Genomic DNA, 72,089 nt, shown 5'->3' on the forward strand with positions numbered 1-72,089 from the left:
CCCCCTCTTAAAGCCCTGTGAAATTTTGAATTCCCATTTCCTGTTTGATCAGCATGGAGAGCTGAGCAACCCAGCTGATCATAATGATTCAATGCCCCAAACACGCTCTAGCCTGGAATACACAGGAGGTGGTGGTTCTTACTGGCTGTGAGGAGAAGAGTGTGTGCAAGCACAGCTCTGATCCAGCCGAAGAAACATAGACATCTACGAAAAGATCGAACGGAGCATGGGGGAAAAGGGCTACACCAGGGACACGCAGCAGTGCTGCTTGAAAATCAAAGAACTGCAGCAGGCGTACCAGAAGACAAGGGAGGCGAACAGTCATTCTGGTTCTGCACCACAGACGTGCCACTTCTACAATGAGCTGCATGTGATTCTCGGTGGAAACTCCATTACTACCCCCAAACGCAGCATGGATACCTCGCAGGAGTCTGACTCCCGGGCCACCTCAAGTAACAATGAGGAGGACATTGTGGACAAGAAAGAGGAGGAGAGCAGGAGATCCAACCGGTTGCAGGACGGCTGACGGTGATGCTGGGGAAGGCACCCTTGGTGAGTGTGAATTCCAATCAAACTGTAGGGGTTACATGCTTTTATATCCTATGTTTAATATAAAGAAAAAGTGAGGTGCTTCCCAGCGTGCACTCCAGCTACACAGAGGGTTCCCCCTGGAAAAGACTGTTTATGTGCACAGGGATGGCCCAAGAATCCTCCATGGAGATCTCCAGGAAATTTTCATGGAGGTACTCTGCAATCCTTTGCAAAAGGTTTCTAGGGAGGGCTGCCTTATTTCTTCCACCACGGTAGGACTTTTTCCCATGCCACTCCAGTATAAACTCTACTGGCATCATTGTGGTACACAGCACAGCAGCATAAGGACCAGGTCTGTACCCAGATGCTTGCGGCATCTGCTGCCTTGCTCTCTCTGTTACCCTCCGGAGTCTGATACCACATAGGGACACTGAAGTAGGATGGTGGAAGTTTTCATTACAAGTGTTCATACTGCAAACAATAGAGCATGTGATCCCCAACGCATGGTGATTTCTGGGTCCCTCAACCATAGTTTCCCTAACATGCCGGTGGTGTGGGTGGCAGGGATTGGCATTGACCTCTGAATCTACAAGCCAAGGGTGACTGCTACCAGCAGTGTTTGGGGGCGTGGGGGATTGGGTTTCCTGTGTTCTCTCATGCCCCTCCTGCCCCCTCCCCCCCCAGCCCCAGAGCCGCTGCTGACAAAGACTGCAGTTTGGGAAATTTAACGCTGGTCCCCGGTCTCCAAGCACCATCCATGTTGCTAAAGGAAGAGGGCACTGTTCACCTGCCCACCTGTGATCCCAATACGGGTTGCCCACAAGTTGCAGCACAAGGCCTGTTGCCTGTGCTGCTGGGTCATACTCACCATGGCTGGTAAAGCAAACCAATTCATTGACTAGCTAGGGATTCTGATTATGTTCTGTCTTGCACTTCAGTGGAATAAGGAGAAGGATTTTTAAATAGAAAACACGTACTAGATCCAGGGTATGCACTGATAATGAATGCCTTTGCTTTGCATGCCTTACAGTGGAAAGCTTGGCCTTCAGCACAACCTCCACACCGGTGGAAAGGCTTTTGCAGATTAGAAGATGGAAAAAGAGAATACATGATGACACGTTCAACGAGATAATGAACACCTCTGGAACAGTCGATATGCTAAGAGCCTGGAGGATTTCATGTCTGAAAAAATGGACCTGGACATGGAGAGCATCCCAGGAGCATGAGTGGGCCATGCTAGATGAGATGCTACGGATTAGAAAGGACCAGTCAGACATGTCAAGGCATCTGGTTGAGCTTCAAGAAAAACAGTTTGAGGCTAGACTCCCTCTGCAGCCCTTGAAGAATGACCGGGAAACATTGCCATATTCCCATTCCCCCTCCCCGAAATGTTCCAGGAAGGGGGGCAGGAGGGAGAGAGGAGGGGATGTGCAGTATCCTGTCCACTCAACACTGCAGGAGGGTACTAAAAACAAAAGGTGGCCATTTGAAGACCTTTGATGGGAAAGACTTCTGTGCTTTCACAGACAAGCTGACTTGGTTTCTCCCCTCCCAATTTTATCCCACTGTTTGCCCAAGGTTAAATTACAGGCTACAGACTGGGGACCGACTGGCTAAGTAACAGTTCTTCAGAAAAGGACCTGGGGATTGCAGTGGATGAGAAGCTGGATATGAGTCAGTAGTGTGCCCTTGTTGCCAAGAAGGCTAATGGCATATTGGGATGCATAAATAGGAGCATTGCCAGCAGATCGAGGGAAGTGATTATTCCCCTCTGTTTGGCATTCGTGAGGCCACCCCTGGAGTATTGCATCCAGTTTTGGGCCCCCCACTACAGAAAGGATGTGGACAAATTGGAGAGAGTCCAGCGGAGGGCAACAAAAATGATGAGGGGGCTGGGGCACATGACTTACGAGGAGAGGCTGAAAGAACTGGGCTTGTTCAGTCTGCGAAGAGAGGAGTGAGGGGGGATTTGATAGCAGCCTTCAACTACCTGAAGGGGGGTTCCAAAGAGGATGGAGCTCAGCTGTTCTCAGTGGTGGCAGATGACAGAACAAGGAGCAATGGTCTCAAGTTGCAGTGGGGGAGGTCTAGGTTGGATATTGGAAAACACTATTTCACTAGGAGGGTGGTGAAGCACTGGAATGGGTTACCTAGGGAGGTGGTGGAATCTCCATCATTAGAGGCTTGACATGCCCTTGCTGGGATGATTTAGTTCAGGGGTGGGTAAACTTTTTGGCCCAAGTGCCACATCTGGGTGGGGAAATTGCATGCAGAGCCATGAATGTAGGGATGGGGCAGGGGGTTGGGTTGCGGCAGGATGTGGGAGGCGGTGCAGTGTGCAGGAAGGGGCTCAGGGCAAGGGGTTGGGGCAGAAGGGGGGTGCTGAGTGCGGGAGGGGGCTCGGCAGGGGTGCAGGATGGGGCACAGGGCAGGGGGTTGGGGTGTGGCAGGATGTGGGAGGGGGTGCAGAGTGCAGGATGGGGCACAGGGCAGGGGGTTGGGGGCTCAGCAGGGGGTTGAGGTGCAGGAGGGGTGCGGCAGGTGGCTCAGGGCAGGGGGTGCAGAGTGCAGGATGGGGCTCAGGGCAGGGGGTTGAGGTGCAAGAGGGGTGCGGCAGGTGGCTCAGGGCAGGGGGTTGGGATGCAGGGGGCTCAGGGCAGGGGCTCGGAGTGCGGGCTCTGGCCTGGCACCGCTTACCTGGAGCAGTGCCAGGATGGCAGCGGGGCCAGGGCAGGCTCCCTGCCTACCCTGGCTCCATGCTATTCCAGGAAGTGGCTGGCACCACGTCCCTGTGGCCCCTGGGGCGGGCAGAGGGCTTCACACACTGTACTCGCCTGCAGGTACCTCCCTTGAAGCTCCCATTGGCCACGGTTCCCCATTCCTGGCCAATGGGAGCTGCAGGGGGCGGTGCCTGCAGGTGAGGGCAGTGCATGGAGCCCTCTCCCTCCCTCCCCCAGGGGCCACAGGGACGCGGTGTTGGCCACTTCCCAGAGCGTTGTGGGGCCTGTGGCGCCACAAGGGTGGCAATCCCGCAGGCCAGAACCAAAGCCCTGATGGGCTAGATCCATCCCATGGGCCGTAGTTTGCCCACCCCTGATTTAGTTGGTGTTGGTCTAGATGACCTCCTGAGGTCTCTTCTAACCCTAATCTTCTGTGATTCTATGGACAATAAAGTCAGTATTTTGAGACTAATTACTCTTTATTTATTCCAGGCATTGGGATTTGGGGGAGGGGAAGGGGAGGTACAGGGAAACTGATGCAATGGAAGGAATGGTATGGGAAGGCACAATGTAGATAAATGGCGCACATTACTGTGGCTCATTACTGAAACAGGTTTTCAAAGCATCCCAGAGTTGCAGAGCTCTTGCTGAGCTCTTCTTATTGCCCTGATATCTGGCTGCTCAAAATTAGCTGCCAGCCTATCCACTTCCACGTCCCACCCCTGCAGAAACTTCTCTTCCTTTGCCTCACGTATTATGGAGCACACAGCAGGCAGCACTAACAATAGGGATATTGCTTTCACTGAGGTCTAATATAGTAAGCAAATTGCGCCAGCGACCCTTTAAATGTCCAAAGGCACATTCCACCACCATTCTGCACTTGCTTAGCCGATTGTTGAACCGTTCCTTACTGCTGTCCAGGTGGTCTGTGTGTGGCTTCATGAGCCATGGGAGCAAGGAGTAGGCTGGGTCTCCCAGGATCACGATTGGCATTTGTACGTCATCAATGGTTATTTTGCGATCCAGAAATAAAGTCCTGGATTGCAGTTTTCTGAACAGACCCATGTTCCTAAAGATGCATGTATCATGCACCTTTCCTGACTATCCCACACTGATGTTGGTGAAACACCCCCTGTGATCCATCAGCACTTGCAACACCATTGAAAAGTATCCCTTTTGGTTTATGTACTCTTGGGCAAAGTGGTCTGGTGCCAAAATAGGGATATGTTTGTCATCTAGCATCCCACCACAGTTAGGGAACCCCATCACGGCAAAACCATCCACTCTGTCCTGCATATTTCCCAGAGTCACCATCCTTCTTAGCAGAAGTCGATTAATAGCCCTGCAAACTTGGATCACAACAGCTCCCACGGTGGATTTACCCACTCCAAGTTGATTCCCCACTGACCAGTAACAGTTTGGCGTTGCAAGCTTCTACAGAGCTATCACCACTCGCTTCTCCGCTGTCAAGGTAAATCTCATTATAGTGTTGTTGTGCTTCAGCGCTGGGGAAAGCTCTGCACAAATTTCCTGGAAAGTGGCCATTCGAAAGTTCTGCAACTACTGCTAATCATCCCATAACTGCATAACAATGCAATCCCACCAGTCGGTGCTCGTTTCCTGGGATCAGAAATATGTTCAGCTGCTGCATGACTGCCAGCAACAGCCAGGAATTGTTTCATTCTCTGGCTTGCAGCAGGGCTGCTCGAAGGACATGGCAATGTTCTGCATTGTGACTCCTGTCTCAGCTCTGGAAATACTGCAGGTTAAGGTGTGAGGTGTTTGCAATGCTCACAACAAGAGTGCACAGCTGAGTGAGGTTCATGCCTCTTGGGCTATGGTGTACACACAGCTAATCCAGGCTTTTGAAAAAAGTATGGGTTGTTTGACATTGTTATCAGGGAAGGGAGAGAGGAAACTGCATGAAAGGCTGATGCATTTAGGCAGGTTTGTCCTTATCTAATTTATGCTTGCCTTCCCCCATCACTGCTTTGGCTTTACTTGTTTGGATCTTTTAAGTCATTTTCTTCCATATTCTTTGTGTTGGGAATTATCATTTACATTACTTGTTATATGCACCATAAATGTCCATGGTCTTTCAAAGCCATTGCCCAAGAAGCTTTGTTTGGTACAGTGGTTTTCCTGAGGGCTATTTGGTTGCCCTGATGCCAGATTCTTTGGTTGAGATTGGTGGCCTGTTATTGTAGGAAGTGGGGATGCTGCCTGTTATGTGCCTTATACAATGGCGTCCTACCATGATGTATTGGCTTGTGTACCACCTCCCTCTCCTTTCAGGAGAAAATCAGACCTGTTCAGTACTTATTAGCGTGTTATGCTTACATTCTAGTAACTGCCCTGAAAAAAGGATAGCGAGTCTGATTGTTAATGAGTTATTAATAATTACTGTAATAGAGTGTAGGGGCACCATGAACAAGAGGCTAACTATAACTCAGTTTCCCCTCTCTTTGCATATGTACTCAGGGAAAGGCTGCTTCTTGGGAGCCACAAGGAAGAGCACCTAAAATGAGGTTGGCATGGAAGTGCCTTCTCAGCCTCAGCGCTAACCTTTTCTGTTGAGAACATAATACACAACTGAATGTTGACAAACTTTGCAGGCAGCTAGTCAGAGGGTCAGATCCTGCAGCCCTTCCTTGAACAAGTACGGTTTCCCATTCACTATAATGGGGCAGGAAGAGACTCCTTCGGACAAATGAAAACCCTCCTCCACAACCACAGAAGGCTGCTTAGCAGCAGAATTGATGTGGTTCTGCCATGCAAGGGGGCCTGGATGATGGGGACTGATTCACAGCTCCATACCCTGCCGCAGCAAAGAGAGAACAGCTTGTGGCAGAGGCAGGTCAGGAGGATATGTTGGTATATGGGTTCTTCCTTCCCTGGGGGTCTGCAAAAGGGCTTGGGGAAACTACTCTGGTTTGTGAGGGGAAGATTCCTCTCCCCAGCACAGCTATTTGTGCTAGGCACTGGGCACAGGATTTGCTCCTTAATTAGTAAAGCCTAGTGTGCAGTTTAGCGTACTGTGCTGAACACCTACCCAGATACAGAAGGAGCATAGATGTGTTATGTATTGATTGTCTATGCATGATACCTTTATCTTTCATTAGAAATTATATGTGGGTGACTTCCTCATGTTCAGCCTTGTCTTGAAAGCTGTTATTCCATCTGTTCAGAGTTGAAAATAAGAAATGCCATACGTATAGGTGCACACAGACATTTCATTCTGGTTGATACAGAAGATTACCTGGTTGGAATAATTTAATATGTTTCCCTATAAAACACTCCTTGATCTTTTTAAGTCCTTTTTGTTTGTTTTCCTGTTAATTTTTCTAGTCTGGGAGTTTCCTAGCTAAAGGACAATTCAAAGAAATCAGCAGTTGGAGAAACCTAGTCTGACTCAATGTTTTAAACTAAGAGGCCCACTTTCATGATATTATTCATAATAGGATTTGATAGCACTTTCTCAGCCAGAGAAATTCTGGCAGTACATTTGCCAAATGAAAGCTCTTACAAAGAGAGGATTTGATAGTATGCCAGGTTAAACCATGCTTTTAATTCAAAGACAATGACTGCCAGTCCCACACAGATTGCAGCAAGGCCACCCAAATGTAGAATTTCCACTTAGAAAGGCCAAATTCCCCATACTCTTTTGATTTTTGCAACTGTGGCAGGGTTGTGTCCTTGATTTCTTTCCATGCCAAATAAAGTGTCTGCACATTTTGTCTAGTTCGTTCTTGTACTATTTGGGCAGTTATATCAGGAGCACCTGCAAAAATAAAGTGTTCTGGAGAAAGAGGCTCAGGTTTGATGGATTAATCATCACAAGGAACCATGAAATTATCATGCCAGAATAGTAAACAGGTTTCTAAATTGCATTGCAAAGGCAATTTATTAATATTAATTAATAGGCTGGGGCTATTCTGCACTCTAGGTATGTAAAGCTCTCTGGGGAACAGTTGATATAAAGTACTGGTACTTTATAAATGATGCTTTTGGCCAAGCTCTGCAGTTGTATCTGCATAAATCCTTGGTAACTAAATCTGGAATAATTCAAGCTACTTTTATTACGTTACTCCAGATTTACACCCATGAAAATAAGAGGAGAATATTGCTCTTAGTCTGTATTTGAAACTGGCATAGTTTCACACCAAGAAATATTAATCCTAAAAACTGAAAAATTAGCTGATCCCTCAGCATTGCTCTTAGATGTTTACAAACAGATGAACTACCCAGGATCAGAGAATAAAGGACATCAGCAGCAAATAAGGGGATTCTGAGCTTCCTGCCTATAACAACTATTCTTAAATTGAATGTGGATGCCCATGTGTCAGCTGAAAGAGCAGATTGGACATGTGGGATAGAAGGGCTCAGATTACAAGTCACTTTTGCAGACCGAAGTCTGTGCTTTATAACACAATGACATTGTTCTGACTGGATGTCTCATCTACATTTAGAGCTCTCCGAAGGCCCTCAGTATTATTGCTTCATAGTCGGTGCAATGAGTCATTACAGAGTGATACATCACACCAATTTTGTTTAGCATTCATACAATTGTTGTGACTGACAATAAGCTCCAAATATCTGAGCTCTTTTGACTAGAATCACCGTTACTTGTAATAACTTGCCGTAATGCATCAGACTATTGGCTCCTTTTCTGATCCTTCAGAAGAAAGTGACAGCTCCTACCCTGCAAACTCACCCAATTCAGCTGGCCAATTGTGCAATGCTATATGGAGAGGAAAATGTCAAATGAAGCATTGTAAGAAACACATATATGCCTGAAGCATGATGTGAAAGTTTCCCTTTGTTAACTTGCTCTTGGAAATCCCATCATTTTTTCATTACCTAACAGTCCAATGCAAGCCAACCCAAAACTAAGAGAGCAGGGTTTCTTAGCTGTGGCAGAAATCTGTATTGCTCTTGGATATCAATTAATGAACAGTTGTGGGCTCCTCCACTCTTAGCCTTGTGGAACTAAAAAGGGAGCTTTAATAGGAAAGGTTCTCTAGCTCACTGGAACAAATCACCACTTGCACATCCTGAAGATTGCAGAATGAAAATCCCCTTTAGGTTTGTCTTTCTGATTAAATGAAGAAAAAAGGAATATTGGGCTCTTACTGCATCTCTGTGGCTTGTCTTGGGCCTGGCCCTTTTGAACAGTTACCTAAATGCTGTTAACGTAGCTTACTAAAACAGTCTCTTAAAAATATTCCTTGTATTTTTTTTCCTAAGAATGAGTAGAAAGTCTATCTTCTCCTCTTTGTATTTATAGCAAAAACTTATCTTTTATGTAAACATCATGAGAGTACACATCAAAGACTGTGCAGAGAAATATTGCAGCTGTTTAGAAAGAGATTCAATTATTCAACCTTCAGGTTGTACTGTACACTACCCAGGTTCACACTAGAATAGAACAGAATATCAATGCTGACATCTCACATCTGTTCTGTATCATCAAAGTTCCTGATTACCTTTCTACATCATCCAGAAGCCTGGCACAATACAGCTTTCTGGTGACTAATATAAATTATAGATCACTTTTTAAAAACATTAGAGATTATGGTTTTTGAAAATGCATATTGTTATGACAGGTCACTAGATGGTGCTGTTACACATAATCTTACAAGTACTTTTTCTTAGTTTGTGAGGAAATTTTAAACTTGAAAGAAAATGCTGTGTTGGTTTTGGGCCCTGAGTTTCTTTTGGGGAGATGTGGTAAGCAGCAAGTGTGTTTTCTCTTGGCTTTAATCTCGAACTACAGTCCATTCTTGAGGCAGAGTTGCTTCCTGGAAATTGGGCATTGGTGTGTGGGCTGAGAACCCTGGAAGACGGTATTGCCTGCAGGCCATCTGTGAGAACCTCTGTTCCATGACTGGTGTATTTTTGTGTACTCATACACCACACCTCTGATTTCTCCTTCAAAGGCAAGCTGACCTGCAAGGCCTGACATCTACTGCTTGGCAGAGAGGTAACAATATTACATGCAAAAGCTGTATCCACTTACTCTATAATCGTAATGTTAGGAAATGTTTCTGCACTATTAAGTGTCCAAGATGTGTGGTCATTCAGCAAGGTAAAAGTCCCTGAGGTGACCTTTGGGGTGTTTCACAGGTTGTGCTCTCTAGAGGTTAGTTGCTGCAGTGCCGTCACAGACCTGGTCAAGCTTCCCTTTGCTGGATACACACCAGGCTGCTGTATTTGGATTCATACCCTGAATGTGTGCTTTTAAGTTCTTCTGCGTCTGGGTACGTTCCAGGCCTTTCTTTGGCCACTAGGCTCACTCCCGGGGCATAGACTCTGCCTGCTATCTCTTCTTGTACATGGGACCCAACAGTCCACCTGCCCTAGCCCCAAGACCAGTATTGAACCCATCCCAATACACTCTAGTAGCTTAAGCATACCCTCCCACAGAGCTCCACCTTCATGGGTACATTAGTTATAGTTTAACCCTTCAGGAACATGTAATATTTGAAGCAAACAGACACAATCTTTCCAGATGGATTTCTAAAACAAAGTACACTTTACTCATAGTACAAAAGATATACAGATGTAGGTAAAATAGTAAATCATCTGTAAACAAGTCTAGGACTTAGGTTTTTTTACCACTTTTGAATGTTCCTTGGGATCTGGTCAGTGTCTTTTCAAAATTCCAAGTCCCATCTCCTGGACTTCACTCCTCCAGCCCAGGCTTCTCCTCCAGATCATGGAGTCTCCTCACTGACTCCTGCATCAACTTTCTCCAATCAAAAGGTTCCCTGGTGCCCAGAAAGCCCCTTTTTCTCCACCCTTGACCTTCTCAGCCTCTGTGTTTTTGAAGGTGTGTACTAACACGCAGATTTCCTCGTTCCCTTTGGGGAATCTTCCATTTTCTTGTCCTCCATAGATAATCTGGAGAGGACTGATTTTACTTAGGTTGCTGCGACACCATTGCTCTGCTTGGGCAAGGTCTATTCGGTTGTTTGATGGTCATTAGTGACTATCACATTCAGAGGTAGTTGGCCAGGTCCCACTCCCTCTCTCATTAGCACAAAAAATGCGATGGAAGAATATGGTGAAGACTACCAAAAGGGCCTAATGCAGTATTGCCAACACTTGTGAGTTTTGTGCAAGTGACAGGATTTCAGAGGTGTCTGGAGCTCGTCTCACGATGATGCAAGAAGCTCCAGTTCCCTCACAAAACTCAGCCCCACTAGAAGCCAGCAAAGTCTCTCCTCTCCGCTTGCCATGCTCACAGGGAAAGGCGGGAGCAAAGAGCTTAACAGCTCAGTGCAACACTGCTCCCTCATCCCCCCTCTCCTACTGTGAGAAAAATGGACAGGGCAGCATTTCTGCGCCTCCTTCTCCCCTTGTAGCACCTGGCCCAGGAAGGGACGGGGGTGAAAAGTCCCTGGAGCTTACCCCTCATAGCATGGCAGGAGGAGTGGGGACCTGGCTGCAGTCCACCCAAACGTGGGAGAGAGTGAAGAACCCCAGGGGGAGTAGAGCACACTGGGGGAGGCTGAACAGGAGGGATGAGGCTGAATTGATGGGGGCTGGGACTGATGGGGGGACTGGGTGGAGACACAACTGATAAAGGGACTGGGGACAAGATTAACTGCTAGCCGGGGGTGGCCAGATGTGGCAGAGAGAGCTCCTGACCAGGAGATCCACATCACTTTACCTAATACATTTGGGATTGTGGGCAAGACTAATTGTCGCATACAGACTCAGAATGGGCCGGGGCAGTTCAATAGTCAAAAGGCATACTGAAAAAACACAACATAATCTTTTTTAAATATTTTATGATTTTTTGGGCCAATCTCAAGATTTTTTGGAGTCTGAATCATGATTTTGGAGTTTGAATCACTGAGGTCGGCAATGCTGATAACCATACACAGAGTTCATAATATCAAATAGCATTCATAAGCTGTACATAGATTGCCATATCGTCACAGGTGCCTACTCAGACAAAACTCCTATTGACTTCAATGGAAGTTATGTTGAAGGACTATAGGATTTGTTTCCAAGTTAAGGTGGCACCAAGGGATACAAATCTCCTATAGGTCTCTGAGGCTCCTAATCAATTGTGATGTGGACACCTTTCCATTAGGAACCTTCCATGGAACTACTTTCAGAATAATGTACTAGTCAACGTGAGTAAGGGTGACAGAATCTGACCCTAAATAATTAGATAAACCATGTAATAAATAACCCCTATGAACAAAAATGCAACATTTTAGTGTGCACTGATATATTTCATTCAGGGCAGAACCTGAGGGCTGCAGACTTTCCAGATTTAATTTAAGAACATGAGCCAGTAAATCACCATTGCAAAACACACTGTTTGTTCTACTTTCCCATGTGACAATCTTGAACACGTTTGTTATTTTAATCAAATTGGCAGAGATAAAATGGGGTATAAAGGACAGAGTGCAGAAACTAGTGCTGTGGCTCACACTACTTCATCCAGCTGTTATAAAATGCTGGCCAGTCCTATTCTCCTTTTGGTTGGCTTAGCCTATGTCTCCCCAGTCTTTGGTAACAGAGAAATCCGAGCTAATGGCACTTTCTCAGACAGAAAGTATTACAACTCAATAAACGTCACTAATGGAGGACCTTGGGGCACTTGGACATGGGTTGATATGTGCCCAGAACATTTCTATGCTATGGGATATAGTGTAAAGGTAACTGAACCTGATTACTTTATCCATACCCTCGTCAGAGCTATAGGTTCTTATCATGTTAATGATCTTACTGTATTTCTGTATATTTTAGGTGGAGGAGTATCGAGGAGCTAGTGATGACACTGCACTAAATGGGATCCGTTTATTTTGCATAAAAATCAACAGTACGCATAGTGCTGTCTATACCATCGAATCTGATTCTGGAAAGTAAGTTTAACGGTACTTCAACCTTTTATATTTTGTTTGATCTATAATAAACCAGAGGATGAGGAACCTGAGCACTTGTAGCACTGTCAACCAGAGTGCAGCCTGTTATTGCCTCCAGGTTGTTCTTTTTAATTTTTTATGCTGGGAATATAATTGTTTACGACTACTGAGGAAGGGACCAAGTTATGGTCTGTGTTGCACCAGTGTAGCCCAATGAATTTGGCTCAAGATATTAATTAAGCATGATTTGCAAAATTCAGAGAAAAAAGGCTACAATGTAAATAGCAGACATTGCCTGTATTGTGTCTGAATTTCCTACCATTTCCCCCAGGCACAGCTTTGATGGTCTTTTAAAGTTAAAACTGACACCTCATCCTCACTTGAATATTTGGCCTTTACAGTTTTCTTATAACAACTTGTGTTATAGGGACACAGTCAATCTGGAATCTAGTCACTTTAAAAATAACTTAAAAGTAATTCCAGGTACTTTACCTGCTCCTGAGGCCAAAATGTTGGCAATCACATTTCCCTGTTTTTATGTACTTTTTTCTTTCCCCACCTTGCTGTGTAAAAAGTTCTGCCCAAGCAGGGGAAACTAAGTAACTAAGCCCTGACACTGCAATCAGATCTAGGGGTCTAGCTAATAGATCTGATTGCAGGATCAGGACCTGGCTGACTACAGAGGGGAAACCGTGAAAGTGACTATACACCGAGTTCTATCAAATGCACAAAGAAAAGAAACAGGAAAAAAAAAAAGAGAAATATTTCCCCTTCATTTTTCAGTTATAATAGTCTTTGGCATTACTTGTAATGGTAATACGGAAATGTTCAGACAGAAATGTGATTATTTTAAAGTTGATGATGTCCCTTAAGGGCCAAGTTATCAGTTTCAACTTTGAATGCCTCACCCTCTATCAGTTGTATCAATGTCTTTATGTAATGTAAAGAGCGTTTTTTAAATGTAATTTGTGTATGAAAGGATCTGTGGGTCACTGATATATATGGCTCAGTCATTTAATTGAGTTTATATTATCTGATTATAGGAACTGCCATATTAGATCAGACTCAAGTCCATTTAGTGCAGTATCCTCTCCCCTATAGTGGCCAGCCCTAGATGCTTCAGAAGACATGCATTGATCTTCCAGTAGGCAGATGGAAGAATGCACCCTGCATAGGTCTAATCCTGGTTTCTAATAGTTAGAGATTGGCCTGAATCCTGAAGCACAAGGTTTAATACCCCTTCCAAAATGTTTGTTCACATTAATTATGAACACTCTGATATTTACATGAATATTTAGAATATCTAAAGTTTTAAAGAGTGGACATAACATAAATCCAGATTTTGAAGTATGGGTATAATTTTTTTCCAGGCAGACACTTACAATTATTGCAGGCAACAAAGAGTAAACTCCAAGCTATTTTTAATTGATATTAAGAAACATATTCTCCTCTTACTTCCACTGATGTGAATGGATTTACTTTAAGGCTTTTTCTGGTGTGCATGTATCTATAGTGAATCTTGTTTTCTCAGGTTTTGTTGAGTTTGACACATATACTGTGAACAGGACATTCACATTTCTTCAGTTTTGTTCCAACTTTTTCCTGCTCTCAGACAGGAAAAGCTCCTTGCTGCTTTGTGATGAGTTCAGCTTGTGATAATCTGCTGTCATTGTGCTGTCACTTTATTTTTGGAATGTAAGGAATGGTATCCGCTGTGTATTCTTCAGTGTCCAAACACAGCTAGTGTTCAACACTTAATAAATAATACATTCAAAATAATTCAGAAAATCTGGCATACTTCCCATTTTAAAAATTGATCAGACTTGATTAAAATAACATTTCACTGGCTTTTATGCAACAAGTAGAGAAAAATATATTGAAATTCTCTTTTCCCCCCTAGGTTTGGGCAATGGTCAGGAATCATTTGGTGTCCAACTGGGTTCCTAACATCCTTTCAGCTGAAAGTTGAAGTTCCACAAGGAATTTTAGACGATACAGCCGCTAACAATATCAAATTCCGCTGTAGCAGTGGTGCTATCATAGAAGGAACAGGCGGTAGCTTTGGTGATTATGGTGGATGGAGTAATTCATGCACAAGAGGTGGAATTTGTGGCATTGAAACCAAACAGGAACCATACCATAATATTTTTATCGATGACACAGCCCTCAATGATGTTCGCTTCTTCTGTTGTGACTGATTTCTACTGTTGAATGTTATTTTCTGGGGTTTCCCAAAGGCTGACACCTGGATTGTTCTGAACAGAACATTCCATTATTTTCAGCCTTGTGCCAAGCCCCACTACGAAGTCAATTTGCTCTAAATCTTAGAAATAGTTACATTCTCTGTCTCTTTAAAAAAAAGTCGCAATAAATTAGGTTTCAATAGTGATGTGCTGCCCCCTTAATGACTGTCTGAAGGCATCCGATGAAGTGAGCTGTAGCTCACGAAAGCTTATGCTCTAATAAATTTGTTAGTCTCTAAGGTGCCACAAGTACTCCTTTTCTTTTTGCGAATACAGACTAACACGGCTGCTACTCTGAAACCTGTCTGAAGGCTGTGATTGATTGATATGGAAATGAAGTGTGAGCTGATCTAAAGGAAAGACAGGTAATTAGGAAAAGGTTCCTGCAATCACCTGTCTGTCTTGCCAAACTTCTCCCCCTCCTATTTTGGAAGCACCTGAAGGTGTCAGCCCTATTTGATTTCATTCCTAATTTAAGGACTCCAGATAAAGTGTTCATGCAAGTTAGACTTTCTGACACTATGGTCCTCATATTATAATAATTGCTGTTAACTTCAGTGAGAGACTTGAGCTCAGAAGGGATGCACGATCATGCTCCCAGTAAAAGAACCTTGATAAGTTACTTTTGAGGACCATCTACGAGACTCATGGTGAGTTAGGGGCTATAGGAATCCTCTTTTCTAGAGTCAACAATGTCAACACTCTGCTTCCTTTTCCTGTATCTGCTGCTAGCCACTTTAAAGAATAAAACACCAATATGTTCTTTTTATGTAGCTATAAAGTCTTTTGCAGCTAAAGTTCTTCCATTTTCTGCTTTCAACTGGAAGTTTTTACAACTTTGCTTTAGTGCATTAGTGATATTTTACTTTAGTACATTAATTCTTCCCAACGTTTTATGAGCCAAAATGGAATGCCTTCAATAAATTCCATGTCAAAATACATGTTGTTTGGGAGGTTTTTTTTTTCCTATGTCTTTCACACTCTGCTCTTGTTGGGTGTCCTGAAGCCTACTAATGGAAAGTTTGCTGACAGGGAGTTACTAAACCCCAAAGGAAACTAAAGCATGAACATTGTATATCTATCCATTTTTTTGGAGTCATTGTCCCATCCAATTTAGATTGTGGATTAAGGCAGAAAGAGACAGTGGGCCAAAGACAGGGAGCCTGATTGTACTCCCATTGACATCCAATAAGAATTTTTAACAAGAACAAGATGTAGCCCAATTCTTTGCTAATTCACACACACTGTGCAATCTCACTGAGAGTAGGGTATTGGCTCAGTGTATTTGGAAAGGAATATATTAATTATTTCTTACAAAAGTAATTATATTCTACTTTGATACATACAAAACCTACTTTGTTTTATATGGGTCACAAGTGCACTGTACAGCTTGGCTAAACTCATCTCAACAAGGCAGACTTCTTTTGAGAGAGTTTCTAAAGTTTCACAAAGATTCATCTTCCTGTTTTCTTAGAAGTTTTAGAAGAGAGACCCTTTGGCAATTTGTCTTCCAAGTTTCCTTAAAAGGGCAAACTTCTTGTCTTCTGCAGGTGTAGAGCTGTAGAGGCATTACTGATACTCACAGTAGTTTTATTCTCTGGTTGAAGAGAACAAATAATAATTTTTCGCTTGAGTTGGTTAAACCAGGAGCCTAGTGCAATTACTTGAGCAAGACTTTCCAAGCAAGATCTTTCTATCTTCTCCTGAAGACCATGGCAGACACACACAACTTTCTTTTGCATGCAGGAATCTGTGTGTCTTGAATCCCAAATGAAAGTGACTGTGAGGTTTGGAGACAGTCTTCACATAAACCTGTCAGTCATCTCTCATCTAGCACATGTGAGTGATCAAATCGCCACAGCTGATTCTCATTGTTGTTACATAAATGTAAGGACAAGTCCTTCTCAGCTTCAGTCTTCACCGCCTCTAGGCATTTACCAGAAAAGATGTGGACAATCATTCCACTCTACAAAAAGACAAAAAAGGGACAGAAGGAATGGAGAAAAAGTAAAGGACTTTCAATAAAGATCAGAATGTGTATTTTAAACTTCTAACAAAGAAATGCAATCGGTAGGGATCGCTGATTATTTCTTTGTTTGGAGTAGTACTTTAAATTTAATGATTACTGTAAAAGCCTTAGGGTTGATCCTGAAAGGTGGTGAGTACCCATAATTCCTATTGAGCCAATGGGAGTTGTACATACTCAGCACATATTAAGATCAGCCCCCACCCAACTCCCAGTGCCTTCTGCTTTTTAGAGGGTAAATGTTGTCCCCAGCATAAGTTGCTGGACTGTGTCTTGCCAAGACTAACCTAGTCCAATGCTGGGGAAAATGAATCCTCATTGGGATTGGGCAGTAGAATGGTAGCAGAAGTGCCCCATAACTGCAACTATAATAGACTCAGAGCTGTAGTATGCATGTGATGGCCGTGCACCTGTTCTGTGTGTGGAAAAACTGGAAGTTCATCGAGTCAGAGTTTAAGTCCAGGAGGGACCTAGTCTGACTGTGTGTATATCCCAGGCCACCAACATCACCCAGCATCTGCACATAAACCCAACAACTGAAATTAGACCAAATTATTACAGTCCACAGAGGACTAGACAATGATGTGCCACTGGGAGAGAACACGTAGGAATGACAGGCACTAGTGCCCGAGACTCCTGTAATGGCAGGGAAATGATTAAATGAGATATACCCAGATAATCCTGGCAAGTGACTCTCACCCACATGATGCAGAAGAAGGTGAAAAAACCCCAAGGTCACCACCAATATGACCTGGGGGAAAATTCCTTTCCGACTCCACACATGGTGATCAGTTAGACCTTGAGCATATGAGCAAGAACCAGCCAGCCAAGCACCTGAGACAGAGAATGCTTCATGCCACCTCAGAGCCCTCGCCCACCCTGTCCAGTGTTCAGTGTTCATCCGTGGGCATCTCTGATGTTTCACAGGAGGGAGACAAAAAAAAAAACCAGAATACATTGGCAGAGATGGGGGAATCCCTTCCTGACCCCTGCAGGTAGCTGTCTGAAGCCTAGACGCATGAGCTTCTAGGAACATAAGACATAAACTGGTGAGTCCCAGGGCTGCTGAGCCCAGCCCCCTACCATGACAAGCAACCCATCATACAGTCCCACTCATAAATCTGTCTAGATCTCTTTTAACACTTTGTTCCATATATTGACCTAGACCCTTAAAATTTCCCATGCTGCAGATAATTTCCTACCTTGCTGGGTGAATTCCACTGAATAATACTGAATTCTTATAGAAGGAGATACTCCTATACTGCAGTAGAGGGGGAATTTTAAGGCCCCACCCTACTCCCAAAAGGGATCCAATTCAAGCCAAGCAAGGGGTTCTAGAGCATGCGGTTCTATAGAATGGTTGCTTTAACTCTTATTCTTAACTAAATTTGTATGAGGAAGTTGGTGTGAATAGGACAAATAGCTTCACAGTACCTTGGATGCAAACTGTGATGCAGTGAAACCATAATCTAAAACTTCTGGTAACCCCTTCCCTACAACTTTTGGACTGTTTTCAGTTAGCCTAGCTTCATGACAAAATCACTACACACCTCCTGGACATCCCATTGTTGCTGGTTATTTTCTGCCTCTTGCGTACAGTTTTGAAAGATAACCTTCTCATGTCTGACATCAAAGCAAAACTGCAGAGTGGAACCAAACCGGATTTCCTTCATACTATTATATTCAAAATGCTAGAAAAAGAAGGGTTTGTTTGCATTAATAAAGTTGAAGAACATTCCAATTCATTTTTAGTTGCTAGTTTAGTTGCAAAATCATTTCCTGTTAACATACAACACCAAGATGAATGAAGGAGACACAATAGGCCTGATCCTGCAAACCTATTTTCTTACAAGTAGTCCTAGCACGACTACTTTCCTGGGACTATTTCCATAAGTAAAGGTTTTTGGGATTCGATAACATGTACAAAGTAGATGCAGAATATAACATTTGTAGGCAATGTTTTTCTGTTTTTTTTAAAGGTCGGGGAATGTCCGGCTGGTGGGACATTCCCAGACATCACAATATGGGAAAAATCCATCTCTGTTATTTCTTGAGTTGTTATATTTGTTCCCTAAACTTCCTAGTCTTCCATTTCCCCAGATGCTACTGAAAATAATAAATAATCACTTTGTACTCATAGGCCCAATCCACATGTGCCGGACAGTTTCAACTCTCACTGAGTTCATTCTCAGCATTCAAAAAGAGAGATGAATTTAAAAGTTCAGGGGAAAACATCTATCTTTGAGTCAATCAGGAAGCAGAACTTTTGCAAACCAATCAAGACACAAATATTGGCATATACAATCTAAAGTCCTGGTCTTATATTTCTTGAGCTTCCAAAACTTCCCCTATCTTTAATGGGAGTTTTGGATGTAAAAGAATCAGAGCATAGAGTTCTAATTGTTTAATGTTATTCCAGAACTCAGTATTGTTGACTGACCTCTATGGAGATAAAAAGTAAAGACCTCATTTTTAGCTTGATGTAAACCAGGCTTTCATTTTTGCATCCACAAATCTCTGGACAGAAACACTTTAGTTAATGTAGATGACTGAGTGTGCTGCAGATCAAATACTTAAATATCAAAATGACCTAAAATGTACAAAAAATTTCAGGTGAAAAACAGAAGCCAGCTTTAAATATCTGTCATGGAAAATGAACAGACATATCCTAGGTGTCGGTGGTTAAATTACACTTTGCATATTACCTTAAAAAGGAGAGGCAGAATACAGTAAAGCTGTCACAATGCTGTTTGTATTTTCATTAGACAAAGACTGCTTACTGAGATTTCATTTGAATGAATGAATGTTTTTGCTGTATTGTAAATCTTTGCTTTAAATTATTGTTCTGTCAAGCAGTGTGCTAAGTAATCCTTCTGTTATATTAACTAAAATATGTTTTCCCTTTTTTAAGTTTCCAAAAACTGATTGAAAAAATAACAGTCAACTTCATGAAAATCTTGACATTTATCATTTGCAGTAATTCAATATACTACAGTATTTGTTGTGTTTCAGTCCAATCACATACACTTTTCATTTTTAGTATAGAGAATACTGAAAATATCATGGGATAGTGGTGTGGTGAACCTCAATATTTTAAGGTTCAGATGAACTGATTCCCAAATGGAAAAAAAAACATATTTTTTGGATGGGACAAAATCAGCAAGACATATTATTGCAGTAATTTAGCTGGTCAGTATTTAGCCCCGATTCAAGAAAGTATGTAAACATTTGTTTAACTTTAAGCACATGAGTACTCTTATTGAAGTCAATGCTTAAAGTTAGTTAGGCACCAGCTTAAATACCTTCCTGAATCGGGGCCTTAAATTTGATGCCAGTACACAAAAACTTTAAATATACAATACCTGGTTAATATTGTCACTACAAGGAGACAGCTCAATAGGACCTTCTGCAGCATCCCATGCAGATCTGTAATCTGCACAGAAGCCAACACCAGTATTGTACAGCTGCAAATAAATATTTATACTGAAATAAAGTACAATCAGTTAAAAAGGAAACATCTTTTAATTAACTTTTAATGGTGCTTGGGTTGTATCCTTTTTATTGTACGTGCTTTGGCTAATTATTCAGCCAGTAAAGTCCTTTCACTCATAGGCAAGATCAAATAGTCTCGCATATTGAGCGAAACTGAGCCTTGTCAGTAGAGTGACACAAGAGATCAGCTTGGCCCAATGCTATTTGGCAAAGTTAAAGTTAAACCTCCACTTTATCATTAGTAGATCTGGTCAAACCTTTTCCAACAATTTTTTATGGAAAATTGGGTTTTTGACAAAATTAAAATTTTTGCATAAACTGTCTGTGTTCCCTGAAAATGTTTGATGTTTTTGACAGAAAAACTGAACACTCAAAACTCTCCAAATTTTTGGGTTTGGGTTTTCAGTTTTCAACAGACAGTCACTACTTTCCACAAAAAAAACTATTTTCTGATGAGCTCTAATAATTGCCCTGTTTGTGTATACGGTACTGAATTTAATACAATAGTCACAAGAATGTTTTCAGTATCATGACCATATTACATATGCTGGTATGTTATGACAAACGTGGAATTATATATCATTCTAAACAATATGAGGATAACTAGTAGTATATTACATTACAGTTTCTGAATCTATCAAGCAGAATGCTAGGGCTTTGTCTACACTCTGAGCTCAGGATGTGATCCCCTGCTCATGTACACATACTCACTCTCACGCTCGTTGAGGTGCCACTAAGCCTTTTCACATTGGGTCAAATTTTGAGATCCTAAAACAATGCTTAGTCTTTTCTCGGGCAAACTCTCACTAATGTCAATAGGAACTTTCCTGAGAAAGGACTGAGTAGAAACAAAGAGCCTCAGGATTTGCCCCATTAAGCAGTTTTATTAAATGTTTGTTTTAATAAGTTATAATTATTAAATGTGAAATCCTATAACTTTTGGGGAGACAGCATGAGCTAGGGAATAGGGCACTGGACTGGAGTCAGGAGAAGTGGGTTCACTTCCTGAGTTGGAACTTGTTGTGTGATATTGGGCAAGTCACTTTACTTCTCTGTGCCTTCGTTTTCCCTCCAAATCTTTATCTGCCTTGTCTATTTAGATTGTAAACTGTCCAGGCTAGGGAATGTCTCTTACTATATATTTGTACAGCACCCAGCACAATGGGATTCTGATCTCAGTAGGGGTCTCTAGGTACTCCAGTAATATAAATAATAATAATTTCCCTCTTACCTTGCCAGAGAATCTTGGTTTGTACTCTGGTGGGTGGAGTTCGGGGTATACATTTGATATAAACCAATGAAATTTTCTACAGCCCAGTCGCTTTTGGAGTTGAAGGCGCTCGTTGCAGTCTGGCTTCTCAGCCTTATATGAGAAAGCATAGGGCAGTTGAATGGATAGTAAACAAGTACTAATATATTTGGTTTTAAGAAGCTGTAAAAGAAATATACTACCCAGGGAGGGTTCAGTTCTGCCACCCCGTATGTACAGCAAGTTACAATTAGTGTCTTTCAGATGCATTACACAAATGAGAGAGACCACTTCTACACCGCCTGTAAACTTATACTAAAATAACATTTAGTCTGGGGCAGGAAGGGGATTGAGTGTCTCAAAGAGGAGACATGGGGTGGGAATAAGGATTTTCATCATCCATAACAAGTACAATTATCTTGCAAAATCAGTAATTCTTTGCCCTCTTTTTAACAAAAAACCAAATTCTACACTAACTGCACTGAAACCAATGGGGTTACATAGGCTGTTAGAGTTTGGCTTATTGATTGCCCTGGCTTTAACAGACCAAAATCTTCTCTTGAATGAGCTTAGAAGTTGGTCTAACATATGCAGTAATACTGATCAAATTGTATATATAAACAATTGATTTGACTATTTTTCCCATTAATTGCTCATTTTATTATGTGAATAATTTGTTTCTGCAGACGCTCTATGGGGCAGGAACCATCATTTTGTTCTGTGTTTGTACAGTGCCCAGCATCCTGGTCCATGATGACGGCTTCTAGGCAGCACGTAATACTGGTAATAAATAATAACAATAAATGTTTGAATAATATTCATAGGATATGATATTTTCTTCTGTCACATAAACTATTCCAGCTCTGAGCCTGCGATGAAGAAACCACATCCTAAGAGTTCAGACCCAGAAAAAATAAATTCTGAATGGAAAAAAATGCATAAAGCAATCTAAATTGGGGTTACATTTTTTAAAAATTACTTAATAGAAGTCAATGTTCAGCTAATATTCCCTGGATTTTTCCAGTGGCCAGTAGATGGCCCTATTTACCCCTATTAATTCAACAAATCGTGGCGGGACGAGACTATTATGATGACTGCAAGTGAATGCACTGCAAATTATTTCATTCATTACCTCTATGGATTAATACACAATGCTATACTAACACAAAAATACTGTATGTGGAAGAAGGTAATAGATTAATATTACGTTAGCTGAACATGAATATCATTTGAGGGCACTTCATATTTGTGAGGTAATAACAGTAACCTAAGCAAAATAAACTTTGAGGTCAAAGGCAAAGATTTTGATAGCAAATAAACTGCAACACTGGAAGCTGAAGGGTTTACTAGCTCAGGATAAAGTTATTACCAGGTTAACAAGAAGCACCTTCAGTTAATTATTAAATGAAATAAGAACCCAGTCATTGATCTCTGCAAACCTGGGCTCACATTCTCTTCTCAGTTACACTGCTAGCTCATTGACTCAAAGAGACAGCAGGGTTATAAATTAGATGGAAATTTGGCCAATGGGGTTCAAGTCTTGCAATATAAGTAGCAAGAGAAAATTCAGTTGGAAAAAAATCAGATGAAAAAAATTAGTTTGATATAGTCTCAAACTTGTCATAAAATTTAGCATGATTGGGCAACTCAGGACTGCAGCAACTGGAGTTTGGCAGATCAGGATTGAAATACAGTGCCAAAATTATTTGAGGAAACTCAGACAGTGCTAAGTGCCAACCCACACACTGCCTAGATGTAGCATCAGTCTTCAGTTTTGTAAGCACAGCATTTTAAAATTAATGACATCTCTCCTTTACTGATTTTACTTTTTCACCTGCTTGCTAAAACTGCTCAAACTTCTGCCCTACTAGTGAGTGGAAAAGGTTCCTGGTATAATGAAATGTACCAGAGCCAAAGAAATAGGGCTAGCAGCAGGATTGTCAACAACTCTGCTGTTTGGATTTTAAGAAACCCATGTTTGGGTATATGATATATTTCAGTCACAGGGCTGAACCCAAACAGCCACCACCTAAACTGTGGTTCTGGAGCAGGCGGAGTCACTCCAGGAGGATTTGTGAGGAGTGATGCTTTGTCATTATAGTACCACACCCTAACTGTAAGACAGAATGGCTGCTAGTATCCAATCCCCTATTCAACGCATCCTTATGACTCCTCAAATTAAAATCTAATTGGTGTACAATGGTTGGGGTGTCTGTGGCTCTTAGAGCCTTTCTGTTATCTTCCTGTGTGCTTCACTCTAGTTTTGTAAGACTATAGCCAGTTTCTTCTGGACAACAATGAGCTAAACAGGATGTCACCTTTACTGTGAGTTATACCTCAATAAATGCTTTCCTGAGTCTGGTGTACTGGCTGGCTGTTTCTCTTCAGACAAAATTATTTCCCTCTGGAAGTGGCTAAACAATAGGTGGGACATTAACAAGCAGCATTCATCAGCTATGAAAAGAAAAACTCTCTCTCCTTCCCTTCCCCAAATGGTAAGGATTTACTTTACTCCCTCCTGAGATGGACCATCACTTATGTCTTTACTTTACTAATTAGGAATGCCACCGTGTCATGCTTGTAGAAAATCTCTTTAAAGGAATCCAGCCAGGTCTCTGCTATTCGGATTTTGTTCCTCACTGCAGCCTCTTCGTTGGGAAAAGAGTGCGGGATGTGATTTCGAAAGATGTGCCCCACCCGTGAGCATGGAAGGATTTCAACAGAACCACCACAGAGCCAGGCCTGTAACACAGATGAAGACAAAAAGGGTTCTAACATGGTGTATCCGCTATGCAGGCAGTACATTGCTATCAATACCATTTAGCAAATGGTAAGTAATCGAGGTGTGCAAAGCAAGGTGAAATAGACACTGACATGAGTAAAAATCTGTTCCGGCCAGTAGCCTTGTGGGTTCATTTTATCTGATAGCAATACTGATGGGGCCAAATTAGGGGTGCCCCAAGGAGGAGGCCCTCAGAAGGAGGAGGAAGTCCATTCTCCCAGTGCACCCGTGAAGGAGACAGCTATAATTTGGTTGCTTGTGTTCTCAGGCCTTATCTAGACTAAGATCTGGGAGGTGTTAGCTAATATGTGTTAATAGCCTAGTGTAGACAAGGCAGTGTGTCTTTAACATGTGTGTAACTTGTTGATTTACTCAAGTCTTTAACATTACTTGTTAAACATGTGTTAAAGGCACACTGCTTTGTCCATTCCAGTTGTTAAGATTCTGCAGCTAACACTTTCCAAATACTACATGCATGAAAGGGTTCATTTGCAAAATGCAGCTTTCAGAAGGTGCTAAAAATATTGTCCTTTCATGAGGTGAGGGTCAGCCAATGAGACTTTGTTTTGATGACATACTGCTTCTAACTTAGTGGTTCTGAGTGTTGTCACTTGACATCTTGCTGGTCAACTTTAGGGGTAAATTTCTCTGAGAAAACAGAAATTTCTTTTCACCTGATGCAGTTTTGTACTTGGTTTTTATTTTCTAAGTTGTTTCTGGGCTCTTAAATACCGTTCTCTTCAACACACAATAGTTACTTGACATTTTTCTTCAGATTCTTACCCTTATAGATAATTCTAGGTTTTCTGCCCCCCATAGAGTCATGTCGGAATCATAAGCACCAATATTTTGGAAGTAATGTCGGTCCATTGCCACTACTCCACCAGGCACCACGGGACTTCTAGACAGAGCACAGTTTAAAAGTGAATCTTTCTGCAATTTAGGATGGAGAGTTAAATGAGAATGAGATTTACTCTGATCATGGAGAGGTCTCTATAAAACAATGTATGATCCTGTGGTGGGCCTTACAATCACTGAGAGGGTAGCAGGGGAATTTTGGTGTCAACTGTGTTTCTAGTTTAAAAGGTAGGGGTGTGTGTGTGTGTGTGTGTGTTGCTTTCCACTTGCTGAGTAGTGGCAGATTTTGGGACTTTGCAGTGAGCCATTTTGCTGTTGGGAGAGAGATGGGGATCAGGGTATTTCACGGTGTAATTCATTTATTTTACAAATGTACACAATTGCTATTTATTTTAAACGGAGATGGCCAAAACTACACTTGCAGACACCACAGGTAAGACACTATTGTGTAAAGCTCTGCAGGGAAGAAGCTGCTTCCTTCCCTCTGACCCTCTTGCTCTTAGCACCCTCGCGGTTTTTGAGTCCTGCCCTCAGTCTTCTCACCAAGGTTACTTGTTAGCCTAGATTCTAGGGCTTACCTACAATTTTACCATGTTTGAACATGGTTATGAACACCTGAGTTAGCTGACCTGATGTTGGCCATAAGTTTGCGGTCAGCGTGGGCCAGCCAAGAGATGTGCCTGGCATTGGGTCAACTAAACTGTGGAATCACTAAAGGCTGCTGCTTCTTTGATCTCTCAGTAGCAGAGTTCTCTCTCTCTCATGTTATTGCCTCATCTCTTCCAACATTCCCCAGCCCTCTGTGACCTCCAGTCCATTCATGTCTATGACTGCTCTTCTATACTCATTTCCCCCCGCCCCATTCTCCCTGCTCAATCCTCCTCTTTCTCCACTTACTCTGTTGCTGAATCCCTTCACTTCTCTCCTCCACCATTGACTCTCTTCTCCTTCTTGACCCCTATTGTAAACTGTGTCCTACTAACCCCCAACCCTGGCTCACCTCAACCTCCAATTTGTCTGGTCTTGTTCTGTGCCACTGAATGCCCCAGAAATCATTCTCATTGTTGCACGGACTTTTTCCGCTACATATTTGTTCTCTTTCCCTTCATGTTACCATTTTTCTTGCCAAACCAGCACTACCCTGCCACCTACATTGAATGCCTCTGACCTCCACCCATTCTCTGTCACTACTGAACACACCACCATCCTCCCTGTCACTCAGTAAACTAGGTCTGAACTTCAACTCCTCCCTCTTTGGACACTTCTAGGTGATATCCAAATCTTGCAGCCTTTTTTTTTCCTGCACAATGTTTTGAGGCTCTTAGCTGGGTGAACAGAGAAAAAAGATTAAACCTCCCCCAGATTCTCATCTCAACAGCTTCATCACCTCCTCCAGGCCATAAAAATAGAGCAGATAAGATTACCCTCACATGTTGATCTGATCACATCTCCCCACTTGAAGCCCTCCTCTGACTCCCCCTTGTCCACCTCCACTAAGCTCAAACTTCTTGTGGCTGCCTTTAAGGCGCTGCATAATTCTGCCATACTTTACTTCTCCCTGCTTGTCTCTTATTTTGTCATCCCTCTCCCCACTGCTCCACCTTAGTCATCTGCTTCTCTTACCGCAATTCCCACACTTTCTTCTACTCCATATGAAATCCTTTTGCTTTCAATTTGGAGTTAGGTGCCTAAGTATCCTTGAGGATCTGAGCCTAACTGAGTACATCAACTATTAATCTATTTCATTTATTGCATGACTGACTTGTTCAACTCTGTGGAGGGAAGGAAATATGGAACTGAAGTTGGAAATTGGTATAGGAGAAAGAGGCAAGAGATGAATGGTTGAGTGAGGGGTCAAGAGATGGGGAGATTAGCATATTTTTAACTTATATACACACACACACACACCCCACATCAACATGTAATTAATAAGCCATGTGACTATCATTATCCTAATAAGTTTGTATATGGCATCTTCCCCTCCCCCCATTCCTTGTCTTTTCAGTTTGTGTAGGTGCTGGAACTAGGGTTTCTGGGGGTGCTGCCACACCCCCTGGCTTAAAGTGGTTTCCGTTATATCCAGGGTTTACAGTTTGGTTCAATGGCTCTCAGTACCCCCACTATACAAATTGTTCCAGCCCCGCTGTCAGATTGTACACTGTTTGGATCAATGTCTGTGTCTAGAAAGCACGTGCCATAACATAGACCCTATTGTAGTCTAATAATAATATTAATAAATTAAAACCTACTGGATATGTAAACTTAATGTAAACCAATAACCCTCTCCTCTCAAAAATTACGGGCCAAAAAAACCCTGTGAATGTAATCCTGTCTCTTCTCAGTTAGCTGGAGGGTGTGTTAGATTTTGTGACTGTGTTGCTGAGGTGAGAGTAAGCATATTGGTTGATGAACTGTACCTGATGGGGCTGATGGCAGACTGGCGTACCTTCTCTTCATGCTCTGGCAGCGGCTCCCAATGGAAATCTAATTTCCAATCAAAACCACCTCGTTGCAGTTCCACAGAGTGATGATACTGAAAAGTCTTCCAGTCAATGACATCTATGACAGGGGAGACTATTCGATTTCTGAAAAGAATTTATTTTCTTTTGAAAGCCAAGTTGGGGAATAAGTTGGCAGTGTGTTAGTAAACCACTTGTTCTAGGATTTGACCCTGCAAGGTGCTGAGCACTCCTGTGTGGTACTGATTGCCCTCAACTCCTCTGCTGATGGGACTTGAGTGTGCTTTGCCTATTGAAAGATTGAACCTATAGTGAGTAAAATAGGGGACACTAATTTATTAAGAATGTATAATCACAGTCATTTCACTGTTAATTGGGTCTTACTTTGGTTGCACTATCAAAATGTACAAACACAGAACCAAGAGATGGTCCTTGCCCCCAAAAGCTTACAATCTCTGGATTTTGCACTGAATCTTTTACACAGCTGGACACATTCTGCCCACTGTTCTACCTTCTGATATCTCAATTGCATAGACAAAGGGTCATATTCTGCCCTTATAACCCCACTGGTTTCAACAGGGTTTCATGGGTATGACTAAGGGCAAAACTTTTCTTGAATAGTGGAATTTAGGAGGTGTATTTTGCTTATAATTTTCCATGGACTGGTCATTGGAAGAGACCTATTTTTCATCTGATAAGGTTAAATTGAAAACACAAAAGTGTTCAATATATAGTATACTTTATTCTTTTTCTGTACTATATTATAATGGTTGCTTCGTAACAATCTATGTAGTTAACATTTCCATTCCCTCTTAGCATATACTTGTAATTTTCTTGCCACTGCACTGTTTCCATATATCGTCTGTCTGTAATAGTCAGAATAGAGCCCATACCCCATGGGCATATATCCTTTAATTAATTTCTAACTTCAGTGAAATCCAGCTTTATCTGAACAGGACTGTTCTGTATTTTTCCATGTCAGACATCTAATGATGCTTAACAATGCGCCTCATGACATCCTGAAATTATCAGTAATTCAGAAAAGAACAAATTCTGTGGTAACAAAACCTGTTTCCTAATCAATGGTGCATGACATTTGGAAACCATCTTAATAGTTCAACTGCTATAGCATTACAGATCTGACAGCTGCAGGAAAAAAGCTGTTTGGAAGAAGAAAGTAACCCATTTCTGCTCTACTATACAGGAGCTACTCCCATTGACTTCAGTATAATGGCTTGTCTGCACAGGGAAGCTGTTCCAGAATAAGGTAGGGTGTGCGTCTAAAGTGGGAATAGCTGTTGTGGATTAAAGCAAACCAGAAAAAGACACTGTGATTCTGCAATAAGAGTAGTTTTCAGAGTAGCAGCCGTGTTAGTCTGTATCCGCAAAAAGAAAAGGAGTACTTATGGCACCTTAGAGACTAACAAATTTATTTGAGCATAAGCTTTCGTGAGCTACAGCTCATAATAGCTCACCTTACCTGATCGCTCTTGTTACAGTGTGCATGGTAACACCCATTGTTTCATGTTCTCTGTGTATATAAATCTCCCCACTGTATTTTCCACTGCATGCATCCGATGAGGTGAGCTGTAGCTCAAGAAAGCTTAAGCTCCAATAAATGTTAGTTTCTAAGGTGCCACAAGTACTCCTTTTCTTTTTGCAGATACAGACTAACACGGCTGCTACATTGAAACCTGTTCAAATGTAGATAAGCCCTAAGTGAGAGAAGAATCTGGCCCCCTCTGTGTAGAAAGCAGCATGTTTTGCCAAAGAGACACCAAAGGCCTTCTCTTTAAAAGTTTTAGCTCTGCTGGTCTGAGATCATTCTTAAGAGGAGCTGAGTTTAAATACACTCCAGCCAATAGGGAAAGGTCAACATCATAGTCTTCAGTATCCTGTTATCTGTTCACTGTTTGCCAGGGCAATGAAAGAGAGACTGAGGCCAGCTTTGGGAGCTGACAATTCTACGTGATGTTTGTATGACCTTGGCATATTTTTGCTGCATTTACAATCACTATAGTGATGGTTTTCAGTGAAAGTAGGGAGGGACTCAATCCTTTTTTCTATTACAGTTCTCATTCCACTAGTGAGGATTTTAGAAACATGTGGAGAAAAACTGTCCATGGGTCTTCAATGGCAAGTGGGGAGTTGAAGTATTATGGAGAGTATAGTTAAAACTGCTCAGTCTCTCTTTTGTTCCATAGTAAGAGAACAGGGAGTGTCACCTGATGAGTTAAAAGCAGGTAGATATAAAACAAATAAGTGAAGATACTTGTTCATAAATGACTATATCGGCCTGTGGAATTCACAAACGTAGGGGCTCATAGAGACAAGCACTGGATTTATAAACTAGATTAGATAACTTTATGACCAATTATAACATTTGTAATCATACAGGTTAAGACCAAGTAACTCATTGTCATGCTCCAGGGTCTGAGAAAATTGCAGTAGGGTTCAGGAAGGAATCTCCCTATGACAACACTGACAATCGGCCAGGAATATTCTGGGCTTCACTTTCTTTGGAAGCATTATTATACTGTATAGGCTATATGTTTGTACAACACCTAATATAATGAAGTCCAATCCTGACTGCAGTTTTATGGTATTACCATAATACAAATAATAAAGATCAAATTCTCATTGCATCCTTTGATGATATCCTGAGAGATTTCCCTGTATTCAGAATGACAGCATTCCACTCAAACGAAAGCCAACAGAAGTCTTTCCAAAGAAAGTTGGTGTCAATCCTTGTTCTCCAACTGAGAACACTAGGGCAAAGGAAAGAGGTGGAATAAAAGTCACCACCTTCTTCTGGGATGTACTAAAATAGAACACAGTTTACTGCTGGATTTACTTAATTGGTTCAGTCATGCATTTTTTTTTGTTTTCTTTTTACTAAGGAATAGCCAGATGAAGCTAAAAAATGTAATGCATCTTGCATGACTAAATTTCAAAACTTAAAGAATATCATACAACTCCAATGCAAGTCAATAAAACTACAATTTAAATGGCAAGCAACAGCAAAGTGTGCACCATTTAGAGTAAAAATTACTACTGAGGTCCTCCTCCAGCACAAACACCTCAATGCCTCTTACAGCTGCCTGAGTGGGAATGGGATTGATGATTATAATTGGAACTAGACACTCCCGTTTCACTTTGCTGCTACTAGATGAACACACTCTAGTCTATTGCTTCTAGTCTAAATATTCTTACATAGATAGAACTGATAAACTAATTGTTGTAAGGTAGTTGTTTATTTTAGAATAACATTTCATTTTAGAGTGAGAGAAATTAGGAAGAGAAGTATGAATGGGGAATTATTTAGAATAAAAAATTCAAAGATGCTTGAGTAGGATGCCAGATTTTTACCTAATGTATAGTTGTGTAAATCTAGAACAGTGGGTTTTCGACCTTTTTTCATCTTGAATGTCCTTTGGAAATTCAACTTTTGGTCTGCGGACCCCTACCATAGAAATCTTAGACTGAAAACTGATTGAACAGAATTAAACTATAAATGTTTCACATGCTCAGCACAGCATTTGACACAGCATGAACCAGGGCCCTAAACAGTGGGCTTCTCTAGTAATGACAGTACTTCAAAGTTTTGACCTGTAGGTGGGAGTATTCACATACCCAATGATTGATCAGAAAAATGGAATGCCTTTTTTGGGATCTGAAATTTTATTTTCCTAGTCACCTTTCCTGGACCTCTTAGGCATAGTCTGTGGGCCACCAGGGGTCTGCATGCCATAGGTTAAAATCACTGATCTAGAATAATTGAAGTGAAGTAAATATTGTCACTCTGGATTTACACTAGTATAACTGAGATAAAATTCTGGATCTAAGGGTGTGATATTGGCATAATTCTTCTTATTATATTTTCCATTCATTTACATCTCATCCTTTCTGGATCTAGTTCTCTAATTTGTTGCCAATATCAGAGCCCAATCCTCCAATAACACTTTGACTTCAATGGGATTGTTCATGACAATAAGCACTAAAACCAGAAGTGTTTGCAAGAGATGGTCCTTTTTTTAAAACTATATGTTGTTGTTGTTTTGTTTTAAATCTTTGATCCAGACCATCAGTGCTATGCAAACAAAACTTCTGCACCACCTGGAATAGGCTCAGCCAATCAGGAAACCAGAACCAAATCAATCACAACCACCAAACCAGGTAAAAATGTGCTTTCAAAACAACCTACTCTTCTGAACATTTTGCACAATTTTGCCTACTCTCTTAATCTTTCAGAAGCAGAGTAAGTGAGGCTGTTCAAAATTTGTTCAGCAATGGAAAGATTGATATAAAACTAAAACAAGCAAGTTTTTTTTTTAAAAAAAGGACTTTTGGATAAGCATTAAATAAAAAGTTTGCACATGGAAAATTATGGAACTGAAGACAATTGATAACTCACTGGATATGCCCTATTGCACCTTACCTCAAATTCTTCAGTAAAAGAACCAGTAATGTATTTTTTCAAGTGAATTATATGCACTACAAACTGATATCTGTGTTTTAAAAATATTACTGTATAAATGATAACACCTTCAGAATTCCATGCTTCACAGGGTTTTAAGATACCATTTAGAAATTTAAGAGTCAGATCCTTAGATGCTGTCAATAAGCATAGCACTACTGAAACTAGTGGAGCTGTGCTAATTTACACCAGCTTAATCTTCAAATTGTTACAAGGTCCTTCTGATCATAAATAAGGAATCTAGCAGCTTTAATATTAGTAAAACTAATCAATATCCAATTCTTATTTTAATCAACTGTTGCCTTATCTTTCTTGTGACATTAAAGTATCCTTTCTAAAACATCTGTTTTCTGCATGTTCAATGGTGGATTTAGTGTTCGCATGGCTAGAAATGCACATTTTCAGCCAAAAGTAATTGAAAGTTGGAAGATGTTGCTTGTAATTTGTTTTGTTCTTAATTCAGTAGCTGGCAGACAGTCAGCACCTTCTCGGAACTTAGAAATGAAATGTTCACCCTGGCAGACAGCTGCTAATTTTATTCCATGGAATCTGAAGAAGAAAGGGTGAAGAGGGAGGAAGGAAACTCAAAAAGAACTGGCAACAATGCTTTGTGCAATGTGAGTGGGGCGTTATTAATTTTTGAATATTTCAAATGCCTGGAGCACATGAGACCTACGAAAAAGCAAACAAACATAATTTCCTGTTTGGGGATTTCTAAACCAAATACAATTGCAAATGAAATGTTTTCCCATTACCCTTTATGTAAGTTGTGGACATTGTGTTCTTTTCTTGTAAAAATACAAATAATAAGAGAAAAAGAAGAATTAACCATTCTGCTTAAAGTTTCATACAGACTGCTTTTAGAAGGGCTTTGTATTGATTTGTATCATGCTTTGCTGGGAAAGGAATAGATTGTTAAAATGAGCACAGGCAATGAAAACAACTGTAAAAATGTTCCTATTGTCCTCAATTCACTCTCAGAGTGGATCTTTTCCTACAAAAATGAGATTGCTCAGGAATCCAAGCTACATGTTGACTGTCTTGCTCAGGCCCAAATTTGGGGCAAGCATCTGCCTTTGGGCACTGTCTGGGCACCTGCATTTCCACTGAAATCACCTTGCAGGAAAGCTCCCAAGAAAAATAATACTGCAGAAAGTTTTAAATGAGATGGAGCTAATAGGATTAAAAGGAAGCTTCTGCAAGCAGAATGGCTAAGGCCATGGTTTAGCAAGCACTTCAGCATGGGGCTTAGCTTCAAACATGTGAAAAGTCCCTTTGAAGTTACTGGTTCTACTCACATATTTAAAATTAAACGTGCTTAAGTGCTATGCTAGATCGGGTCCAAAAATCAATATTTGTTTTTAAAAATTACAAAAAATCTACTTCCACTGTGGCCTACAAGTCTCTTAGATCAAAAGTTTCAAATTTGGGTACAAGATATCAAAATCCATATTAATTATCACCTAAATCAGTGGCCTGATTTTCAGAGGTACAGAGGTCAGTTGGGAGCTGTTTGGGTGCTCTGTACTTTTGAGAATCAAACTTCTTTTTCATGAATCATGCCTGACTTTAGCCACCCATATTTGAAAATCTTGTCTTTCGACCTTAACTTCTCTTTCTCCACCATTTTTAAAATGGGAGAAATACTTATCCAACTTTGTAAAGGGCTGTGAGATCTTCAGATGAACATACTATATAAGTGCAAAACATATTAATGAGTATTGTTCTAGACAAGTAGAGGGCCTAAAAAGAAGAGCAGAAAGAGAGACAAAGTCCATGAAGTCAGCTACATAGTTGCAGCGGACTAAGTATGTGGAAGGTTTTAAAAGCAAGGTCAGTGTTGAACAGTATACTGAAATGAATGCTGAGCTATTTGCATTATGTGAGAATGGGAGTGATAAGTTCATGCTTCTTTGTGCATGTAAGAAGGCAGGCAGCAGTTTTCTGTGAATTTTGGAATCTGGAAAGCTGGGATTTGCAGGCCCTACAGAAGGGAATTGCAGTAGTTACGCTGAGAAAAGATGAAGACATAGTTTTATACTGATTTAGCATGAAGAATGTAAATGTTTTCTACAAAAAATCAAACAAACACCTGCACACAAATTTTCTAAACAATAGAACTGTTTTTGTCTGAGCCTGCACACCTGGCAAAACTCTGATTCTAGCAACAGCAAACAGACAATGTGGCAATTTTCAGTTGCTGTAGTAATTCTTAATTATATTTAACAACAATTTTATAAATAATTGGTGATCTACATTGTAGAACCAAATGAAGGGATCCTGATTGTTAGAAGATAAATTAACTTCTTTTAACAATTTCGAAGCCTTTGGGCCCGGCTCCACAAACTCTCCGCGTTGCAATGCCTAACACCTAGAAAAATCACAGCAACCACAATGCGATTCACAAAGCCTGAGTTAGGTGCCTAGGCTCCCTCTACAATGCGTGGGGAGAGATAGGTACCTTAGAATGTGAGCTACAAAATCCAGCATGCCAGGAGGCGTGATGCCTAACATTGCCAATGAGAGATGCCGACCAGAGGGATGTGTCCTACACCCGTCTGCCTCATGAAGACAGGCGCCTCCATGATGCCTGGATTTAGGCACCTCTCTCTGCTGGCAATCCATGAACCAGGAGAAGATAGGTGCTCCTCTGCCAAACATGCTTCTGGGGTCCAATCCAGCAGACATGCTCAGAGGCTGCCTAATACCACACAAAATGAAAAGGTTCACCTTTATAACTTTTAGCCCAGTACTTAGGGAACACTTCCAGGATGTAGGAGGCCACAGGTTGAAGTCCCGCCTCCACCTGATGAAGAGAAGGGATTTGAAAAGGGTTCTGCCACCTCTCAGAAGAGTGTCTGAGCCACTGGATTATAGATTAGTCTGATATGGATCTCCCTCAATCTCTTCTATGAAAGTTGTTCCACTTCATTAAATAATTAAATACTAATTGGGCACCAGAAAGATTGCTAATGACTCTATAACCTGGTAGCTAGGGCACTCAGCTGACAAGTGCCACATCGCTGTGCAAATCCTTTCACCTCACCAGGCAGAGGGGGGACTTAAACTGGGAGGTCTCTCACATCCCATGTGAGTACCCTAACCACCTGGCTAAAGGTTATAAGGGAGGTTCCCCTCCAGCTCTTTTGTATGGAGTTAGGCAGCCTCTGAGCATGCCTACAGGATTGGGTCCCCAAGGCAAATTAAGAGTTCCCCCACTTATCTTCTCCCAGTCCAGGGATTTCACTGAGGGTTAGACAGGAGATGGGCATATACACCTATACGAAGGCAGTAATACACATGTCCAGAGGCAGAAACATAGGCACATAGGGAACTTTTACTGCAAAAGCTTAGGCGCTGAGTGAGTTTGGGTGCCTATGGGGTTAAGCAGTAGCTGAGCAGGTGGTTTGTGGATTGCAGCGATGCCTAAAAATAGAATTTAGGTGCCTAAATCTGGGGGTTTAGGCACCCAAGAACCTTTGTGGATCTGTGTTTCTGTTCCTAATTCAGTATTTGAGTATATAGTGTCCAGTAATAGAGGGAAATATCACATGATGATAGATTTTAATCTAAAATAAGGGTTGAGGAGAGGTGCATCCAGAAAGAGGTCTAGTGTGAGATACTTTGACTGCTAAAGGATGAGAAAACCCTGCCTCCCTACACTCTAAACATGGAGTCTGTGCTTTTTCACAGTCAAACCTTCCACAAAAGACATAACCAGGCTAATTTTTTCTCCATTTGGTGTTTTGAGGGGCCAAGCATCAAACCTAGTTGATATGCTTTTCCCATATGCAAAAAAGCAGCTATATCCTCTCAGTCTGAATTAATTTTATTTTAGTTTAAGGGCTGTGTGGTGGGTTATATACCTCATATTGGCACTGAAAGGGTTAACTGGAGCTAGAGAGCTTAATTAAGGCACCTGCTCGCACCTGGAGGGAGGGCTAGGTCCAACTGAAGAGGAGGCCAGCTGTGAGAGAAGCTGGGTCTTCATAAAGGAAAGGAGCACAGAGTAGTAGAAAAGGCCCAGGGAGGATACCTAGGTGAGAGGTAGCTGGGAGTTTTCTCTCTCGGGCTACAGGCAGAGAGATGGCTGGGAGGCCTGAAGCTTGCAGCCAGAACTAGAGGGGCCTGAGCCAGGAAGAAATCTGAGAGCCCACACTCTGAAATAAGAGCCAAAAAGAACTTCACAATCATTAGGCTGAGTCATTTCAGGAAGTCCTGAGAAAGGAGGGCATGGGACCTGGAAAGTTAGCCCAGGAAGCTGAGGGTGTTAGGCCTGGCCACCTGAGGCCAGGAAAACCTTGTGTGTGGACAGTTAAAAGGCAAAGGCTACAATAGCTGGTGATTCTCACTGCAGTGGGCCCAAACAATGGTTTAATATGGAGCTATGACTGATGGAGTACCAAGATATCAGGAGATATGGGGTTCTCCCTTCATGACAGGGTTTAGCAAAGTACTGGCAGCTGAGTGTGACTAGAAGTACTTGTGTGGGGATTTCCTTGGATGGTCTATGTTGAAGATCCCAGCTGAGGACCTGTGGGCCTTAGTAATTCCCCAGGAAGAGGGGTGGAAGAGAATGGAACGTTAGGTATCTTTTTATGTAGACCTGGGACAGCAGTCCTTTGAAATAGGAGAGACTTTAAAATGACATGCCTGGAGGGTCAAGTTGCAAGGAGAGGCAGGACTGGAGTGACTGTCAGCAAGGGGTACGAGAGAAGAAAGCAACTGTGCCACCACCAACTACAAATGGGCACAGTAGCAGTGAGTCCATTCTTCTACAAGAAATAACCAAAGCCAGATCTTCATGATAGAGCACAGTATGTGCACTGTCTGCAACAGGCTGCCACAGATATGAATACAAAATGGCAGCTCCAGCAGACTCCTAGAAATTTAAAGGTGCAATACACAAAACAGTAATAATTTCATAGCTATGAAACTATTGATCTGGAAGCAGAATGAAATATAAACTGGTGTAGGATGAAACTATCTGAGGGGCATCTGAACTGTTTTCCAAAACACTGTACAGGGTGTTATATTAGTCATCCCTGAACAACTGAAATGTCAAGAAATTCTTTACAAATTTGATTTGTACATGATGATACATTCTTCAAGGTAAGACAATATATTGTAGCTAACATAAGAATGGCCATACTGGGTCAGACCAATGGTTCATCTAAACCAGTATCCTGTCTTCTGACAGTGGCCAGTGCTAGATGCTGTAGAGGGAATGAACAGAACAGGACAATTATTGAGTGATCAGTCCCCCGTCATCTAGTCCCAGTTTCTAGCAGCCAGAGCTTTAGGGATGCCCAGAACATGAGGCTGCATCCCTGACCATCTTGACTAATAGCCATTGATGGACCTATCCCCCATTAATTTTTTTAATCCTTTTTTTAATCCTTTTGGCCTTCACAGTATCCCCTGGGGTTACACTTTTGGCCTTCACAGTATCCCCTGGCAATGGGTTCCACAGGTTGACTGTCTGTTTGTGAATGAGTACTTATGTTTATTTTAAACCTGCTGTCTATTAATTTCATTGGGTGACCCCTGTGTTATGTGATAGGGTAAATAACACTTCCCTATTCACTTTCTCCACATCATTCATGATTTTGTAGACTTCTATTATATCCCTCCTTTGTAGTCTCTTTTCCAAGCTGAACAGTCCCAATCTTATGAATCTCTCCTCACATGGAAGCTGTTCCATACCCCTAATAATTTTTGTTGCCCTTCTCTGTATATTTTCCGGGTCTAATACATCTTTTTTTAGATGTGGTGACCAGAACGTCACACAGTGTTCAAGGTGTGGGCATACCTTGAATTGATACAGTGGCAATATGATATTTTCAGTCTTGTTATCTATCCCTTTCCTAATGGTTCTTAACATTCTGTTAGCTTTTTTGACTGCTAGTCCACACTGGATGTTTTTAGAGAACTATCCACAATGATTCCAAGATCTTTCTTAAGTGGCAACAGCTAATTTAGACCCCCATCATTTTGTATGTATACATAATTTGGGATTATGCTTTTCAATGTGCATTACTTTGCATTTATCAACATTAAATGTCATCTGCCATTTTGATGCCCAGTCACCCTGTTATGTGAGATCCCTTTGTAACTCTTCACAGTTAGCTTTCAACTTAACTATTTTGAGTAATTTTGTATCATCTGCAAACTTTGCCCTGATCTACACTATGAGTTTAGGTCGAATTTAGCAGCATTAGGTTGATTTAACCCTGCACCTGTCCACACGACCAAGCCTGTTTTGTTGACTTAAAAGGCTCTTAAAATCGATTTCTGTACTCATCCCCGATGAGGGGAGTAGCACTAAAATCGACCTCGCTGGGTCGAATTTGGGGTAGTGTGGACGCAATTTGACGGTATTGGCCTCTGGGATCTATTCCAGAGTGCTCCATTGTGACTGCTCTGGACAGCACTCTCAACTCAGATGCACTGGCCAGGTAGACAGGAAAAGCCCCGGGAACCTTTGAATTTCATTTCCTGTTTGGCCAGTGTGGCAAGCTGATCAGCACAGGTGACCGTGCGGAGCTCATCAGCACAGGTGACCATGGAGTCCCAGAATCACAAAAGAGCTCCAGCATGGACCGAATGGGAGGTACTTGATCTGATTGTTGCATGGGGAGAAGAATCTATGCAGGCAGAACTCCGTTCCAAAAGACAAAATGCCAAGGGCGTGATGGACAGAGGCTGTGCCACGTGAAAGTTAAGGAGCTGAGGCAGGCCTACCAAAAAACAAACGAGGCAAATGGTCACTCCGGGTCAGAGTCCCATACATGCCACTTCTATGATGAGCTGCATGAAATTCTAGGGAGCACCCCTACAACTACCCCACCACTGTCCGTGGACACCTGCAAGGGGGGAGTCTCACACAACAGGGATGAGGATTTTGTGGATGAGGAGGAGGAGGAGGTTGAGGATAGCGCACAGCAGGCAAGTGGTGAATCCCTTCTCCCCAGCAGCCAGGAACTGTTCATCACCCTGGAGCCAATACCCTCCCAACCCAGGCTCCCAGACCATGAAACCGGAGAAGACACCTCTGGTGAGTGTACCTTTGTAAATATAATACAGGGTTTAAAAGCAAGCGTGTTTAATGATTAATTTCCTCTGAAGAGTTGGGATGCATTCGCAGCCAGTACAGCTACTGGAAAACTCTGTTCATGTGTCTGGGGATGGAGCGGAAATCCTCCAGAGACATCTCCATGAAGCTCTCCTGGAGATACTCTAAAAACCTTTGCAGAAGGTTTCTGGAGAGGTCAGCCTTATTCCATCCTCCATGGTAGGACACTTTTACCATGCCAAGCCAATAGCAAGTAGTCTGGAATCATTGAAGAACAAAGCATTGCAGCGAATGGGCCTGGGCTTTGTTGGCATTCAAGCAACATCTGTTCTTTATCTCTTTGTGTTAGCCTCAGGAGAGTGATATCATTCATGGTCACCTGGTTCAAATACAGGAAATTTGTTTAAGGGGACATTCAGAGGTGCCCGTTCCTGCTGGGCTGTTTGCCTTTGGCTGAAAAGAAATCATCCCTGCTGTTAGCCACGCAGTGGGGGGAGGCCCTTTCATACTGAGCTGTTTTTGTGTTTGGCTGACAAGGATCTTCTCTGATACTAGCCACGTGGTGGGGGGCGGGGGGTGAAGCGATCATCCTAGAGAATTGGGGGGGGGGTTGGGCTGTGCTGTACATTCACCCTAAAACCGCAGTCCCTCCTTTTAAATGGCCAACCCAATGGGCTTTGCTTGGTATGGGAAAGGAGGGCGCCGCTGTTTGAAACCGTTCCCACATATTATGAAGATTGAAGAAGACGAAACCCTTTGCCTTACCATAACTGCCTGCAAGCCGAATACTGTTGCCCAGCTGAGTGTGTGTGATGTCTCACATCAAACCGGCAGGCACTCAATATAAGAGGCAAAATGTGACCTTGTACCAAAAGCTCATGTGCTATGTAATGTGAATCACTTGATTCAGTGTGAAATAGTCTTCCCTTTGTTCTCTAAAATGTATCTTTTTAAATACTACTCTCCCTTTTTTCCTCCTGCAGCTGCAAATGTTTCTACGCTCCCCCCTATCATCTCTGTCCCAGAGACTAGCACAGATTAGAAGGTGAAAAAAATGCACTCGCAATGAAATGTTCTCAGAGCTCATGCAGTCCTCCCGCGCTGAAAGAGCTCAGCAGAATGTGTGGAGGCAAACAATGGCAGAGACCAGGAAAGTGTTAAATGAATGCAATGAGAGGAGGGAGGAACGTGATGAGAGGAGGCAGGAGCGCGATGAAAGGAGGCAGGATGCAATGCTGAGTCTAATAGTAGAGCAAACTGACATGCTCAGGTGTCTAGTGTAGCTGCAAGAAAGGCAGCAGGAGCACAGACCGCCACTGCAGCCCATGTATAACTGCTTGCCCTCCTCCCCAAGTTCCATATCCTCCTCCCCCAGACGCCCAAGAACACGGGGGGTTGGGGGGGAGGCTACAGGCACCCAGCCACTCCACCCCAGAGGATTGCCCAAGCAATAAAGGCTGGCATTCAATAAGTTTTGAACTGTAGTATGGCCTTGTCCTTCCCATCTCCCTCATCCACCACCCCACCTGGTGCTTCCCTCCTCACCCACTCCTCCCGGGCTACCTTGTGAGTTTTCCCCCTATTTGTGTGATGAATTAATAAAGAATGCATGATTTTGAAACAATAATGACTTTATTGCCTCTGAAAGCGGTGATTGAAGGGGGGACGTCGGTTGGCTTACAGGGAAGTAGAGTCAACCAAGGGGGCAGGTTTTCATCAAGGGAAAACAAACAGAACTGTCATATCATAGCCTGGCCAGTCATGAAACTGGTTTTCAAAGCTTCTCTGATGTGCAGGGTGCCCAGCTGTGCTCTTCTAATTGGCCTGGTGTCTGGCTGTGCGTAATCGGCCACCAGACGATTTGCCTCAACCTCCCACCCCACCATAAACGTCTCCCCCTTACTCTCACAGATATTGTGGCGCACAGAGCAAGCAGCAATAACAATGGGAATATTGGTTTCGCTGAGGTCTAACCTAATCAGTAAACTGTGCCAGCGAGCTTTTAAACGTCCAAATGCACATTCCACCACCATTCTGCACTTGCTCAGCCTATAGTTGAACTGCTCCTTACTACTGTCCAGGATGCCTGTGTGTGGCTTCATGAGCCATGGCATTAAGGGGTAGGCTGGGTCCCTAAGGATAACTATCGGCATTTAAACATCCCCAACGGTAATTTTCTGGTCTGGGAAGTAAGTTCCTTCCTGCAGCTGTTCAAACAGACCAGAGTTCCTGAAGATGCGAGCGTCATGCACCTTTCCCAGCCATCCCACGTTGATGTCTGTGAAACGTCCCTTGTGATCCACCAGTGCTTGCAGCACCATTGAAAAGTACCCCTTGCGGTTTACATACGGGCTGCCAAGGTGCTCCGGTCCCAAGATAGGGATATGCGTTCCGTCTGTCGCCCCACCAGAATTAGGGAACCCCATTGCAGCAAAGCCATCCACTATGACCTGCACATTTCCCAGAATCACTATGCTTGATAGGAGCAGCTCTGTGATTGCGTTGGCTACTTGGATCACAGCAGCCTCCACAGTAGCCTTACCCACTCCAAATTGATTCCCAACTGACTGGTAGCTGTCTGGAGTTGCAAGCTTCCAGAGGGCTATCACCACTTGCTTCTTAACCTTGAGGGCTGCTCTCATCTTGGTATTCTTGCGCTTCAGGGCAGGGGAAAGCAAATCACAAAGTTCCATGAAAGTGCCCTTACGCATGCGAAAGTTTCGCAACCACTGGGAATCATCCTAGACCTGCAACGCTATGCGGTCCCACCAGTCTGTGCTTGTTTCACAGGCCCAGAATTGGCATTCCATGGCATGAACCTGCCCCGTTACCACCATGATGTCCAAGTTGCCAGGGCCCGTGCTTTGAGAGACGTCTGTGTCCATGTCCTCATCACTATCGTGATCGCGCTGTCGTAGCCTCCTCGCCTGCTTCTGCACATACTGCAGGATAATGTGCAAGGTGTTTGCAATGTTCACAACAGCAGCGGTGAGCTGAGCAGGCTCCATGCTTGCCATAGTATGGTGTCTGCAGGAGAGCAGAATTGCGGTGGATGATGACAGATGCCATGAAAATAGATATTTATATAGAACGACGAGAGGTCCTGCAAGGTGGATTCATGGCACCGGAAGAGTGGAGTTGCAGCAGAAGCGGTGGACGATGATGGTTAGCACCGTACACATTTCCCAAGGAAGAACACAAGTACCCAGGAGCACATGACAGACAACATGGAGAAATTTGCTATGGAGACAAGAGCAGCAGAGCAGAGTTGCAGCAGAAGCAGTGGATGACGACGGTTAGCAGTCCTACTGCACCATCTGCTGACAGCAGTATGGCGTCTGCATGGAAAAAGGCATGAAACAATTGTCTGCCGTTTTCACGGAGGGCGGGGCAACTGACGACATGTACCCAAAACCACCTATTGCAATGTTTTTGCCCCATCAGGCATTGGGAGCTCAACCCAGAATTCCAATGGGCAGCGGAGACTGCAGGAACTATGGGATAGCTACCCACAGTGCAATGCTCCAAAAGTCAACGCTAGCCATGGTACTGTGGACGCACTCCACCAGCTTAATGCGCTTAGTGTGGACATATGCAATCGACCGTATAAAATTGATTTCTAAAAATCGACATCTATAAGATTGACCTAATTTCGTAGTGTAGACATACCCTTTGCCACATACTGTTTACCCCTTTTTCCAGATCATTTATGCATATGTTGAATAGCACTTGTTCCAGTACAGATCCTTGGGGGACCCCACTACTTACCTCTCTCTATGATGAAAACTGACCCTATTCTCATTATTCTTACCCTTTGTTTCCTATCTTTTTACTGCTGCACTGTTTCATAGTAAATCTATATTTATGGTTCAAAGAATTCATCCTAAACAAGTCTGTCTTGAGGGTGTGTGCACATGGTAATTATTTTAGGAAGATATTGTGGTTTCTGGGAAAAGAATTTTGATAAGATTATCAACTAAAGCCTGAAAACCAAAAAATAACACACACTAGTCAAGTACCCCTGCTAAGTGAATTCAGTAATCCAATAAGGTGTATAGTGATCCTTTTTCAATAAGGATGGAAAGAATTCTATAATTATCCCTCCTTTCTCTAGAACCTTTTATCACAAGGTATTCCAAAGGGCTACAGAACCTTAGGCAGGATGTTTTTCTGGGTGAGCCATAGGCTGGTGACTCAGGAGCCCTGGGTTCCGTTCCTAGCTCTGCCACAGGCTTCCTTAGAAAAATTCACTTCACTTCCCACTTCCTCATCTGCGAAATGGGAATAACACTGTTTATCTGCCTCAGATGGGTATTTGAAAAATACCTGAAATCCTTGGGGAGAGGAACTATTTAATCAAGAAATAATATGTTACATTCATAGATGGAGCTGGCAGTCACGCCTATAGTTTAGCTTGCCTAACATTTTGCTGTTGAAACTTACATATAAGGAGCACTTTGATGATCCCGACTGAAATGTAGCCCTCTCTGAGATGGAATTCAGTGATACACACTAACACAACCCAACGTCTGAGGACAGGAAATGGAAAATGACACCCATAGCTAAATCTTTAGGGAATGTAGGCAGGCGCTAGGCAGCATGACGTTGGCATTTGTGTGGCATGATACCTGAGGGCATTGTACTGTGGAAATTAGTTTATCTTGGATGAAACAAATTATACTTGTCTTAGTTAAAGATCCCATGGCATTTTCCCCAAGAAATAAGGTTACCATTGATATCCTGCATAAATTCCAATTCTATTAATTACACACTGCCTACAAGTCAGTGGGAACTGCAGGTGTACAGCAGGTCTGAAAATCAGGTGTCCAAGGTGAGCACCTAACAACTGAGGCATCCTAAAGTTAGTGGGCACTTCTGAAAACAATTAGCCTGATTCATCAGATCCACTTCGTGGAGCACCTAAGTATTTCTTAGGGGTCTGCCATTGATCCTCATGGAGCCTTGGAGAATGGGAACCTTTCTATATATAGAATCTATCAATATTCTCTATTTTAATGCTTAAAAATCTACAGAAAAGGATACAATTCCATATGGTTTTTTTTTTAATAATTCCTATACAAACCTACTGGTTTCATACCCGTTAAATTGTATAGGTCTTTGCCATAAGAGACTGGGGCCTTGACTTACTCTGAGGTTTTATCAACAGGTGTAGATACACCAATATAGCTACACTAATACAAGCCCTCAATTGCACAGGCATAAACTGTGATTTGCTCCTGATTTGAAACTTGTACAGTTGCACCAGAGCAGCTAGAACTGTGTAGTTGCACTAGTGTCTAAAACTCCCAGTGCAGAAAGTGAGCTGGCTTGGGATTACCATGTAATTAGTCAGTATTTTATATGACAAGGAATCTGTGCTTACCTGTATTAGATTACTATTTTCACCAGCTCCTTCTGCGTTAAGATAATAAATGCAACTCGGGAGACCTGCATTCATAGTAAAGTTTCGAAGCTGTATTAAGTCAATGTTCAGTTGTAAACTTTTGAAAGAACCATAATGTTTTGTTCAGTTATGAACAACCTCCATTCCTGAGGTGTTCATAACTCTGAGGTTCTACTGTAAGTGCAAAGTATTATTAAACCATCTTTCTGCTGCTTATTCTTCTAACTTGCTTTTTGCAACATGAATGATTCACGAATGTGTTTTGAATCTTGGGACTGCATGATTTTCACAAATATCTGAAATTGTTTGCTTATGACTATTTCCTTGATATCAGAAATAGAAGACTAAAAGTATGATGCTGTTGCCAGAAGCCTATATTTTGTATTTCAAAAGGAATAACTTAACTAGAGTTGAAGCTGTCTGTGTAGATAAAGTATGTGATTCTGCCTTCATGTTGGATATTACATTAATATCAGATTTGTCTCCCTGTAGTAAGTTAGTCTGAATTTATTTATATATATATATAAAAATAAAATTTGTTTTGTTCTTTCTTTTCCTTTTTAATATTAGATCTAGGAGAGCATTGGATTGTTATTGGTTGGAACACCTGCAAAGGTTCAGACATCAGAAAGGCAGTATATAACCTGGGCAGTTGCTGAGTCACTTTCTGTAGCTGATGGAGTACTCTCCTACGCTAAAGCACTTTCTTTTACAGCTAAAGTGAGTGAGTGACAACTTAATTAGTGCACAATGAGGAAAAGAGGTGGGTGTTTTGTGAGTCAGTGAAACTTTGTTTTCTGCTTCACTATTGTATAAGGAGATGAATATAGATTCAATTTCACAGTTCCTTACCTGCTTAATGAATTCAAGCTTATTATACTAATGCCTTGCACTTCCATAGCACCTTCCATCCAAGCACCTCAAAGACTTTATGAAAAATAATGATATAACTTCCCTCGCACCATCACCTCCATCGGATTGATGGCATTATCATCATTTTACAGATGAGAATAGTGAGACATGGTGAGGTTAATGATTTGCCAACTGTCTTAGCAAGCCAATGCAGAACCAAGACTAGAACCCATCTCTCCTGACTGTCAACCCTGTCTCTTAACTACTATACAATGCTCCCTTGCTTGGAGTAGGAACACTTCTGCTATGGTATTTAGAAAGGGATGATTTAGGCCACTACTGTTTTCAAAATCAGGCTACATTTCTATTCATGGGCCACAAATCCTGCAGCCTTTATTCAGGACTTAAATCCTGGTTCCCTGTACAAAACCGGAGTAAACAATCAGCACATTGGCTCTGCACAAGGGTTGTTGGTGTGTGCTGTAGGAGTCGGAAGCCTTTCCCATGGGTCACAAGGCACCAGTGAAGCTGCTCCATGACCACTATGGAAGCCTCGGGATGACAGTAGCATTGGTGACTTCCTCACTCTCTTGCCATGGGGAATTTTAGCCAGTGAATCAGTGTGGCATGAATTTGTGCCATTGGATCCAGGGGCCATGCCTCATCTCCTGCTCTTGTAATTCCCCTGTGAAGTGGCATGTAAAAAGCTTCCATAGAACAGTGCGTCACTGTGACACTCCTTTAAGGGTTTCTGTAGCTCTTTTAGGGTATATCTACATTGCAATCAGGAGATATGATTGCAGCATGTGCAGACATTGGATACTAGGTCAAAGCCAGCTTGAGTCACAATAGCAATGAAGCTTCAGCAGCATGGGTCACAAATAATCCAGAAGACAAAGCAATCTGCTTTTACTGGGAGAACCTTTTAGAAAAGGGCAGACATGGAATCCTAGAACAGTATTGTATTCCATATACTTACAGCATCTTTCATTTTGCATTTGAACAATGCAATCATATCTAAAAGCGAACATGAATGAATTTAAAAGCAGACATTGTTAGCAGTAAAAGCAGCCTATTTCATTGCCTGGGAACAACCTTGTTTGCATCTTCTTACTATGGTTACTTACTGATCTAGTAAGTGTTTTAAAGGAGGCATTATATTTTTCTTTTCAAAATACACCCAAACCGCCTCAGCAATTCATTGTATTACAAACAGTCTTAGTTTACTGTTATGTTACAGAATTTAATGTTCAAACATTTACTTTTCAGTGGCTTCAGAATTCTTTCTTTATTAAAGAATATGTACTTAGTGCATATGATTCTTGAAACACTTCAGTAACCTAACCTCTTTGTGATGCTTGATGATTGCTGAATGCTGATCACAGCCATGCTTTATCTCTATTTGTCTTTGTGAACTTGGTGTTGGTGAAATAGCTAGGATTTAGGCAGCCCTAAAAGTCTTCTGTTTTTCCATGAACCAGCCACAGGTACAATGTGGGAGAAAGCAATGCAGCCCTTCCCACCCTGCCCTGTCAATGTGCATCAGCTGTGACCTGACAGGAGCATCTCACAGGAGGAGAAGATAATCCAGCCTCTGGTCCTTTCAATCCTTGGCCTCGCTACTGCAACAAATGCAGCAAATAATGCCAACTGTTATAGCAGTTTCTCTGATGGATGCTTGTCATGTGTTGCTTGCTGTCTGGGATTGCCAACTCATTTCATGTTGGCCACCATATGTGCCAATACTAGTGAATTCAGACACAGACTATATTTCCTCTAGGCAGCCCTAGAGAGAAAGGGTTTGGTAGTGTGTCTTATTAATTGCCTGATCTGTCTAGTCTCCTAAATTTCAGGTTAATGCACGTGGAGTAAAAGTAAAATAACACACTATGGATAAAGGGATGAAGAGACCAAGGGAAAAATGAATTTTAAGAGATCACGAGTGTTGTCCTGTTATCAGGAATTAGTATAAACTTGTGCATTATGAACAATATAAATAGTTCAAGGATCACAGTTCTTCCCGGTGACACACTTCCTTCTAACAAGCATCTAAACATTTTGTACACTAAGCCCAAAGGGATATTTACCTGTCAGTGGCTAGTCTGCCCAACAGGGGTTCTAACCAGCCTGTGTGACACTCACAGTGGGAGTCCATGAAGACCAGCACATCCCCAGTTGCCCGTGCAGCTCCCAGCATACGACCCTGGATGACCCCGAGCCTCTTGTTGCTCCTGATCAATTTCACACCATCCAGCTTGGAGATGTATTCACTCAGGGCTGACTTCAGATGCCCTGCAATAAATATAATAATCATTCAGATTTTAGTGCTGTTTCAATCTGTCACCAAAAAACCAAAACCAAAAACAATTTGTGGCAAAAATGGTACTCCCCAGTTAGTAAAATGATTTCTGGGTTAGCTTTGTATTCATTCTTCTCATCCATGCAGGGAGTATAGGGGAGCAAAGCCTCATTTCCAACTCCTATTTAGCTAAGTCAGTCCTTTCTAGCTTGCAGTTCTGGGCATGGGGGCTGTGCTGAGCCACCCTTTCCTTCTCCCCTCCCGCCCCTGCTGTGAAGAAATTGGGTAGGGAATGATGGAACCATGATTTTGCCTCCCCACAAGTCAGGCAGGAGAACTGGCTGGGCATACTGGAAGGCGTGTGCAGGCCCCTGGAAAGCAGTGCAGTACACTACTCTCCCCACGTGACATCATTGTGAAAGGGGAAGAGTTGGGAAGGAATGATGACTTTCTCAGTCACAGTTCCTCTTGAGGCTACTCCTTGGGCAGTGAATCTTAACCACCAATTTATATGCCAAGGGCACAATCTAGCATTTTATTTTTAATGTGGTGTTGGTTTAAAAACAGACGCAAGGTGAAGTGAATTTAGAACTTGTAATAGATGTTGGACTAACACAGTTTTGGAGACTGAAGTCCTCTGTTTTCAATAGGGACAAGCCAGGAGTAATGTGACTTTCCCTTACATTTCCCTACTTTTGTGTCCTTCCATTATAGACTGGAAGAACAAACTCTGAGGTGAGAGTGTAATTTACTAGCAGTGAAGAATCCATATTGTCCCAGAAGCAATCTAAGGCAGAAGACCTCCCTGCAAGCAGTGTTATCAGAAACAATGCGTGGGGAGGGGGGAGAAACACTGGTCACATGTCCCCCAGATTTGCTACTTGGCTTGTACTGAGCATGTTCACATGGACTGAACATACTCAATAACATTTGCTAAAGCCACTGCTCCCCTCTGCCCTCCCCACTGTCAGCAAGTATGGGTCATCTCTGAATGTTACCACCAGCTTTCCCCAAATTATCACAAGTCTCATGACATCTGTTCTTTTTCTTAAAGTTGCAGCTCCTTGAATTCTATAAGAATCTCAGCTTTCATTGGGAAAAAAATTGTTCTGCATTTGGAAAGAAGCAGGATGTTGCACTTTGTCACATGAGGATGAGGAGGTACTTTCCAGTCCATTAGTAACTAAGGTGTCTTTAAGCAGCATCTTCTAGGGATAAACATATTTAAATCAGCAGGCCCAGATTACTTGCACCCCATGGATTTTAAAAAAGCTGGCTGAGGACATCTCTGGGCCACTGATATTAGTTTTTAATAAATCTTGGATTAATGGGAAAATTCCAGAAGACTGAAAGAATGCTAAGGTTGTGCCAATATTCGGAAATGGCAAATAAGATGACTTGGCTAACTGTAGGCCAGTTAGCCTGATATCAGTCCTAGGAAAAATAATAGAAAAGCTGATTGTCATTAATCTTATTCCCATCCTCTATTAATCAACATGGTTTTATGGAAAAGAGGTACTATCAAACTAACTTGATTTCATTCTTTGAGATTATAAATTAGGTTGATAATGGTAACTGCATGGATGTGATATACTTAGACTTTTGTAAAGTGTTTGACTTAGTACAACATGTCATTTTCATTTAAAAAATTAGCACTATCCAATATTTAAAAAGCACACATTAAATGGATTGAGAACTGGCTAACTGAGGCATTTCAAAAAGTAGTTGTAAATGGGGAGTCATCATCAAATGGGGGTGTTTACCATGCAGAGATTAGTTTGTGGTCCACCATTATTCAGCCTTTATCACTGATCTGAAAGTAAAATATAAAATCACTAGTGATTAAAATTTGTGGTTGACACAAAGATTGGTGGAGTGGGATGTAATGACTAGGACAGGGCAGTCATGCAGAGCAATCTGTTTGGTGAACTGTGTTTAAAAATAAAGGCTTTAAAACTATTGGAAATGACAGGAAAACATAAACACTTTCAAACGTAGGATGAAGCTGAATTTTAGGGGAGGAAAAGTAAAATTTGGCAACCAGTTTTCTCTATATTTAGCTTGCTTTTGGAGGGTCCTTCTAGTTCCATTCTCCCTGACCTTGCCATGCAGTATTACAACTTCCTTCCAAGAGCTTGAAAATAGAATTTAGGGAGAGCAAAAGGGAGCTACCTTGTTGACTGAGGTCATCGACAAGGATAATTTCCTTCAGAGAGGCCCTTGGGGCTGTGTCCATAACACTGTGCACAGTTCTCAAGAGAGTAGACCAGGCTTCGTCACGGAAACAGATGATGACACTAGCAGTAGGAAGGCTGGGGTCATAGTCCTGTTGCAGACAGCTGTATGTGATAGAATGAGAGTGGCACAATATGGAAGGTTGCAACGCTTTTTTTTTTTGCTTACTTCTTATTATGAACACATCCATTTCTCTGAGGCTGAAAGTCACAATCTACCCTTACTTCATTGCAGACAGCTCAAAATCTTTGCTCAGGGTGAAGTGATGGTTAAAAAAGCAAACAAACTGTTAGGATGTCTAATGAATGGGATAGAGAATAACAGTGAAAATATTATAATGGCATTATAGAGAACAATAGTTTGCGTTCACCTGGAACATTGTGCTTGGTTCTGGTCATCCTACTTTGAAAAAGACAGAGCTGAAATAGAAAGGGTCCAGACAGACAACAAAAAGGATTGGAAACATGGAAAGACTTTAAAGATTTAAAGATGGGGCAAATAAGGAATAAGATAGAAATTAATTAATTAATGGCAGGTTTCCGAGTAGCAGCCGTGTTAAGTCTGTATCCGCAAAAAGAACAGAAGTACTTGTGGCACCTTAGAGACTAACAAATTTATTAGAGCATAAGCTTTCATGGGAAGTGGGCTGTAACCCACAAAAACTTATGTGCTAATAAATTTGTTAGTCTCTAAGGTGCCACAAGTACTCCTGTTCTTTTTTAAATTAATTAATGTTATAGAGGAGGTCAGTCTGATGCGCCTATTTTCCTATTCTCACAAAACAAGAACAATTTTTTGTCTGTTCCTTGAAAATCAACAACTTTTAAATGGATACTACTAATTTACACAATGCATAATAAGCCTGTGTAACTCATTGCCACATGATATTATTGAAACGTGGTATGATCAAAGAAAGATCAGATGTTTATATGGATAATGAAAACATTTATAATTACATTACATAGGTTAAATATATTTTTTTTCTAAAAAGGGTATAAATTCAAAAAGGGTTATGGTTCAGGGCATAAGCCATCCATTGACAGATGGAGGTTAAGCAGAAACTCTCTGAGTGGGCAGGTTATTCTATAATTGTCTACTTCAAGATTTCTTCCTTTCAGGTTTTTGGTACTGGCCAGTTTCAGAGACAGGATTTCTGACCAGAAGGCTCACTGTTCTGATCTGGTGTGGCATTCCCACATGGGGTATATTCCTGATCCTGTTGACGTTAATGGGAGTTTTGCCATTGAATTCACTGAGGCCAGAATTTCACTCATGAAAGACACACATTGGGCCAAATTAATTAACAAATTAACAATTGTTGGGCCAAATTAATCTATGGTGTAACTTTATTAAAGGCAATGGGATCAATATGGCCCAGGTTTTGGTTTTTTTTTTGCTTAATGTCTTTGTGTTGTCACTTAAGACAGGAGAAAAGGGATAAACCCAGTGTCTTGAAGGGGGCAATTTGTGTTTCCAAGCAGAAGAATATGATTTAACAATTGTATTCAGAGACAGGGAAGGGAAAGCAAGAAACTGATGCAGCCTCTGAACCAGGAGCAACAAATACTGCCATAACCAACTGTGGATTTTTGCCATAATCCCATAATGCTTTGCAACTTCTAGTGTTGTCATGACAAGAAAGTTGATGCTATTTTGTGGGGTGTGGATCAGAAAAGGACTGAAAATGACTGCTCTGGACTATGAAGCCTAGCTGATGTGGCATTCAGTTGCCATGGTGATTGGCAAGGAATTAAAAATACAGATAACTAGTCTTCAGTTAAATGAGGAGCTGTTGGCGCATGAAACTCCTTTTCTATACTTCGGGGCAGCTGCACAGACTGTCAAGAAGGGGCCCATATCTGGCTGATCATTTCAAACAAGTAAAGGTCATGACTGATAAGGGAGAGAGCAGAGGATTCTAATCTGACCGATGAACAATACTGAATTGTGGTCAACACTACATGAATTCAGACAAGGCAAGGGCACCGTCAAAGGAGACTCCTACTCGGCTTCAGAAAAATATCCTATTGAGATTCAATTCCCAGCAGCACTTCAGTGGAAGCTGTAGTTTTGTGAGGTAATTTAAAACATTTTAGACATTTTGTATGTTTGCATTTGCCTGGGTACATAATATTTGACATTTAATCCCAAGAGAGAACAACAGTAGTTTGTGGACAAGGCCCTGTCATAAAGTCAAGATGAGAAGCTTGACTCACCCCCATTGTCCAGGGGGAGGCTAACTGCACCTGGGAAAGCAGAAAGCAGGTGTTCTCAAAGGTGGCAAATGCACCCCTGGGGGATGATAATGGAAGGGTATTGAGCATTTGTACCTTCAGGGTCCTGGTAAATGAGAGTAGCATTAAAGTACAATAGACCCCATTAGTGGAGAATTCCCAGGGGCTAGGTGTGGTCACCTGGCCACGAGCTCTCCCCAGCCAGAAAAGTAAATGGGATTACATGAGGTATGATTTTGTCCTATTAATAAGTTTTAGTGAGAGGGTGGAGTGCATGTTGGCAGAGATCCCGGACTTCTATTCACACATGTTTTGAAAAGTACCACCGACATGCACCAGGGATACTCAGGAAAGACTGTGGTTGTATGGAGCAATGCTCGATGTGTAAGGTTGTGAAGTGTAGCTGCAGAGGTCAAAGGGGCCACCCTCCACATTGGATGGTCGAGTCCAAGACTTTATGGACAGCGCATGAGTGGCAGGCTGCAGTGAACAGCAGGCAATTTAGTTGTTCCAGTGCACTGCTTTAATGCAAAAGACAATGCAACGGTTTAGTGTCAGCTCTAAGGGACAGCACTTCTAAGAGTATGTTCTATGACAAACTCCATACATCTTAAAGCTGATTTATTAGTAGATGAAATATATAGAAGTGGGGGTTTATCATTATTATTTTGCAGCCTGCAAGTATGTTAGGTGCCTCAAAATAAGTAGGTATGGTCCCTGCCATAACACTTTACACGTAACTTCAGACAGGCTGCAACAAAGGGAGATTGTATAGAAATAACTCTCTGGAACACTTCTAGCTGGTTTTGGTTGGGTAATTATAGAGGTCCTGATTTACCCCTGCACTGCTCTAGTTTTCCATCCGTGTAACTCAGCTGAAATAAAAACAAATTAAAGATAATGTATACCAAACACTGTTAGCAAATATGGAAAACATCCCCTAGGTCTTGAAGTTTGTCTCCTCAAACATGGACTGCCATTTGGCTCTAGCCATGAGAAAATGACCACTGCAAAAGATATGTGAAACCTCTTGCTTGCGTAGGGCCAGATCATGTCTTTTTGGTATGCTGCACTACTCAAAGGGGATGCATCAGAGACACTCTGCCTCAGAAAGGCAGGATGCCTCTTAGAGCTCTCCCAATGCTCTGGGGAGCATGGAAGATGCTATATCCCTCTAAGACTTGCTACATGACCCATCTCACATGGCTAGCCAGATCAGAGGGAGGCAGAGCTATGGCTCTACTTATTTTCTCTCCCCTCCTACACCACATTCTGGAGTCACACCCCCTCAGATGATAATTGGAGTAGCAGTGAGTTCCGGAGCTGCTATTTTGCTTTAAGGAATCCATTCAGGAAGGGGGATTGATGCTCTCTCTGTCCTCCACTGCCTACTTGGCTAGGTACCAGATAGAACCTCACCCATCAAGACCAACTGATGCACAGACTAACTACTAGTGAACTTTTCACTAGATCTTTTTAGCAGGCTATAGCCCTGTAATCTACCCATGCCTCAGTTCCCCCATGTGTAAAATGGGAATAATCCTTCCCTACCTCTCAGGGGTGTTGTGAGATAAAATTAATTAATGACTGGAAGGTATTCAGATACTATGTTGATGAGGGTTATATGACTACCACGACATAAAGAGGAGAGCTTACAATCTAACCAAACAAGACGAAGTGTAGGAGGCCCAGAGATTTTCTGTTATTCTCTGCCCTTTCCATAGTGTTAGTGGTATCATCAGCTCCTGCAGGGAATACACAAAACTGTCCACAGAATATAATAGAAAATAATGTTATTGCTTTACTAACTGAGTGGCACTGGACACCCAACAGATCAACGCTTTTATAGCTCTTTGGACATGCATCAAATGCCCTGGCATTCTGTTCACATTAAGTGCACTGCAAAATATTCAACAGTCAGGGAGCAAAGTGACACCCAAGCAAGATTCTGCCCACAGTGACACCCAAGCAAGCCTCAATAACTATATGCAGGGGTAACTCAGTGCTGAATTTGGCCCAAGTTGTTTTGCTTATTTCAGTCCCCAAACAGTCAGTGGTCTCGCACAAGTGAAATTCAGAGCAGAATCTGGGCCATTGCCTACATATGAAGCACTCTGAGAACAAAGGACAGCATCAGCTGAATAGACTATAGTAAATAAATAAGTTTAAGTATATGTGATTATTTAACAAAAGACACCTAAACAAGCATAAATAAGGTCCTTATATTGGCATCTTATGGCTAGCACAATTCATCTGCATAGCTTGCCTTTCCTACAGACCAACCAGCCCCGTAATTCTCACATACCAACAGATGGCTAAATAGCACTGACTGGCCCTGGCACCTGTTAAATAAAACAGCCAACTGCAACATTTTCCCATTTTGATATGTGCCAGCAGAGGCCGCCATACTCCTCATTAAATGAGCAGGCTAATAAATAAGTGCACTCACAGGTTGAAAAGTCAGAACTTGTTGGCTACCTGCGTGAAGTAGGACGATTGCCTCTGCCGCTGAAAGTGAAAGGGTAAGAGAGGTACATAAACAAGGAGCAAAAGAGTGTTACAAATAACATAGCCTTGTACACTCATTCATTGTACACTTGTTCTCTCTCTGCTGGGACTGGAACCCCCAGAGTGACTGGTACATTGGTCCAATAAAAGATACTACCTCACTCACCTTGTCTCTCAGGTACATTGCAGTCATTCTTCCTTCCCCGCCCCCCATCCCCAATAGTTTCTATAACTCCCTATAGTTTTTTTACCTGACACACAATTCTCAAGAGCCCCAAAGTTACCAGGTATTTTTGACTTGAGTCTGAGAGTATTGTTTTAAGAAAACTGAAATCCCCTAAACAACTATAGTATTTAAGAAAGGGAGAAAATGGGACAAGTGTCTCTCATGGCTCTTGTTATAGCATCTGCTGTGTGCTCAATATCCCCAGGGGATGATATAATGGAATGAAATGAAAGCTGTTGTACCCAAGTTATTTAAGGAGACAGGAAGAGGAGTGTGCTTTGTCTAACTAGGATGAGTCTTGCTAGTTTGAGCTCCAATTTCTGATCTGTGTTTCAGGGTCCCAGCTTGTAGCATGGAGTTTGGGAAAGGGACATGGATTTAGGGGGATGGATATATTTTCTTATGGGAAGGAGGGCTGGTTGCTCCAACTGAGGAAGATGATATGATAGAAAGGGGACAGGTTTCTCAGGGGTCAAGGGAAAGGTTTTTTAGGGGACAATAGGAAGGGGTCAGGTTTTTCATAGGAAATAATTAGGATGTTTTACTTACAAAGGATGCCGCACCTCAGGCAGCTCCCTGCGCAGAGAAATCCGCTCACTGAGTGCTTCATTAAAGCCATGAGTTTCCAGGCCAAGGATTGCCAATTGCTCACCCCCAGCATCCTCTTCTGAATCCTGTAGAGGAAAGGATATGAACTGGGACTCTTGGTTTCCCCTTGGCTTGACATTAGTCTTTTCCTCCTGTCTTTTGCTCTGCTGCTTCACCATTCGGTATCCTTTTCTAGCCTTGCTGTCGTTTCTCCTGGCTGTGGGTGACACAATGGCGACTAGCAGCTCGTCCTCCCGGAGGGAAATGAAAGGGGCTAACCCCACCATGGGGTAGTATTGCTGGCTCTCTTCCTGAGTCTCCAACATTTCTTGGGTTTCTGGAAAGTCCAGCTGATACCCTTCTCTGGCACTGAACCTTAATGGCTGGGATGTCCCCTCTTTGTTCAGGTCCCGGAATGGTGGATTCAGGATTGTAACCATCAGTAATAAAAAACCCAGCATCAGCAACAACAAGAGAAACTGAAGCTTACGTGATCCATATCTGCACCTCTTCTTCAAGAGCATACTGTTGGTGACAAAACAACACAGATGGTCATGCTAAATATCACTTGGATATTTTTTACAGCACAGCTCTCTGGTTTCTTTGCAGCAATAAACTGGTCATTACTGTCTGCTGAGAGGTTCCCCCTCCCCCTCACATTTCACTGATGTTGTTTCATGCTTTCCCGTATATTTGTAGACAAAATCAAAAATACCTACTTATAAGAGATAACATAGATCCAATTAGATAAAGGAGATCCTTTATTATACAGAATCCCAGATTGTCTAAGAAAGAATATATTTAGCTGACCAAAAAGCTCATTAAAAGGTGGTTTAAGTTTTGATTTTCGTTTTTAATTCTGAGAAAAAGTAAAAATAAATTCCATTTTTTATAGTTTCCTTCCAGAATATTTCCTGCCACTGCAAAGTTTCCAATTGCTGCCTGGGCTGGAGTGATATTATCTTTTCAAGCAGATCTGACAGCTTCCCCTGTTTTGACGCTTCAAGTTAACTGTGATCAACAGATGAGAACTAGTCAGTCCCTGACTTTCTTTCACACATAACTACAGCACTCAGTCAAGGAATCCTTTGCCAGACATAATACAAAGCAATGTGTGTGTCTTTCTCTTGGTCCTAATGCCCTCACTGTTCTTGTCCTATCAAATCAAAACTTTGCATGGAACTGTTAGAGGTGCACTAGAAGGAGGCAAATGTTGTTTCGGAAAACAAATCAAGAAGCACACATGATTCTAGTTTAGAATATCCTTATTAAGCGAGGAATATATATATAACAAACTGAATTGAACAAAGGGTTGAATGCATATGATATATTGAATGCTAAAATGTGTTTGCATCATAACCTCTTGACTCTGGAATATATAGGTATTTTTATATGCAATAAATATTTATATCTTTAGTCATTTTAGTGCTGGCAAAATGTACTGAATTATCAACCCTGGAGACTGGAGTCCCTAAATCAGATATTGCATTGGCAATAACAGTGCAAGCTTTTACACCAGTGGGTACTAATGTACTGCAACCCTGATCTGGAAGGACCACCTATGGGACTGAAAGGGTAGTTGAGTCTCTGTGGCATCTTTGCTGATACTACTAACAAGGTTGGTGCTAGTTGGTGCTGACTGGGGCATTTGTTTTTGCGAGATGAGAATAGGAAATGGGCTGAGACTATCAACTGCACATCCCATGCAATCATGTGCCTCTCAACCTGGCAAGGCCCAAATATGGGACAACATCACAATTTTATAATGAGACTTGTGATATTTGGTAATTTTCTTAAAGCCTCAGCTCCTGGAGGCAAGTGATTATATGAGAATCTCTGCTCAGTTTTTAAAAATGTATATTTCTAGCCCTTTTAGTTGTAGAAAAAAGCCTGAAAACATAAACTGAGTGTATCTTAAAGGTTCAGGAACCAGATAGCAAATAAAAAGAATCCAAAATTTATTATTTTAACAGTCTCATGACTTTTAAGCCAATCTTACGATTTTTGGGGCCTGACATATGATGTGTTAACACTTGGGGTTCACAATATGGACTGATCCTAAATGAGGGACACAAAGACATATTCCTGCAGGACATTTAAAATGCTACCAGATTCTTCCTGTAGTCTAAATAACCCCTTTGTTATAAGCTACAACTGTTTCATGAGTCTTTGTTCCTGATGTAAATAATTTTCAACAATAAAAATGAAGGCACTAAAATGAGTGATGTCCCATTAAACAAGAAGATATGAGTAGCATCCTCTAGTGACTGGAGGCTGGCTCTTTTTAAAAGGGTGTACTATCTGCCACTTCAGAGTGCACTCCCACAGCACCCTTACACACTAGTATGCTGTATCTTGGCTCCTTCCCTATCTTAGTTGTGCTTTAAAAGGTATGTTATAGCCCAAAGCATATCTTGGGGAGAATTGATATGTAGCCAATGTTTTGGAAGCATCACCATTGTGTGTGCCTTTTCCACTTTTACCCACATAACCATTAACTTCCCAAGCCACCATTAGTTCAGAGTTTGTCTAATGAGAAAATATTGCTCTTTTTACTGGATTTCATAGAAAACATTGTGATGTCTTCAATTCAGCTGGGAAACATTACCAATTTGCATGAAAAAAATCTGAGTTCAAAAGACTTCATTGAAATAACAATGCATGTCAGCTACAGAAAGGCAAAATGAACCGTCAGTGAAGAGACCTGTCCTAGGCAATTTGCAAAGAGCTGGCACCAGCAACTTGCAGACTATTCAATTTCATAGGAAGGGAGAAGCAAGGATTAAGGAAGAGGGGAGTGGGTGAAGTATTGTTGATTTTTCCCCCAGTTAACCTAACAAAATGCATTTATTTGATTTGTAATATATTTTTTAGCAGGTAAACCGTTATAACATGCTTCTGTAATAGCTCTGGTCAATATAATTCTGGGCTGGTGGTGGAAATTGAAGTTATAACATGACTGTTCTTCACTGAAATGTTGTGTAGTGCTGAACAGCTGCTGCTCATCTTTCTCTCTAGGGATAGCTGCATTTCAGTGGTCGGTAAAGTAGTCCAGTTTGCAAACACACAGATATCTTTTCTACTTTTAAATTAAAGGTTGCCAGTTAAAATTAAAGTGGAAACACATAGAGTCTAACAGATAAGTAAACCCTAGCCATTTAGAACCATGGAACTGAACAATTGAGGAAGTTATCTATGTACCTAGATATTTCAATATGCTCATACAGTTCACACAGTCGAATAAATAAAATGTACATCAGTTAAAATACCACATCGCACAGTCCAAAACAACCTTAATTCCTTGTCTAGCTTCAGTCTCTAAACTCAGAACTTTCTTACACATCACCACACGATAGTATACATTTCTAATATAATCAACAAACCCTCATAAACTGTTTACCATCCACAGACCATTTCCTAGGTCACCTCCCAAGTTTGGGTCAGAAAAATGTGCCTGTGCTTCCTGCCTTCTCTATACAACCACTGCCATGTCATTCCCAACTGTCAATTTTACTCTGGTAAGGAAGCTACTTCTATCCCATCTTACTTTCCATATACAGTCAATATACAGCACCATTCTCTCATCTGCTATTCTACTCGGAGGCAGAAAAAGGAGAGGAGGCAGTCTTCCCAATCCCCCTGTCCTGTCCAGATGGAAAATTCATATACATATCTTCTCTGTGTACCCTGCCAATGTGAGACAAAGGCTCCTCCTTGACATACAGACGATAAAGAATCTAGAGATGAGGTCAGCTAAAAATCATGTTCAAACAACAGGAGAGATGTTTCAGGTCTGGGAGAGAAAGAACCCAGGAGCTGTGAAATATGAGGAATGTCACTTCTGAAAGTTAGCGGTGTTCCCAGAACAGTGTGGAGGGATTAGTAAATGATCTGCGAGATGGCAGCTGCCAGGAAAAAGAGAAGAACTTTCTTCTGATGTTAGTTTAAAAAAAGAAAATCAATGCCATTACATAATACATTATTTTAGATTGTAAATTCTTTGGGGCAGGGATTGTCCCAGTGCCTAGCACAATAGGTCGTCCCAGTGCCTAGCACAATAGGTTGTGGCCTTTAGGCATTATCACCGTATAAATATTAAATAATGATTATGTTGCTACAAGCTGAGATGAAAAAAGAGCTTTCCTTTAAACTTCTCAAACTCATTTACAGTGTTATATAATATTTGGTGCTGAAGCCCTGACTCCTGGAAGCATGTAAATACATGAGAATCTCAGCTTTCATTTATGTAAAAAGGTAAGTTTCTAGCCCTTGTGGTTGCAGAGAAAAAATTGCTAAAAATGACCCAAGTGTACCCTTATAGTTAAAAAAAAGAAGGCAAATAAAAAAAATCCCAGATTTATAATTTAAAGACGAAATCGTGATTTTTAAGCAAGTTTCATTACTTTTTGAATGGTTGTGATGGGCAATATGACATTTAAACATTTTAGAAAGAACCACAGAGTTCATCTTGGGGCTTTAAGAAGCTTGCAGCCAGTTGCTGTGGACAGTTGAAACAAATTTCATTGTGCTCTTAACAAACAAACAATAAAATAATAGGTTGTTCATAGTTGAATGGCAAGGGCATTCTCGTTTACAATGTCTGTGGGTACTGGAATCCTACAAGTTTCAAATGGCTGTAAAATTCCCAAGTCTTATGTGACTGAATTATATTGGTAACACAGGCTGAGCACTGGACAAGTCTTCCGTGTGTTTGTATGAATGTAAAAGATGAGATGTTTGTGTTGCTTCCTCAAAGTGGGAAGGGGAAATAGAGGATAGTCTCTTCTTGTGTAGCTGGTACATAAATAGTGGGTTAGTGATGCATATATTAGTACCTGAAATACTGGACAGTATGGTATTCACTATTCAGTACTGATTATATGAGCCATACTCAATCCCATGCTAGTGTGTGGGTATAAATTTTGTTTTATGTTTGCACATAAGTAGGGGCAGAGTTACGGTTATTTTGGGGGGCTTGCCTCCGTTCTACACTTTCAAACATTTGAGTTTTTCAGAGTTTAACCATAACTTAGAATTTCCAGGCTTTTAACAATTTACTGTTCATAAAATTGCAACATTTCATAAGGTTTTCTTTCTTTAAGTTACGGTACATATTTACAAAGTAAATACAGCTTAATGATGTTTTCTGTCCAGGATTTATTCTTCTAATATGAAAACAAAGTTATGTGCTTCCTATGCTCTTGCAGCTTCCCATGTAAATTTGAGTTGATCATTAATCTACTCTGATTCTTAGGGCCTCTAGTGTCCAGATAGCCATCAGCTCCTAGCCCCTTCAGCAGTCTCAGCCTGATGGCAAAGATAGAAGGCATTCACTGTCACCCGTTGCTGAGCAATCTGCTTGCTAGTCATTAAGAGGTAGAACATATCAAACATAGGATTTAGTATTAATTTGAAATATAGTATTCATTTGAAATATAGTGGATTTATCCAGAGCAATAAACCCTTCAATCACCATGTTACATCACTCGTGCTTATTCTCCCCATCTCTCTCATTTTTGGCATGTATTTTAGTCCCAAACATTCCCTTTCAGTTCAATGTTATATATTAAGTGGATGTTATGTTATCCACACACAAAGAGCCAACGTATCCTTTCAACCTGCATTTTTTATTTCATATTCAGGAAAATCACTAAAAAAGAAAGAATGAACACAAGTCTACCCGGGAGAGAGACTGTATATGCATAAGTTGCTACTCTATAATAGCCATCTCGATTTGATTTATACTCCTGCGCCAAGAGCAGATGATCAGGAAGACTCCTTATATTTAAAGCCCTGCATATATCTTAACACCTCCCCTCCATTTGCATAGTTACATACACCCCATAGTACAATTCTTTTCTGTATCCTAACATCAGCCTTATTTGCATGGATGTGAAACAAATAAGTATATAAAACATGGAAGTAATTATATGTTATGTGTAAGCAGAGTCAGGATGAGCTCCACCCTGACATCTGATGGTGAGTTGTGGCAAGTTGTGGAAAAAGAACTTCAGGGGCTGATCTCATTTGCATAGGCACACCCACCCCCCCTACCATGAGACTATAGCTGCCCAAATGTTCACTTTGGCTGCTGTGGGATCCTCAGTTTTAGCTCTTAATAATTTTAGCTATGTCATGATTTCAGCTTAGATTCATAGATTCATAGATACTAAGGTCAGAAGGGACCATTCTGATCATCTAGTCCGACCTCCTGCACAGCGCAGGCCACAGAATCTCACCCACCCACTCCTATGAAAAACCTCACCCATGTCTGAGCTATTGAAGTCCTTAAATCATGGTTCAAAGACTTCAAGGAGCAGAGAAGCCTCCCTCAAGTCAACCATGCCCCATGCTACAGAGGAAGGCGAAAAACCTCCAGGGCCTCTCCAATCTGCCCTGGAGGAAAATTCCTTCCCGACCCCAAATATGGCAATCAGCTAAACCCTGAGCATATGGGCAAGATTCACCAGCCAGATACCCAGGAAAGAATTTTCTATAGTAACTCAGATCCCATCCATCTAATATCCCATCTCAGGGGATTTGGCCTATTTACCCTGAATATTTAAAAATCAATTACTTACCAAAATCCCATTATCCCATCATACCATCTCCTCCATAAACTTATCGAGTAGAATCTTAAAGCCAGATAGAATCTTAAAGCCAGACTTGTAATAGGGGAGCCTCAGTGCTGGTGCACCATTGGCCCAAAGTGAATTCAGCTCAGCAGCCTGTAACTAGACTCTTAATGGAATCAAAATTAGCTCTGATATTCCACAGTGGAGAGAGAGAGAGAGAGGTGGTGGGGGGAGTTTGATTTAAATATTAGAGGAATTTCATTTTCATAGAATCATAGAATCGTAGGACTGGAAGGGACATTGAGAGGAAAGATAGGAATTATGGCAAGAGACCACCATGGCTTAACCAGGAGAGCTTCAATTATTGGAAACTCAAAAAAGAGTCCTACAAAAAGTGGAAACTAAGTCAAATAAATTTCAAAGGATGAATATAAACAAATAACACTAGTATGTAGGGACAAAATTAGAAAGGCCAAGGCACAAAACAAGATTAAACTAGCTAGAGACATAAAGAGTACCAAGAAAACATTCTATAAATACATTAGAAGCAAGAGGAAGACCAATGACTGGGTAGGCCCATTACTCAAATGGGGGGGAGGGGGACAATAACAGAAAATGTGGAAATGGCAGAAGTGTTAAATGACTTTTTTGTTTCAGTTTTCACCAAAAAGGTTGGTGGCGATTGGACGTCTAACATAGTGAATGCCAATGAAAATGAGATAGGATCAGAGGCTAAAATAGGGAAAGAACAAGTCAAAAATCACGTAGACAAGTTAGATGTCTTCAAGTCACCAGGACCTGATGAAATACATCCTAGAATACTCAAGGTGCTGACTGAGGAAGGCAACTTGCCATTAGCAACAATCTTTGAACAGTCATGGAAGATGGAAGAGATTCCAGAGGACTGGAAAAGGGCAAATATAGTGCCCATCTATAAAAAGGGAAATAAGGACAATCAGGGGAATTACAGTCAGCTTAACTTTAATACCCAGAAAGATAATGGAGTAAATAATTAAGCAATCAATTTGGGAACAATTAGAAGATAATAAGGTGATAAGTAACAGTCAGCATGGATTTGTCAAGAACAAATCGTGTCAAACCAACCGATAGCTTTCTTTGACAGGGTCATTCTTTTAACACGGTTTCTGCTAGTAAATCATATGGGCAATGTAAAATGACGTCTGAAAACAGTGCAATAGTCCTGGACAAACTAATTCCTAGAGCTGAGCTGTCAACTGCATTGTGCAAGCAATACTGTGGACATGAAAGCCATTAGGGCCTTGTGGGAGGTGGGCAGAGTGTAGTACCTGAGTGGCTGCTGCCAGATGCGCAGTACCCCAGCCTCTAGATAGCAGCAGCTGCTCCTTTATAACTTTTAGCCTTGAGGAGAGGGTACTCACCTTGGTAGTAGGAGACCCACTGCCTGGGGGGAGAAGGAATATGAACAGGACTCTGTCACCTCTCAGGTGAGTGCCCTAACTCCTAGGCTGTGGAATATTCTGATGTGGAGCTCCATCAGTCTCTCTCCTTGTTCCACTTTAATTAAATATTTGAATAATTAAATATTAAGCCAGTGAAAGAATGAGACAGACTTTATAGCCTTGTGGTTACGGCACTCATCTGCCCTAACCAGAGCAGAGTCCTATTCAAATCCTTTCTCCCTCTCAGAAGGGGGAGGACTTGAACTGGGCTCTCTCACCGTCTGGGTGAGTACTCCATCCTCTACGCTAAAGGTTTTAAGGGAGGAACCACTCCCCTTCTCACTGTTTTGTGTGAACACAGCTCAGGGGCCCAATCTGGCAGGCAGCCTCTGAGTGTACCGGACCAGGCCCCACACACAATTTAGGTGGTCAAATGTCTATCTTCCCCAGTTTGTGAGTCACTTTGGGGATTAAGCAGGACATAGGCATTCGGACACGTACAGTGAGGCAGCAGTGCACATGCTCAGAGGCCAAAGAGTAGGCACCTAGAAAATGTTTACTGCAAAAATGTAGGTGAAAGTGAATCTAAGCATGTATAGGCAGCAGCAGAGTGGGAGTTTTGTGGATCACTTAGGTGCCTAAAAATGGGACTTAGATGCCTAATATGTTTGCAGACCACACCACTAACCTTTCCCTTGCATTGTATAAGGAGCCTTGGCTCGTAACTCGGGACTCTCAATTCCACTGTGTGACAGGAAGCCTAAAAGTTCCATGGTGGATCTAGGCCTGTGTTACTACTGGTATGGATCATATGGATAATCAAATACTGTTTGGAATATGGTGTTTAAGAAAAATAGAAAACTGTTTCAATTGATATTTCCCATCCTTCTGATACACAAAAAGAACACATACTATATGCAAAAAAAAAGAGTACTTGTGGCACCTTAGAGACTAACAAATTTATTAGAGCATAAGCTTTCGTGAGCTACAGCTCACTTCATCGGATGCATTTGGTGGAAAAAACAGAGGAGAGATTTATATACACACGCAAGGTGCCACAAGTACTCCTTTTCTTTTTACTTGGCTATGTATTCCTGTCACCTGAACTGGATTACTGTTGATTGTCTCTTTGTCTGTGTTCAGTATTTGATAACCAGCAACCTGCTGAAGTATCAGACTTTTGAGGTTTATCAGAGAATTTTGGCAGTAAGGATAATTTTAGGAAAACTCCCGATGACAAGACAGTTGTTAATGAGAGTGTGACAAGCAAACAATTGATGTGTTATGGGGGGGATAAAAGCCATAGGGTCTGAGTTTAAAGTTGCTGCAGGTGTGAAGCTTAATGAGGTGCAATTGGGTAGCAGGTGGGCATAAACAGGACCAAAGAGGGTATATAATGGAGTTTTGTGGTGGAAGAGCCAGTATATGTACCCAGAACTGAGTTCTGTAATAAGCATAAATTGCATATTATTTTTCAGTGCTACAGTCTTTGTTATGAAGAAGATATAATGGAAATGAGAGTGTCTGGTCCTGATGATATGATAGGCTTGTGGTTTGACTCTATGTATTACTGTGAATTGTGACTTCCCTTAATGTTGTCTGGCCAAAAACTACATTATTTAACTGAACATTTGGTAACAGGTACATGGAAAAATACCAGTTGCTCCTGGTTGTCATTATTTGTCCTTGTGATGGAGTGACTATCCCACACTTGCCCTGCTGTCATAACCATACAGCTAAAGGTAGCCTAGAATTCCTCCTTACCTGTAAGGGGTTAAGAAGCTCAAATAACCTGGTTGGCACCTGACCGAAAGGACCAATAGAGAAAGAAGATACTTTCAAATGTGGGGGGGCAGGAGGCTTCGTTTGTGCTCTTTGTTTTGTGTGTTCTCTGGGGAAGCAGAGAAGCATCAAGTCAGAAAACTCCTTCTCCTAAAAGCATCCTAAAATGAGTCTCAATATTGCAAAAAGAGTAAGTAAATAAGGCAGGGCATGTTAGATTATCTTTTGTTTTTAGCTTGTGAATTTTTCCTATGCTTCAAGAGAGGTTTATCCCTGTTTTTTGTAACTTTAAAGTTTTACCTAGAGGGGAATCCTCTGTGTTTTGAATCTGATTACCCTGAAAAGTTACCTTCCATCCTGATTTTACAGAGGTGCTTCATTTACTTTTTTTCTTTATAATAAAGTTCTGTTTTTTAAGAATCAGGTTTACCTATTTGGTTGGCATATTAGTCTCAAGCCTCCCCAGGAAAGGGGGTGAAGGGGCTTGGGGGGATATTTTAGGGAACAGAAACTCCAAGTGGTCCTTTTCCTGAATCTTTGTCTAATTCACTTCATGGTGGCAGCAGTACCCATCCAAGGACAAGGAAGGATTTGTGCCTTTGGGAAGTTTTTAACCTAAGCTGCTAGAAATAAGCTTAGGGGGTCTTTCATGTGGGTCTCCACATCTGTACCCTAGAGTTCAGAGTGGGGAGGGAATCTTGACACCTGCAAAGTTCACTACAGGCCAGATGGTCCAATTAACCCATTAGGCAGCTGATTAAGGAGGCTCAGCTGGGCAGGAGTAGGTGGGGCCTATAAAACCCAGGAGTTGAGAAGAGAAGGGACTGCTAGGAAAAGTCAGACGCTCATAGGAGAAAGGGAGTAGTGAATGGAGACTACAGTCACTTCCTGGGAAGAGGGAGGAAGCTTTAGGAACTGGTAGGCCTAGGAAGAAAAGGGGAACCAGTGGTAGGAAGAACCCTAGGGATAGAGCACTGAGGCCAGAGAGAGAAGGTCTAGACTGCTGAGCTGAGGGTTCCTGGGTTGGAACCCAGAGAAGAGGGTAGGCCTGGGTTCCCTACCAGCCATGGGGCCAGGGCTGCCCAGAGGAGGGGCAAGTGGGGCAATTTGCCCTGGGCCCCCACGAGAGTTTTTGGCAGTACTTCGGCGGTGGGGGGGCTCCTTCAGTGCTGCTGAATGCACCCGGAGTAAAGGACCCACCGCCGCTTCTTCCGCTCTGGGTCTTTGGCGGCGGGGGTCAAAGTGCCCCAAAGACCTGGAGCAGAAGGACCCCTGCTGCCGAAGACCCCAGCCACCTGAATCCTCCAGGCGGCCCTGCATGGGGCAAGTGGTAGAAAACTATCACACTTTTGAGGAGTTCAACTGCCCCGGAAGTGGGGGAACACAGACAGTGACACAGCTGGAGGGCTGAGCCACCAAGAGGATGCTGGGAGGAGCTGCAAGCAGATGAAGTGACAGTGTGCAAGCTGCAGACATGGAGAGTGTTGGCCTCCAGCTAATTCCCCGAGTCTCAGGGGAGATGCTAGTCTGGTGGTGAGTGGTGTGTCCTGTGAGGGTTCTTTATGCTGAATATGCTTTTTTAGAGATAAAATATATTGCATTTATTTAGCACCTCTCCTTGTGATGAATTCCAAAGTACTTTACAGCTGTGTATATAGAGCCAAATTATGAGGTCCTCACTTAGTTAAATTCCTTTGACATCAGTGGAGCTTTGTCAGAATAAAGACCTATATTTTTATCCCATATACTAACATCAAAATGTAGCCACACTTAGGTGTGAATGGTGGCAACTAATTGGTACAAAATACATTTTACAATAGCGGATGGTTTAGAAAAGCTTGGTCAAGAACACCAGGGCAAAACCTCCATCCTTCAGTGTCCACACAGAGCAGAAATGACTTAACTGCTAGTCTTATCCAAAAGAGCAGTATGAAAATAATCTGGGGCCAATCTAAAACACACGCATTAATATCCACAAACATAATGGGCTAACTTCTGCCTAAAGATCTAGGCATGCAATCCTTACTGACAACAATGGGAGTTGTGCACGGATATTTAAGAGAAGAATATAGGTTGAAAGAGAATAACAGAAACCCCTGGCTGCATTTGGTGGTGAGGTTAAATGGGTTTACACAGGGAATTAATCGGCGCAGAAGATGACAAAAGTATAGCACTGAAAACAGGGTTGGTGAAAAATTCATAATTTCTATACATTAGTTTTCCATGCTGCCATCCTATTTTTGTCTTTCATAGGGGACACATTTCTATATAACTGCATAAAACTGTCTGATTTTGAGAGTATCAGTCTTAATTTTTTAAAATGCTTTTTATATTTGAAGTTTGTTTACTTTTTTGGTAGAAGAATGGTATTTATATTTTGGGATGTGTCCCCGTTGCTCAGTAACAAGATTCAATTTAAAACCATGTTTCCTGGAAAACTAGCCTGCCTTTGTGAGAAGATACTGCTTTTTTATGAATTTGTTTGCTTTTTGAAATTTGTTTGAAATTTTTATGTGGAAATACTTTTACCCAATAGTTACTTGCAGTCTTAACTCTGAGTACTACATACTTATGAATTAATGGTCAAGCTGTCTGACTGGTCACATGGTATAATTCATGTTATAAATCCATGGGATGCCCACACCTTGAATACTATGTGCAGATGTGGTTGCCCCATCTCAAAAAAGATGTACTGGAATTGGAAAAGGTTCAGAAAACTGCAACAAAAATGATTAGGGGTATAGAACAGCTTCTGTATGAGGGGAGATTAATAAGATTGGGACTTTTCAGCTTGGAAAAGAGGCAATTAAGGGGAGATATGATAGAGGTCTATAAAATCATGAGTGGTATAGAGAAAGTAAATAGGGAAGTGTTATTTACTCCTTCTCATAATACAAGAACAAGGGGCCACCAAATGAAATTAATAGGTAGCAGGTTTAAAACAAACACAAAGTATTTTTTCATGCAACCCATGGTCAACCTCTGGAACTCCTTGCCAGAGGGTGTTGTGAAGAACAATACTAGAACAGGGTTCAAAAGGGAGCTAGGTCCATTAATGACTATTAGCCAGGATGGGCAAGAATGGTGTCCCTACCCTCTGTTTGCCAGAAACTGGGACTGGGTGACAGGGCATGGATCACTTGATGATGACCTGTATGTTCATCCTCTTTGGGGCACTTGCCATTGGCCACTGTCAGAGGACAGGATATTGGGCTTGATGGATCTTTGGTCTGACCCAGTGTGGCTGTTCTTATGTTCAATGACTGGAGAGCCTATCCTTTATAAATTGCTACTTCTCAAAATGACTTCAGTTAGTCACCAAGGCCCAGCTTCTGCAAACATGTATAAGTAGCTTCATGTGCATGAATAGTTCCAGAAAAATCAATGAGTACTCGCAGGTGTAAAATTACTCACATGTGCCAGGCTTTGTAAGATTAGGGTTTAAACTGATGTAATGTACTGATTAAACAACTTGTTTAAAGACTTGAAATTTTGCTTTTCCAGGAACATTCATAAACAAAACTTCACTAGGAGAGTTCTATCAAAGTTCTTACTGAGAATGTTGACAACATGGGAGCTCCCCTAAACTCTGCTGAAAAGAAGCTCTAACTGTATAAATAAACAAAAATGAAAATGTTTGCTAGCAAAGGGGAACTGAGAAATTAGGAGAGTGGTTGCAGGTCCATAAGGTCATGACAGACCATAACAATGAGGAATTTGGAGCAATTGGAAGTATGACAGCACAAGGAAGGCAAATGAGTGCAAAATCAGACCTAGACAGACATTTGAATTGGATTTGGATTAATAAATATGCTTCAGAATTTTGACAGATTAAGTCAAATTCTGCTGTCAGTTACACTCCATGCAACCCCAGTGAAATCACTTGCTTTATCCCATTAACTTCAATGGGTGTCACGCAGAGTGGAATTTAGTCCAAAAATCATATTCCAAACCACAGTCTAACATGACATTGGTCATAAAGGCTGGATTAAGTGCTGATGTGTTTTTTCTGCCTCCTGACATCACACAAAACAAGGGCAACTAGCTAACAGCTGTGAAGAGGGATTTCTTACAAATCCCACTGGAGATAGCAGTTTGTATCCACCAAATTGTGCTGCTGTTCATTATTCACAATTTATCTCTTGGGGATGTTTAGAATTTTATGGCAACAAAGAAGGAGGCTTCAGACACTCGGGACATTGGTTTTTGTTTGGTAGTTTTTTCTTTGATCTTCACATCAATGAGCTTAATCCCTGGAATATCCTATCTTGCAAGACTCAAAGCTATTTAATTGGCACCAGTGGGTCTCCAAGGTATTAGACTCTACAGTTTAAATTACTGGTCCAAGTGTATTAGTCTGTGGTAAAAGTCATATTAATTACCAGAGGGGAAGCTTGCTGTCTTTGCTCCAACATGAGCCAAAGAGTCTAAAGGATTTTGACTTGAATTTCTTCCTGTCATTACACTTATTCTTTGGCAGACTATATCTTTTACCATATTTAACTTCATGGAGGTAGGTTGACCCCTGGTTTCTCTTGTCATAAACTGCGATGTAGGATCCTGGTTGCATCAAGTCTGCCAGGGACCTGAGGCCACAACCTTTTTTTTTTTTTTTTTTTTTTTAAAACCAGGGCAACTGCATATCAGCACAACTAAAAAGAAGGGGTTGTGGCTGAGGATATGTGGTGATTCAGCATATCCCTATAACAGTCTCTACCACCTGGGGTCCTTAAGCAAACTACAGCTGTCCTTTCCAAACACAGTCCCTTGAGAGGAGAGTGGTGGAAATGGCCCCTGCTTTTCTCTAAGTAAATACTTTTCTGGGGTACTGTGGGCGTTGATTTAAGGCAAAATGTCTGTTTAAACAATAAATCCTGTAATACAAAAAAAGTTAAAGCTTGGTATGCTTCCAGACCTACCCGCAGATTTTACAGTGGGAAGAGTGTAGTCTAACTATGTAGGTATGCGTAGCAAAGAAGGTTATAATGAGGTCACTTCAGTCTTTGGCCTTTGTGTACTTTATAATTTAAAGGAGTTTTTACACCATTCCCTTTCCTGCCTCCTATCCTTAACTGAAAGTCTTAGGCAGTAATGGGGATTTCAGAAACTAACTTATAGTGTAATTGTTATTCCCAAATCAATAGTTCGTTTTTCTAAAACTTGTGACTTCTTGGCACTGTAATCAAGCAGGAGCAGTAGTAGATAGGGATCATTACTGAGTGCCAGACACTAAGGGCTAAGCTTAAATAAACTAAAAGAGAAGTGATCAGTTCAGTCTCTTGTGTGCAAACTAGATCATTAATAGCTGTAACTTAGCTTTTTAAAAACATTTCTATAAATGCCCTTTGGATTATAAACTCTTTGAGGCAGGGATCTTGTCTGTCAAGCAACAGGCCATGTAATACAAATCATCAAACTGTGCCTTTGAGCTATGAAAGAATGAGACTTCTGACTAGGGTTCTACTCCGTTCTCTTAAAACACTGATTGTAATAAGCTGAGCTCTTCTTCCCATATTAATCAAGGGCAACGTGTAAAGCATTCCAAAATATATGCAATATGATCCAGAAACCTTTCACTGACCAGCCCACTCCTGGCATTACCTCTTGATGCTTTATATAGAAGGAACATGAGTAGGAAGTAACATGGATTATAATTAATAAAGTCCCTTCAGCATGGGAAGCCAATGGTAGGATGCTTGCTTGTGAAGATTGGAGGTTAGTAGTGCATTAGTCCCAGCAGCCTTTCAGCCATGTGTTTCTGACAATCTTCAGAGAAGAAGAAGTAAACTTTCTAGCTGCTGAATGTGGTGAGGAAGGGTGGAGGAAAGGGCTTCGAAGGCAAGCTTTGTATTTTTTGGATCATTCTACCAAGGCCTACTGAAAAGGCCTACTGCTGATGCTGACACACTGGGTTGGAAAATACCAAGTGAATAAATTGTTAGCAAAAGAATACTGTATTTCTAAAGGTGCACCTTGGAGAATGACAAAATCACTGTTTTGAGCACCAATGGACTACAGAGGTACATTGTGGTACCCACGTACATACATTAATAAGTATTAATTAACTGGCTACTCTCCAGCCATAGGCATGGGAATTAGGGGCTCTGGGGGTGCTGCAGCACCCCCAGGATTTATGCAGGCCTCTCCTCCTGGGGCTCTGCTTCTAGCCACCCACATGGGGTCCCAGCCCAGTGCCTGGGGATCTCGGCTTCCGGCCCCAGCCTCTGCCTTCTTACCCCTGTCCAGGTCCCCCCTCCCAGAGACATGGCCCTGCTCCTGACCCCAGCTCAGGGGGAGGAGGGAGGACAGGAGTAAGGGGATTGGCTTTCAGCACCCCCACCATTAAAAATGTTCCAGTGTCACTGTCTCCAGCTGCTAGCAGTAGTTGTTTCGCCAATTATAGCAAGCATCAATTAATCTTAATGCCACAATTTTAAAAAGTCTTGAATGGGAACCTCAAATGTGAGCCCAAACCTAAATTTTGGGGACATTGGCTTCTAATCAGTGACTCTGCATCAAAATGAGAGAGGGCACATTTTCTGGATCCAGTTCAAGTATGGCCAGTTAATGTTACAAGATTTCTGCCACTTCCTGAAATGATCTATCAAGGGTAGGTCACCCTGTTAGACTTGCTGCTTGGGGCCAAAATCTCATCAGACTAGGTGGTAAGATTTCAGTACCGTCCATTCAACTCCAAATCCTAGCCTTGGTTAAGCTTTGAAACTGAACTCTAGTCTCAGCATAGACAAGATCAGCATCTGGATTTGAACTCTATCTCCTTGGACCTTCTCCAATTATTAAAAAGCCTGTTTCATTCCTGTGTTTACTCTGTAGTCTGCAATAGCCCTATTTTACAGGAGAGCGTGTGGTAAATCTGGATTAGAAATATGGATGATGTGGTTTTGCAGGATCTCAGTATATCAGCAGTTGGGAGAGAAAGTGGCCTAAAATTTTGAGGACCTTCTTTATGCCAAAAAGTAAACTCTGTTTATATTCAGGATACTGTCTGGTGTCTGAAAAGTATCACTTTGCAGGTACATAAGAATAAAATAATGAGACTTTATAGTGAATTTAATAAAGTGCACATTATACCACTTCTCACCTTCAAAGAAGGAAACCAATTTAGCTACAGGGTAATTTATTTGAAACCAATGAAGTTACACTGGGG

The 72,089-nt window shown here is 41.8% G+C and overlaps 2 protein-coding genes across 3 annotated transcripts; one reads left to right on the top strand and one right to left on the bottom strand.

The window, feature by feature from the left end:
* Positions 1-10,836: 10,836 nt before the first annotated feature.
* LOC119852271 (vitelline membrane outer layer protein 1 homolog) lies at positions 10,837-14,482 on the top strand. Its single transcript, XM_038393438.2, has 3 exons — positions 10,837-11,929; positions 12,021-12,136; positions 14,037-14,482. Exons 1-3 carry the CDS (start codon positions 11,657-11,659, stop codon positions 14,332-14,334), a joined length of 687 nt encoding a protein of 228 aa, XP_038249366.1. The 5' UTR covers positions 10,837-11,656; the 3' UTR covers positions 14,335-14,482.
* A 337-nt stretch (positions 14,483-14,819) lies between these two features.
* GALNT15 (polypeptide N-acetylgalactosaminyltransferase 15) lies at positions 14,820-56,221 on the bottom strand. 2 transcript variants are annotated; one of them, XM_038393436.2, is made up of 11 exons: positions 55,863-56,221; positions 55,105-55,668; positions 49,525-49,691; positions 47,141-47,345; positions 27,204-27,371; positions 24,712-24,829; positions 23,694-23,888; positions 21,129-21,260; positions 19,768-19,869; positions 17,956-18,096; positions 14,820-16,345 (listed from the first exon to the last, which is right to left on the bottom strand). In XM_038393436.2, exons 2-11 carry the CDS (start codon positions 55,665-55,667, stop codon positions 16,199-16,201), a joined length of 1,938 nt encoding a protein of 645 aa, XP_038249364.1. In that variant the 5' UTR covers position 55,668; positions 55,863-56,221; the 3' UTR covers positions 14,820-16,198. The 2 variants fall into 2 exon arrangements, with proteins under 2 accessions (XP_038249364.1, XP_038249363.1); XM_038393435.2 differs by having other exon boundaries at positions 55,105-56,204.
* Between the last annotated feature and the right edge of the window lie 15,868 nt (positions 56,222-72,089).

This window comes from Dermochelys coriacea, chromosome 2 (genome assembly GCF_009764565.3).
Source record: "Dermochelys coriacea isolate rDerCor1 chromosome 2, rDerCor1.pri.v4, whole genome shotgun sequence".
In the NCBI taxonomy this organism is placed as follows: domain Eukaryota; kingdom Metazoa; phylum Chordata; order Testudines; family Dermochelyidae; genus Dermochelys; species Dermochelys coriacea.

Excerpts from the sequence above, each read along its gene's own strand:
- GALNT15 (XM_038393436.2), bottom strand. The coding sequence starts at position 55,667 with ATGCTCTTGAAGAAGAGGTGCAGATATGGATCACGTAAGCTTCAGTTT. Across the intron at positions 23,889-24,711 it reads ACCTAGAATTATCTATAAGG|GCCTGGCTCTGTGGTGGTTC; the intron begins GTAAGAATCTGA and ends TCTGTGTTACAG. Across the intron at positions 16,346-17,955 it reads AACAATGGGATGTCCAGGAG|AGTGGAATGATTGTCCACAT; the intron begins GTGTGTAGTGAT and ends GTCTTTTTGTAG.
- LOC119852271 (XM_038393438.2), top strand. The coding sequence starts at position 11,657 with ATGGGGTATAAAGGACAGAGTGCAGAAACTAGTGCTGTGGCTCACACT. Across the intron at positions 11,930-12,020 it reads CTATGGGATATAGTGTAAAG|GTGGAGGAGTATCGAGGAGC; the intron begins GTAACTGAACCT and ends TGTATATTTTAG. Across the intron at positions 12,137-14,036 it reads ATCGAATCTGATTCTGGAAA|GTTTGGGCAATGGTCAGGAA; the intron begins GTAAGTTTAACG and ends TTTCCCCCCTAG.